This window comes from Cupressus sempervirens, chromosome 11 (assembly GCF_028749045.1).
Source record: "Cupressus sempervirens isolate cs-2001-9-10 chromosome 11, ASM2874904v1, whole genome shotgun sequence".
NCBI lineage: Eukaryota > Viridiplantae > Streptophyta > Pinopsida > Cupressales > Cupressaceae > Cupressus > Cupressus sempervirens.
The window spans coordinates 525786830-525858918 of record NC_143128.1 but is presented as its reverse complement, the minus strand read 5'-3'; the positions used below and the strand labels follow the sequence as shown (position 1 = coordinate 525858918).

General features: G+C 33.6%; 2 protein-coding genes across 2 annotated transcripts; both read left to right on the top strand.

Moving 5' to 3' along the window:
• The first annotated feature begins 19634 nt into the window (after positions 1-19634).
• On the top strand, positions 19635-23324 carry SDG35 (SET domain protein 35). The gene is made up of 2 exons (XM_089810423.1): positions 19635-20367; positions 21341-23324. Exons 1-2 carry the CDS (start codon positions 19969-19971, stop codon positions 22613-22615), a joined length of 1674 nt encoding a protein of 557 aa, XP_089666549.1. The 5' UTR covers positions 19635-19968; the 3' UTR covers positions 22616-23324.
• A 10437-nt stretch (positions 23325-33761) lies between these two features.
• Positions 33762-34847, top strand: LOC149530677 (uncharacterized). The gene has a single exon (XM_089808226.1). It carries the CDS (start codon positions 33762-33764, stop codon positions 34845-34847), a length of 1086 nt encoding a protein of 361 aa, XP_089664352.1.
• Positions 34848-72089: the final 37242 nt, after the last annotated feature.

The window sequence follows — 72089 nt, the reverse complement described above, 5'->3', positions numbered from 1 at the left end:
TACTCCTTGGGGAACACTTTATTGGGTAATGATGCCTTTTAGATTAATAAACATGGGAACTACTTGTGGATGAGCTATGACTTTTATTTTCCATGACTACATGCATAAGATTCTTGGAGACTGTGTGGATGATATTATAGCAAAGTTTTTGAAATGTGATGAACATGTTCCTACTCTTAGACAAATATTTTAGAGATTAAGGGAGTATAACATGTGATTGAATCCTCAAAAATGTTCTTTTCAAGTTGACAGTGGAAATCTCGTACAAAGGTATTGAGGTAGATAGAGAGAAAATTGATGTTATTGTTAATATGCCTCGTCCTCAGAATATCTCACAACCTTGGAGCTTACAAGGAAATATACAAGATATCCATAGATTTGTTTCTAACTTAGTGGATCATACTATCCATTTTACTTCTTTTTTAAAGAAAGATTCTACTTTCTCTTGGAATAAAGATTGTAAGATTTCATTTGAATAATTCAAGACTTATCTTGCTAATCCTCTTATCTTATAGTTGGCTCAATCTAATAAGACATTCTTTCTTTACACTTCTGCCTCTTCTATAGCATTATGTGTTGTCTTGGTTTAGCGTGACAGAGATGGTAAGGAACATCATGTTTATTACATAAGTCATACTTTGATTTATTATGAAACGTGGTACAAAACAATGTCTTGCTCTAGGTTTTTCTAGTAAAAAACTCAAACATTATCTCCTTAAAGCAGAAGTTAATATTTATGTAAAGTTTGATCCTTTAAAGAATCTCTTTTCAAAAAATTATTTTTCTAGACAACTTTTAAATGGGTCATGCTCTTAACAAATTTTGATTTGAAGTTCATTGCACATAAGTCTATTAAAGGGAAAGCCTTGACTAGCCATCTGTTAAGGCTCCTTCTCTGTTTCAACAATAGAACATATTAAGTTTCCTACTAAAAATTTATTTCCTATCTATAAAGATGACACATGGAAGTTATACTTTGATGGATCTAAATGCCAAACAAGATCGAGATTTGGTGTTACATTAATACCCCTATCTAGGAAATCTATTCCTTTATCTGACAAACTCACCTTTTCATGCACTAACAATGTTGCCAAGTATGACGCCTTCATCATTAATTTAAAAGCAATTATATCCTTACACATTAAACATATGAATATTTTTGGTAATTTGCAACTTGTCATACAACAGATTAATGAGACCTATCAAGCTAAGAATGATAAATTAACCAAGTATCATGATCTAGCTATAGATATACTTGGAAGATTTTCTTCTCTCTCTACTCATAACCTACCTCAGAAGGATAATTGACATGCTAATGCTATGGCTAGTGCAACATCCCTTATTGCTTTAGAGGAGGGTGTATTAGATTTTTAATTTATTCCCATGACTTCACATGATACCTCATTAAATGTAACATGCCTTAATTTACATTTAGATGAGTGATATTCTCACATTTATCAGTATCTTAAAGACATATCATTCTTTGAGTCTACAACTAGGAATTCTAGGAATAGGATCCACAAACTTGTGGCTCGTTGTATCATCCTTGCTAATATTCTCTACAAGAGGTCTTATGATAGTCCTCTTCTTATATGCCTTATTAAAGCCAAGATTCCTATAGCCTTACAAGAGGCTCATGTGAAATCATGCAGGGGACATTTTGATGGAAAGTCCTTAGTTAATGAACTCCTTCAAGTGGGATATTATTGGAAAACTATGGAATATGATTCATTTACATTTGTCAAGAAGTGTTCATAGTGTCAACACCATAAGAACCTTATTCATGCTCATATGTATGATTTTCATTCTCAAGTGCCAATATGGCCCTTTAGTGTATGGGGTTTTGATCATATTGGTAAGATCTCTCCTCCTTCTTAAGGACATATTTATATCCTCACTGCACATATTACTTCACTAAATGGGTAGAATTTGTACCTTTGCACTCTACCACTGTGGATGTAATTTGTGACTTCACCCTTCAAAATACCATCACTAGATTTGGTATCCCTATGGCTATCATTATAGATACTGGAGCTCAATTTTAAAATAAGGAAGTTAAGGCCTTCTTGGAGAAATATCATATTACCATCATTTTTATTCCACTTACTTCCCTCAATCTAAATGACAAGATGAAACTTCTAATAAGGTTATTGAATAGATCCTTTGGAAGACAATTATTAAAAATGTTAAGAAGTGGCACACTTAATTGGTTTATGCTTTAAGGGTTTATAGAATTGGTGTCTAAATAGAGACTAGAACATCTCCTTATAACATAGTCTATGGGGAAGATGTGGCAATGCCTTTAGAATTAGAGTTTCCTTATCTAGGAGTTTCTTTCAAAGGTATAATTGACAAATACACTTTTCGAGAACAATATTTACAAGAGCTTGAGATGTTGGATGAACAACGAATTAATGCTTTGGAACACATCATGGCTTATCATAAGATGGTGAATAAAAGGTATAATGTTAAAGTGATTGAACACCTTTTTTTGTATGGGTGATTTAGTTCTTTATGAGAATCAAATGAATTTGAATGCCTTACCAAGTGAAAAAGGGAAGTTTAATCCTAATAGCTAGGTCTATATATTATCATAGAGGTATATGGATCTAACACATACACAATTGCTGATGTGAATGACATGCTTTTTAAGGAACCTATTAATATTATGCATTTACATTATTATTGTATGTAATCATTCATCTTTTTATATTATGTGCTAACATTTCTCTCTTGTAGCTTGAAAAATGATTGTAAGAAGTATAAGTATATAATATTTCTCATTCCCATGTTTTCTTTCTATTCTTATACAATTAGTTATGCAAATTAATCACAAGATAGAATAAGTAAAACATAGTAGGCACTAAATACAAAATGTGCCCTAGATCAAAATAATGCAATCAACTTTCATCCATAGGACAGTGATATCCTAATCTCTCTAGCCTTAGACATGATGAGGGGGTTGTCCACTGGGTAGTAGACACATATGTGTGACTCTTGGATGTAATACTCTTTGATTGGCTATGTGATTTACGTTGGTGAACACATAGATCCTATAGTTTATAGTTTAGTTGATCTAGCTGCTCTCACATCAACTGTAGCTCCACTACTACATATGTGAAGATGTCTAAGCGGCACCAAGGGTCTTGCCTCCTCATATATCTGATATATGAAGTGGAAGGAATCATTTCCTTTATGGCCATGTCTGTCAGGATGTACCTCACAAAGGATCTTCACTCCTCTGTACTTGTTGCACACAATTGTATTTTATTAATAATCTATTTTACATCATTATGTATATAAGTAATCTATACTATTCTTCATACATAAATATCCTTCTTGTAAGTTGAGATCTATGTCTGAAATATGGGTAGCAAAAGGTGGTTGGCAAGACTCTTCATGCTTTGCCTATCTAGCCCTAGAAAGAGGGGTGCCAGTCTAACCTTAAGGTGTGCAAGATCATAGTGGTTTGGTTGCTACAGGAGATGTCATTCTCTCCTCCACTTTCTCACCTGCTACCAGTATATCCTCCTCACCGTCATCCTCCATTTCCTCTCTCTTTGGTGGAGGCTCATCATCATCATCATAACCTATTTCATCCTCATCATCTCCTTGTGATACTCTAGAATATGGACCTAGATTACCCATTGGGTTGTCATCTAGGAAGATGGGTCTCACACCCTCAACATTGAAGTATTGTACATAGTCTCTAGATACTCCTACATCTTATACTATAGAGGGAACCTCTATGCCATCTGGACTCTTAGTTTTTGTTAGTGTCACATCATCTATTATCAATTGATATATGGTATAATTTAATCCTCCAATACAATATATCTCCAAACTTCCAAGGATGACTTAGTGCTTAAGCATACACTCTTGGTGAATTTGTTGGTATCTCGGTTAGGAACCCGAATGTTCTCATACACGTGAAGTGATTAAAGGCCCATACCTATAAGAGTGTACACGTCATCAAAATAGACCAATACTATCTCATAAACTTCACTAGCTCATAGTACATATGTGATATCGTTCTTTGTCCCCATGCATATACTATCAACTCTCTCTCCACATGCCTGACTATATGTTCTATAGGAGACATGAATATTGTATCCTTCATATCTGGTATGAAAGAAGTGTTAGTAACACATAGCATAATCCTCCTTAGTAGAGATTTCCCTCCCTAGGATGATGCCCTTCAGGTGCACTTGTTCTCGTCTCTTTCTATCTCTATATGGCATGCCCATAGAATACTCATTATATGTGACTAACTCTAAATGTGATATGTGTCCTTGTAGTCTCATTATCACTCCATGAACTGATAGGTGCAAGATACTAGTGGATCCTATAGATACATAAAACAAGAGATTCATCAGTTTGGCATATCAATCATGTATCTAACCTAGTCTACACTTGGACTAGGTCGACCTACCTCTAGACTAGGCCGACATGACACTACAACATATATGACCTAAGGACTAGGTCAACCTGACCTAGGAATAGGTCTAAATCCTCCTAAAGACCCCAAAAATAACCTCTATAAATATTTTATACATCTACAAAAATAGAAAATCAAAGAAAGACATGAAATGATGTAGGGTATGGATCTGATACTTACCTTCTCAAGAGTAAAATCATCCAACACATCCTATCAAAGAACCTCCATCCATGTGGGTTGTTGTGGATTAGTCTTCAACATTCTCCTTCCTTCTTCTTCTCCCCTTCAAGAAAAAAGGTAACTAATGAGCTTTCAAAAGGTAACTTGGACTTATATAACATTATTTTAGCTTACTTTTTAAATATGTTTTACAAAACCCTAATTTGTAAGTAATACATCTATTCATTCTTTCTATCATATCTTGAGCTTGGTAACTCTGATTTCCTTCCTGTTATAGGTATTGAAATTGTGATTCAATTACCTAACCTTTCAATACCCTCTAAAAGAATTTAAAGTTTGTCTAGTAGTATATTGGGGGATTCTTCTAATCAGCTTTTATTTCATAGTTCGTTGCATTCAACATGATCCCTTGTTTCACCTTTTTTGAACGAGCAAGCCAAAACAAGTAGGGGCATGCCTATCCACAATCTTCACCATCCTCTATAGTAAGTCCTAGGTGATTTGGATTATCACGAACTTGTGGTTTTGTAGGATGTGATTACTAATGTTTTCTTTCAGGATTTGCACATATGGACTTTGTTATATCATTTTTAAAATATTTGTTAAATATGGCTTACAATGTCATAAACTACTATACTTGATCACCTAAACTTGGGTACCCCATTTATTCTTGATTCTAACATTCAAAGATTCTCCATGATAAGTGTACCAACCAATCATAGGGTGAATCAAGGCTTGAACAATGCAACTTTCCTCTTACGTACTCTTACACATGACCACATTGGAAACACACACACAATTTCAGCTGAACAATATATTTTTCTTTTGAATATGGATATATTTTTTAAATGGACATTGCTTTTTCTTTGGTTCTTATAATAGAGAATGTACTTTTTAGCATTTGGGTTTAATTCCAACACCTCTCCTTGGTATTGGTCCTCTCCTCATACAACCTACAATGTCATAAACTACTATATTTGATCACCTAAACTTGGATACCCCATTTTTTCTTGATCGTAACATTCAGAGATACTCCATGATAAGTGTACCAACCAATCATAGTTTTAATCATGATTTGTACAATGCAGATTTCCTCTTGTATGCTCTTACACATCATCACATTTGAAACATAGATACATCATTTACAATGAACAATATATTTTTCTTTTGAAAATGGATATTGGTTTTTCTTTGCTTCATATCCTGGAAAAATGTACTTTTTAGCATTTGGGTTCAATTCCAACACCTCTCCTTGGTATTGGTCCTCTTGACTATCTTTGAAATATTCCTTATGCAACTTACAATATCTTAAACTACTATACTTGATCACCTAAGCTTGGGTGCCCCATTTTTTCTTGATTCTTAAATTCAAAGAGTCTCCATGATAAGTGTACCGACCAATCATAGTGTTAATCAAGATTTGAACCATGAAACTTTCCTCTTGTATGCTCTTACACATAAATCCACCTTAAAATTAGATTCCTAGATTCTCATGTGAAGCAAAATTACCACTAATAAAAGCATTAAGGCACTTACCTCAATTACAATGCAATGCATTCACATATTTTTTGCCAATAAATTCTTTCTATTTTTATTATTATTTGGGTTGAAGCTTAGATTATTTACTATTATTTGTTGGCTCACAATTTACCATTGTATTGTAGGTTATTGTGTGCTAGCAAATTCCTTATACCTCTTCAATAAGAATAATCATTTAAAAATTGAACAAATATAATGTTTACCTGATTGTTGATAAAAAGAATAATATAAAAACCATAACTTAGTACATTTACTATAATTTTAAATGAAAAATAAATAAATTCAAAATAAATTTTTAAAAATATGTAAATTTAAAATATCTATATATTTTTTAAATGATTAGCATACCAATGCATTTACATTGTGAAGATTCATATTTGCTAGAAAAGTAGGGGGAACAAAGAAGAGGCTTTGATAGGGTTTTACATGTTGTACGATGTTTTTACTAATTTTGCTTTTGGTGTTGCATTTATCATACCACATTAATTGTAGGATCACTAGGGGTTTTTATTATGGCTCCAACTAGCTTTAGCCCACTAATTTTTATTGGTGTTGGAGCTGTTGCGACAGATGCTCATGGCGCCTCCTCTAAACAAACAGCTAAGAAAGTTTGTTCCAATTTTTTTCATGAGGTAAGCCATGCTCCCTTGACATTGATCTTAAAATTAAAGAGTTTGAGGATGCATGAAAATGGTTAGAGCACCATACCCTAATTGGGTATTTTGTGGGTCGCACTCCTCTTGAAACATGCTCAAAGAATGGGTTACCAAGAGCTAGACACTACATGGAGTCCAAATTGACGATATTTAGAGCCTTACAAAGGGATTTTTCTTGTTCTTCTTTGTGAAACCTTCCCAGGTTGACACATTTTTTAACCATAGGTCATGGTCAGTTAGGTCCTCACTACTAGTTTTTCAATGGTGGTCTGGCGACTTCTTGAAGTCAGATGACAAAAAGATGAAAGTCCCTATTTGGGTCAATTTTTTGGGCATTCCAGTTCCCTACTAGAAGTTTATTCATGTTATTGTGCAAACCCTTCGTCAAGTGGTATGTTTTGAGCCAACATAATTTCCCAATTTACATCCTCAAAGGAGGGTTTACATTGAGGTAGATATCTCCAATGACCTTAAGGAATCTATAGACATTCAAGTTGGAGCACATGCCTTCTCTCAGAAGGTTCATTATGTTAACCTGTTGAGCACCTATTACAAGTGTTAGTGGGTTGATCACAAGATTAAGGGATTCCCTTTGGCCACTCTTCGTATGCCAAATCCTACTAAGGAATCCCAGGTAAAGATTGTTGATAACACAAAAAAAGATGAATGGACAATTGTGACGCGCAAGGGTAAGGCTCCCTTTTTGCTTAAGAAATAAGGGTCTTCCACTACACAACCCTCGCTAAAGATTATTCTTGTTACTACCTTAGCTACACCTGCCTCTTCGGTGGTCCAACCACCCATTTCAAACCCTAGTTCCCAGGGGATGCACTTGATTATGAATGCTTCTTGACCCACTTTTGTTCGCACTCCACAAGTGGCTTCCATGGTTGTCCCTCTTGGGTCTCAATGTTTATGCCACTCACATAGCCTTAAAGGTCATGAAAAAGACTCAAATGGTGGTTTGGAGAACAAAGACTCATTTCTGTAGGAGTCACCTCCTTGATAGTCACCTCTAGCTCATTCTTGCACAACAATTTCTCCTCTCTTGGGGACAAGGACGATATGGAAGAATTGTTGCCATGAATGTTCTCTCATGGAATGTTTGAGGTCTCACTGACCTCTCTCAAAAGCATTATGTGTGAAATACTAGACATAGGATTGGTATCCTAGATTTCCTCTATCTCCAAGAAGTTAAGATTTCCAATTTCTTGTTAAGTGCTACATGTCATCTTATTTGGCTAGATAGCAAAAAATTTCTTCTCATCCTGATGTTGGTTGACATGGTGTTGTTTCTCTTCTATCACCTCATTTAATTTCTTCTATTGTTGCTCAAGGTTCTTACCCCACACATAGGGTTGTTTGGATTTTTTTGTCCTTCCAAAATCATTCTTTTGGGATTGTTAATGTTTATGCTCCCAACAGTGTTGTTGAACGATCCCAAATTTGGTGTTGGATGGTGGATTCTCTGCCACCTACCACTTGAGTTATTTGTGGGGATTTTAATATGGTTGAGATGGCTACTAACAAGGAATGCATTATGCCATTTTCATGGATAGTTGGAGAGTGAGAGGCTTATTACTACATGCATAATAAATTAGGCTATTTTTATCCTAATACACACCGGTGCCAGCCTGGTGGGATTTGGCACACTTGGTCTCATTTTAGAGCTCACTTTGATAGGATTTTTAAAAGGTTCAATCATGCGATGATCTCTACACAATCTTTTTTTCTTTTGATGAAGAAAGGGCTTTTCTTATCATTCCCTTACCAGATGTGACCTTGTTAGATCACTTCCCCATTCTATTTACTATCATCTAGAAAATACCTTAGAGGCATCCTTCTAAGACTCAATATTTTCTCAACACATCATTGTTGAGTCATGAGCCCAAAATGGCTCATATTCTGTGTGTATGGAATTTAGAGCCTCAACCCCACACCCAATTTGGGTGGATACAGTGGTGGATTGATGTCATCACTTGTCCAACCATATTTCTCTAGATCTATGGTAGGAAACTTGTTATGTACCACATGCATTCGTATGATGCCACCATCAAAGATTCACGTGCCACTTCATATGCTCTAACCTTGAATCCTTTCGACTCTAAACTACAACTATGGCTTGCCAGTCTTTGTCAGTAAAAGAAACTTGTTGATAATTATGATGCCAAAGGAGCCCAAATAAAAGCCCATCTTCATTAAATTCAGGTTGGAGACTAGGCTTCCAAAGAGTTCTTTCAAGTTCTTCAAGCCTATCACACATTTGTGGGGATCGAAAGAATCAAAGATGGGCAATAGGTTCTTTCGAACCTTACTAACATTCTTCAAGCCTTTGTATGACATTATGAAAAGGTTTTCACTACTCAAGATTTCACTTTGGAGCATGAGAAAGCCTTGTAGGAGTGCATTGTTGTTACTCCAAACTGGCTTGCAGTTGAGAAACATGCTTTTTGTGAGTATTTGCTTACCCTTGGTGACCTCAAAGAGGCTATCTTTTCCATGGTGGATGACAAGGCTCTTGGGTATGATGGGTTTCCCTATAAATTTTACAAAGTTTTTTGGGACTATATTGCACTTGATCTTCATATGGTGTCCCTGGAAGCATTCCATTCCAAATCATTGGGCTCAATCATTAACAAGGGAAGCATTAAATTCAAATCTAAGTCTGGTGATTTTGAGGACCTTTTTAATTGGTAGCCCATCACCTTGTTGAATGTTTCCTACAAAATCATAGCTAAAGCATTAGCACTCAAAATCCACCATCTTCTGCCTTGATCATTCAACCAAAGTAGACTGACTTCATCAAATCCCATTTTATCCTAGATAACATCATTTTTGTCTAGGAGAGTATGGAATGGGCCTAAAGATCTAAGAAACAAGATTTTTTTTCTTAAAAATGTCTTTGCTAAAGCTTATGATCACATAGAATGGTATTTCATTCTTGCCATGCTTCATGATCTTGACTTCAGACCAATTTTTCTTCAGTTTGTGGAGATTATTTTTGGTGAGGATTCTACTTGCATCAATATCAATGATAGGCAATCTGAGGCCTTTGGCTTCTTCAGATCTATTTGCCAAGGTTGTCTCTTGGCCCCTGCTCTTTGTGTTTTGTCTACCAAAGGTTTTGGATATTTGTTGGATCATTCTATTTCTACTAGTTGGGTCCATGGTGTTTCACTTTCAAAATCCACATGCTAGTTGGTTAATGGTCATTTTGTTGATGACTCCTTTCTCACCCTCATTGAGGATGAAGCTAATGTCAACAACACACTTGAATGCTTCAAAATTTTTTGCATGGCTTCTGGGTCTACCATTCAATGACATGATGCTCTGTTATAGAAAGTCCTTCCTCCTTGCTCTACTATGATTTGCTCAATTCCAATGGAGAGGGATTCAACATGGAGAAATCTTTCAATTTTTGGGTATCCCTTTTCCTTTTCAGGCTTTTACAGTTGATCTATGGAATTTTGTGTTGGAGAAAATTGTTAATAAGTTGGACTACTAGCTAATCTAGGGTGGTCACCCTTGTTTTCCATTGAGGGTGTTCTTCTAGCGAAGATTGAAGGTGTCAGTGCTCTACATTTTTTCAAATGTGGCATGAGGAAACCCAACAATTTATTTTCTAGAGTCACCATGAGTATGAGATCTTGAGAAGATTTGTAGCTCAAGTTTCATCTAACTCACCTAGATTGAAAGACTTTTGATTTATTGGTCTATGCTTTTCCCTTTCACTTGCTTCAAAAGATAGGTATTCAGTCTATCAAGCCTTGGTGAAAAGATTGGAAATGGTATCCATATACTCCTCTTATTAATTACAAGCCTAAAATGGGAAGCCTATGGTTCGTGCCTCACTTTCCCATGGTTGAGAGTCTCAACCAATGCTGGCACCTCCACTCCACTCAGTAGAATTGGAGATACAAGTTTAATATTATTTGGAAAGTCATCATTGAGCTAAAGATTACACACTTTTATTGGTGTGTCTTCTTCTAGGGTTTGCCTCTCGAACCTCGACTCAAGCATCTGGGTATTCCTAACCCTCGGTGTTTGTTTTGCTATCAACCAAAGTCTTTCCCACATACATTCTGGTTCTATTTTAGGGCTCAACAATATTGGCTCTAGATTCATTATTTTTTACACCCTTTAGGCCAAAGCCATTTTCTTGGCATATGGTCATGCTCATGGACTCCACTAAAATCCCTTTTAATTTTTCTTAGATCTAGCATGCTTTCAGGCTAGAGATTTTGTTTACATTATGGAAAGATCAAAATACAATGCTTTTCACTCGCACTTTCCTAGATACCAATGTATCTATGTATACTAAAGCTTGTATATGTAATAATGTTTTGCTTCAAATTCAAGTACAAGCTAACAAGGTGGCCTTAGAGGTGGCCCACTTTCATGGGCTGCTTAATTATTTGGGCAATGCTCCATGTACGGTTGCCTAGGTGTCATTGGATTTTGCTTTGACGAATTAGAGTCCACCCTGTGGGCATAGTTCATCAACTTGCCACTCATAGATGCCTCATTCCCAGGCCCCCCGCCACTCTCCTAGTGGCTGGGATGTTCAACGTTGCCGCTCTATCTCTCCACGACATGGTTGTGGGTGATTCCTGGTTGCTCCTTCTTCTTCTACTCTTGCCTCTGCCGGTTGGTCGACTCCTCCTACCATTGATTCTAAGTGGTCCTTTCCTTGCATGGACTTGTCCATTTACCCTCCTAGGGTAGAGGGAGAAGATAAAGAAGAAGTTGTTGTTGCTACTGACAGATGGGCTCCCCTTGAGCCTCCTTCCAACCCTGCAGATCATTGAGATTTTGATGATTGTTAGGATCCTCCTCCCTCAATTGGCACTACTCTAGCTACTAGAGAGAAATTTTTTTTTGATGAATAGTTAATTGTATCTAGCTTAATATCATGTGGAATCTCGTAGGGTGATCTTGTATCCCTCGACCCTTTTTTGTGAATATGTACCTTTAATATTTTATCTAATAGAGAAGAGACTATTCACCAAGAAAATACATTTACTGTTCTTTTATTTGAAGATTATAAAAATATATTATAGAAATAATTTTCAAAAAAAAACAAATATATTATAATCTAAGTATGCAATACTAGTTTAGGATTGTTGAAAATTAAGCACATTATTTTCTAGTCTAGGTATTCCCAAATACCTATATATCAACACTTGCTTAGGAACAAGACACCGTCAAGGTCCAAGAGACTAAGCCGCCACACCAGTCCCAAAATAACAATAAGGACAAGGAGATGGTTAATTTGAAGATTCTTGACATCACTCACACTAGGTAGTCTTATTGCCTTTAGTTTGACAACTAGCTTGTAAATGAAATTTAGTTGATTAAAATGGAAATGAAGGATGCTAGAGAGGATAATGGTGATGAGAAGAACACTAAATTGAGTAGATCGATTAAGGAAATGAAGAACAAAATTAATAATTTTTTTGAAAGGACAAAAAAGAATGAAAATATGTTGGTTACCATTTTTCTCCATAATCACAAGCAACCAAGATGAACCATAAAAAAGCTCTATAAAATGTTGCAAAAATAGAAAGTCATTAATCTAGACAAGGAGGAGGTAGACACCGATGAAATCACAGGTCCTAGTAAGAGAACGAGGGCCAACACTAAAAAGAAAATGAAGGATACCAAAGTGGATGAGACAAAAGAGGACTCTATCCTTCAAATTCTATAGAAGTTGGAAGATTTGGAAAATCAAATAGAGCGTCTTCTCTTGGACTTGGTCTATTTTCTTGGTTTTTTCTATACTAGTATTTTTTGTTTTTTGTGTCTTAGTTGGTCTATTTCTCTCTCACCATTTATGTTGTTGATGATGTGTAGGTTCTTGTTGTTAGTTATCATTTTTTTTTTGCTAGTAAATGTATTATGACTGTCATTATCATGTGTATCTACCTATAAGAGGCTTTTGTTGTAAAGGGTTTTGGGTCCGTTTGAAACCTATTTTTGCCTTTAATCCAAGACACTTTCTTAGGAAGAAGATTAAGGGGTGCACCAATAAGGTGTTTGATTTGAAAGATCAAAGATTTACACAATAAAAGTGTAGAGGTTTACAAACTATCATTGTAGAAAGAAATCTTGCACATACTAGTATCATTTTGAAATATTAAAGTTATAGTAGAATTCTTTTGTGTTTTTTTGTAGGTTCTTCTCAAAAAGTAAAATATTCAAATACATGAAAAGATAAAATAATATAGCATTTGTAACTATAAATCTTCTTTGTTTCCTCATTTTAATCAGCAAGTATGAACCTGTAAAAAATAAAATATTATAATTAATATACGCTAATAATTAAGCCGATAAACTTTTTTATTGTGGCACACAATGGTTTGAAATTTGCAATATGCCTGAAATATTTAGTTGGATGTTAGATGTCAGAAATTAGTAAGTTGAAAAATATTTTAGCAAACTACTTATTGATGAAAGGGAAAACAATACACTCACATGTTATGCCGAAAATCATTGATTTGCAAAAGTATTAATTTGTTTGCCCTGTAATTTTGGAAATAGTTGTTTACCAAAATATAGCCCCACCTCCTTTCCACGTCCCCTTGCAATGTGTAAGTGGTTTCCTTATTTCTCCCTACATGTAGAAACTAATTCTTCATAAGTCTCCAATTCAAGATTTTGCCTCATAATGTTTGATTGGTATCTAAATTGAGCAATCACTTAACCACTTCTATGCAATGATTTCAATATAAATATTCAAAATGTTTCCTCCTCCACCATGCCATGCAAAACATTGAACAAGGCATAGGTAGCTATTTTCATTTACAAACACTAATTTCATAAACAATTTTTTTTTTTGGAATTACTCTTCTTCTTATGTCTATGAACTATTGTCAGATGTTTTGCATTGTTTTTATTTACATTTTTGTTTCCAAAACAAGTAGCTGATTTGAAGAGGAAGTGATGGAGCTGAGAGAACAATCATAGAAAGGAATCAATCATGATGTTTATCCAAGTTCCATTTCTTGTTTTCCATCTTCCTTTCTAAACAAAGTAAAACATTTTAAATGTGAAATTTATGGTGTAAAAGAGCTAAAGAAATATTTGGTTTGAATTTGGAAGTAGTGGTTATAATTGTAGTATGAACAACATACCTATTCTCTTGTCTATTTACTGTCTTTGAAAAAAATTTAGACTGTGTCCTCGATCCTCTTCCATCTATGATTTTGAAATTGAGCTGGGGTATGGTGCAGTGGGCGAGTGGATGTTGTTGGTCAAGAAATATTTCTTGTAATGTATATAAGGATGATTGCTTGGTCAAGAATACTTTGTTGTACCATATTCTTAGCTATTTCTCATATTCCCTCCTTTTCCATATGAAATCAAAAATTATTTGGTTGTAGTGCCTCATTATTTGTTTTAAATGTATACCATAAATATCATAGAATGTTGTAATTGTGTTGTAATGAACGTGACATTTTTTTTTCTTTGTTCGCATTCCCTATCCAATATGCTGCCTAGAGTGAGTCGACTTTATAAGTCATGTAATCACCCAATTCATATGAAGTGGGTAGATAGTATTATCTTTCCATTAATATGGAGAAAATAAGTGCATACAATGATTCTCTAGTTTTTTTTGGAACTTTTAGAGAGTTCAGAGCTAGAACAAATAGGTGGACCTTTGCTGAAGAACTCAATTCTCCTCTAAGCCTTTCTTCAACTTAAATCTCTACTATTCATTCTCCTCTCTCAACCTCTGTAGTTCAAGATGACACCTTGGTGATTTCTCAGATTAATAATAGCATACAATGACCACCTTTGTGAAAGGCCAAATACCATAATAGATACCTTCTAAAATTTCTTCCAACCATTTAGAATATTTTGGACTGATATGACTATGACACCACCATGAGTGGGATTCTCTATCTCCACCCTTCTTCACATGCCTTTTAGTCAATTTTGCCTATTTATTTTACAACTCTAGAAAATATCAATATTGATGGTTAGGCAAACTTTCAGCAAGACAAGCTTCCCTCAACACAACCTGTCATTCACAATAGTTACAAGTAATATTGTGTTTCATATTTAACTCAAGCTAGAGCAACTTGTTGTAGTGATTTAAAAAAATTGTACGGATTAAATTCATCTGTTGTCAGGAATAAGGAATTTCTCTTGATAACTGTCTTGAACACAAATTCAACAACGGATATGCACTTCAAAGGGAATACTTTCTAAATGATAGTAAACAAATCCAGTAAACAACTTGACAATGAGAATAACTACTTGACAAACAAGGAAAAAGGTTAATAAAATTAGTCTAACAATAAGCTCAACAAATTTTTTTTTTAAAATAGTGTGAATGACTAGGTTCAAGCCACTGGAATATATGTCATTGTAATCATGTAATCAAAATTTTCCTATGAAAGACACAAAACTAATCCACAATTGAAAGTATTTTCTCTAATCAAGTGTCAATGACTACTGAGAAGTAAATTGAAACTAAATGAAAACCCTAACTAGTGTCGAATAGGGAGTGCATGTTAGAAAGAGGAAATTATAGCTTAAAACTATCCACTACAATGCAATATAAACATCCATATTAAAAACCGTGCATGCTCAACACCATACAAAATTAATAAATAGGGAGAAACTAATACCCTTGATAATATAAGGTCTTTAATGGAAGATAGAGCCTAAAATAAGAGGACTCCTATCCATCTTAAGAGACATTAGCAAGCTACCGAGTAAATAATATTAGGAGTAAGCTTCAAAAGTTGAGATCACAAGAAATAAAGTATACAATCCTTCACATTGTCAGGGTAGTCTCAAAGTCATAGAAAAAAGGAAGTCTCTCCAACTGAAGATAAAAATTGTAATCCTCTTAAAATTCATGAGTTCTATTAGAAATTGATTGCCATAAAACTTACCATTCCCACAAATCTTTTCTCTAAGCCTATAAGAACCTATGGTTAAAACTTTTAGGTTCCAAGACCTTGTAAAACCTAGGGTTGTTTGGTAAAAACTTGTGGTTTCAGGTCCTTGTAAAACCTGGTTGGTTCTTAATGTCATTCTTTTGCTTTTGTTAAAGGGTTTTGGGCCCCTTCAAAACCTATTTTTACCTTAATCTAAAACTCGTGGTTGTTAAAAATGTCTCACATAAACACAAATTATATAGCTATAAGGTAATCAATCTCAACTGGGTTCAAGCAGTATCATACTATGATGCTTACTAAAACCCCAAACCAAACAATTTTTTCAATTTTTAAGGAAGATTTTAAAATATGAATAACTTATCTATCATATGATGTTTGTGGAAACCCAAATCAATGGAATAAGTCATTCAACATTTTAGTAAAAGTAAGAACAAAACCATGTAGAAAAGATTGCATGGAGTGATATAGAGAGGCATTTAGATTCAAAGAGATAACTAAAAAATTTAGATAGGAATCAGGTTTTCAATCTAACCAAACGCTATCAAACTTCAAAGAAATCATCTATGGAATTTAAGAGAGGAAAGAAAAAGACATACAACCACAATAGCCATGCCTTGTAGGTTTGAATGATCATTCTCCTAATCAAATATTAATACATTCAAGTTCATTTAAATTGTAGATAGTATATTTAATAGGGTAAAACAAGAGACTAGGACAATAAGATGTAGTGTATTGTATTCCAACTAGATCCTAATGCGAAAGCTAATAAAGGTATTGAAGAACTCATACATTTCTTAATAGTTTGAAATATATGTACAAGTTTTCTCTAATTGATTTATGAGATGTTGTTCATACAATAGTAACATTTATGATTTCAAAATAATTGAAACAATAAGATACTATATGAATTAAGTTATTCAACTAACACTCTTTATATATATATATATATATATATATATATATATATATATATATATATATATATATATATATATATATATATACTATTGTACACACACACACACACACACACACACACATGTATGTATGTATGTATGACTTTAAACAGATAAAAATATTACATGTACTTCTATTCACAGGATGACAAGAAATCAACCAATGAACCCCTCTTCACCCACAATTATAGAAATTTCAACTGATGACTATGACGAAACTAGTCCACCGCCACTTGCAACCTCTCCGTCAGTGAATTCCAGAGGGCTAACCACAAGTAATATTGTGTCCAAAGGCATGCCAAAAGATTGCAACAAATTACAAACTGTATACAACAAACAAACAATGGTGAATAATAAAAAGGAACAAGAAATTGTTTTGAATACATAGGACCAACATTGTGGGTTTCAACAAACAATGTTACAAACACAAAGGAATAAATAGATGCGAAGAACAAAACATACAGACTATACAATGGCACAAAAAAAGTTTTGGCTACGAATTGATGTATTGAGAAAGTTACAAACATGCACTATATGCAAAGAATGCTACCTAGGAATAGACATTCAATTATTAAGCACAACTCCCACATGCAACTGATGCTACCATGAAAAAGACATACATCGGTTTTCATTTTTAAACAATATGGATCTAGGAGAGCAACCTCTTATACTCAAAAGATTAACCTAGGTTGAAAAAATGTTGATTGCTAGAGTTAACCTAGTATTGCAAGTTAAAATCTGGGAGGTTAGTATAAATATCGTGGCCACACAATAAGCTTTGCACAAGATATTAAAAAAATTGCAAAAATACTTCCATGAAGGATCCAAGATATAGACATACTCATTGTTCAAAGATTACATACAATAGGTCAGTCGAATGATTGTTATGTTTATAGGAGCCATATTATAGATGCATTACAATACAAGATCAAATATGATCCCTACTATAAGGATGTTGAGAACATTTCAACCTTGCAATCTTTTTCTGGAAAATTCTAGAATTTGTTTGTGGAAGTTTTCCACTTGTTTATATCTTGGAAAAGAGTGTATAAAATACCAAAAGGTGCCCTGTCCATAGTAGAATATAGGAGGGCCATTTTTAGAGCATAGTTAGCTTGTTTTATGACTTTTATGGGGGTGTAAACTAAGAGACAAAATTATGGACGAGATTACTATTTTAACCTGGTTGTTTTTCCATATTGAAAATGTAAATGTCAAAAATGGGTAACATGTGGCATGGTAGTTATTGCCCATGGTTTTGTAAAACCACAAGTGATTTTCAGGTTGTAAAATCACTACAAAAGGAGGGCTTGGGGAGGTGTTTGTGTAATTGAGTTCAATTTGCAAGACTGGTGCTAGAAGGAGTCTCTCTGAGTTCGAGTTGTGGTGATGCACTCCTATAAAAACTTGCATTGCAAGTGTATTGTAATCATCTTGGTTTGATAATACATTGTGTGGGTTTTGGAGGGTGGGGTTTTTCTCCCGGAAGGGTTTCCCCACGGTAATCACTATGTTATGTGTTCATTGTTATTTTGATTATGTTATTATGCATTTCTTGAGATCTCTGTAATAGTTAGTTGAATTTGCATAATCGTCCTCTCAAAGATTAGCGTAGGAAGCAATTCTGCACACCTTTGTTTCCTTACAAAGGATGCCACCATTCATGGAGAGCATCTGACTAAGATCCCTGAACTAAGAACAAAGAGCAACACATCATGTTGACAACAAGCATATGGACAGAAGTAGGCCTTGCAAATGGAGCGCTAGGTGAAATAACTAATATTATTTATAGATCAGATTCTAAACCACCAAAACTTCCATTGTATGTTACAACAAGGGTTGATAATTACAAAGTTTACCTTGGAACATAGATTATCCAAAAGTCACACCAATAGTTCCTTTAATGTTGGAATTGTGAAGGCAAATCCCAATAACAATGGCCTGGGCTTTAACTATCTACAAATCTTAGGGCCTTACACATATAAAGCAACAATTGACATTAGTAAAATAGAAAGGCAAGGTTTGACATTCACAGTAATTTTTAGACTCAAGGCATTAAAGGGCATGCACATTCAACTGCATTTCTCATTTGAAAGATATTAAAAAATGCAAAACAATCCATTCACAACCATAAGGACAAAAGAAGAAACACGCTTACAAGAACTTGCCCTTTTAACACTCAAGGTATGCAAGACTACTATTTATTTATTATTTTATTCATATATGTATGTCATCAACCTAATATACATGAAAAATGCTTCTTTTCAGGAGTTCAATGATGCCAACAAATAGTAGTAGAACAAGCTTCAAGTACAAACAATTTATTGGAAAACTTTAAGGAGGGACACACTAATATAAAAACTCATGGTGCCAAACAATAAAAAACTAAGTTGCACCTCACTCGCAAATTAAATTTATATCTCCTGTACATGATATGATATGATTTTCACTGGAAAAAAAATTCAACATTGTGTTATAGATTGATGATGTGCATTTGTTATAAATTGTTCAAATCAATTGCAGATAAAACAAGACATCATCCAAACAATTTACAAAGCAAACAATAACAACCAAAAAAGATTGTCCTTCTCTCACATTGAAGAAACTATACAACATATGCTATTATCAACATACACATTGCACCTTCTAGTACAAGTGCTAGTTAGCATAAATTGGAAAAAAATTAAAATCTAATAACATTATTTGAAATAGTTCAAATAATAACAAACAAATAATGCTTAGAATAGTGAAGTAAAACAACCTATGTGTTGGTAAAACAGTCAAATACCAATTTTTAAAAATATATTGTAATATGCAATAGAGAGCTAAAAGTATTGCAAAGAAAGCTAGAGCAAGAAGTAGAAGGAATAAATGTTTTGCCACCCATGCAACCGATTTAGTATTTTTTATATAAGCAAAACGTGGACCGTGACATGTTCGTATCTTTCAATGGAGGGAATAATACACATATTTGTTAAGCAGCAAAATGGCTAAAATAACAAAAGCTGAAATTTATCATTAAAGTCCGAGTCCATATGGAGCACACTACACCCAAATACATGGCTGACCTGTGAACATTTTCTCTGAAATCATGAAATGTGACCGTTGGTTTTACCAGTCCGTTGACACGACCGTTATCCCCAGCTCTCAGTCGTGCAGTTACTATTAATTTTCCTTTTTAAATACCGTTTTGTTCATTCTTAAGGCAGATCATCTTCCATTGCGTCTCTAATGGCGAATTTCTGAGTGGGTAATTAACTTTGGTAGGGAAGATTCGCTGTGATCAAATGGGCTTTTGTGAATTCCAAACTATGCAGATTCAGGAGGATGGCAAGGAGATTCGATCTAAAGCCAACGAGCTATTTCTGAGAGAAGAATGGGAAGAAGCCATAGCTCTGTATTCTCAATACATCGATCGCTGTGACGCCCAAATGAAAGTCTCCAACAATGCAGAGCTGAAGAAATCGGTGTGTCTGGCTCTTTCGAACAGGGCGGAGGCTCGAATCAGGCTTCGAGGCCTGGAAAATGCACTGCAAGATGTTAACAGAGCATTAGAGATAGATCCAAGTCATACCAAGAGCCTTTATTGCAAGGGAAAAATCCTCATGGAGATGGACCAATATTCCCAAGCCATCCACTGCTTTAGGACGGCTCTCCAACACCACCCGAATGCTACCGAATTTCAGGTTAGTGGTAATGATAATCTTTACACCGAACCCTAAACTCAAGCTTGAAACTTTCTAAAGTTTCTTCTCTGTATCGTTTTGGATTGTCTCCTCAACATGGCCGCACTAAAAAAAATTGCAAGATGCACATATATTGAGCATTCCTCTGTAGCTTTGGTTTTGGTCAAGAATTTAGGTTTTAGGCGAAGTAGAGCCCATTTTTCTGGTAATGCCCAGTTCTTATTGATAGGCCTTGAATCTGGAGATGTAAGGATATAGCGTAGTGAGGACCAAAGAAAAATGATTTTATTAGTGCATATTAAACTAGATAATGCAGACAAGAAATTTACCAATAAAAATTTAATGTCTGAAGAACCCAAATCTGTAAATCTAGGCTCTTCATCAATACGCATTGGGCTTCCTCTCTTCAATAAAATAAAAAATTCACCCAAACTGTTTTGTAATCGTCTATCTTGTACTTTATAAAAAAAATCGCGTAAATTGTTTGTTTTTGCCTATTTGAGACCCTCAAATGCTGACCATTCTTTTTTGGTCTGTTTTGGTCAAGAATTTAGTTTTTTAGGCGAATTAGAATCCATTTTTCTGGGAACGACCAGTGGTTATCTTTAGTAGGTAGGCCTTGAATCTGAAGATGTAAGGATTTAGACTCCGTTAGGGTAATTTTTTCAGCAGTGCATATTAAAATAGATATTGCGGACACGGAATTTAATAGGAAAATTTTGATTTCTGAAGTACCCAAATCTGTAATTCTAGGATAAGTGTTTCTCTTCATCAATACGCATTGGGTTTCTTCTCTTACTTTGAAAATGCACCTAAAATTTTGTAATCCTCTATCTTGTAAATTGATTAAAAAAATCGCCTAAATTGTTTGTATTCCCCTATTTGAAACCCTCGAATGCTGGCCATTCATTTCTAGTCTCTTTTCTTCAACATCTATGACGAAAGCTTGACATTGATTTTTTTAAAATTCCAGGAAAGCCTGGACAAGAGTCGAAGGTTCGAATCGCAGTGTAAAACCGGTGTCTACGACCTATCAGAGTGGGTTGCCAGCGGCTTCATGGGGAGGCCGCCAGAGTGTGCAGAGTACTTGGGACCTGTTGAGATTAGATCCTCCGACGTGGGTTTCGGCGAGCGTGGGCTCTTCGTTACCAAAGATGTCGAGGCAGGCACGCTCTTAGCCGTTACAAAGCCGGTCGCCATAGCCAGAGCTATTCTGCCTGAAGCTTATGCTGAGAATGCCCGGATGGTCATATGGAAGGACTTCGTAGCCCAAATCGAACGGGTCGCCAAGCGATCCACTAATTTGTTGAGCAGATTATATACGTTAGCGGAGAATGACGAGAGTGAGAGGAAAAAGGAGCTGGGGGTACCCCATATTGGTCTCTTTAGAGCCAATGTGGGGTACCAGTTGGAGAACCCATGTGACCCTGTGGATATGAGCAGGGTTCTGGGTATAGTGGACCTTAATACCCTTGCTGAGAAGGGTTGTACTGTTAAGAAACTTGGAGCTGATTTGTACTGCTCTAGTGAAAATGACTGTATTGGGCTCTGGGTTTTGCCTGCTTTTGTGAACCATTCTTGTTGTCCTAATACTGCAAGGTTACATGTAGGAGATGCCCTGTTTTTGCATGCTTCGAGAGACCTGAAGGCAGGGGATGAGCTTACTTTTTCTTATTTTGATGTGCTTGTTCCTTTAGGGATGAGGAGGGAGCTTTGCAAGACATGGTCATTTGTTTGTAGATGCCATAGGTGTGAATTGGAGCAGTCTCTTCAGGAGGATTTGAAGGACATTGAGACAGATTTTGCAAGAATGTATGATAAGGGTGGAGAGATGGAGATGGAGATGACTAGATTGGCAGTGAAGTTGGAGGAGAAGCTGAGCCATTTGCAAAGGAGATTGAAGGCCAAAGATAGGCAACTGATTCGAGCTTCATTTGCCTCAGCCTATTGGCCCATGTTTAGGTCCTCTCTGCTATTGAAGAGATGGGAAAGGCAATTGCCTTCAATTGAGACTATCATTGATGCTATTACCTCTGCTGTACCTGGTGATGAGACTGCCCTCTGCGCTGCTGCAGCTGTGGTAGACAAGTTGAAGGTTAACAGAGGATTAAGCCCCTTCCAGAAGGCCATGGACCGCGCCCTTAGGATATGTAAAGCGCTGTATGGGAAACAGATGAAGATGCACGTGATGAAGGCCCTGATTGATGCACATGTCAGAAACAGGGGTATTATTATGCCCAAGTCTTAAAGCCTTCTAACCCTCTTAGACAATCTAAGTGCACTGAACATGCTTTAACAGCTGGGTCAAGCTATAACCCTCTTAGACAATCTAAGTGCACTGAACATGCTTTAACAGCTGGGTCAAGCTATAACTTAGTTTCTAATATTTTTTTTCCATTCACAGGTTAGACATTTGTTTCCTCTAGATTAGGCAGACTCTTTATCCTTTCCATGACCATTTGTTTCCTCTAGATTAGGCAGACTCTTTATCCTATCCATGACCCAATTCAAATTGTCTGATTGTTTTATTATTTATTGAGGTTCATCGGAGGAGAAATCTATCAGCTGTTTTCTGAGCATGCTGACGGAACAACTTCCAGATCAAATCCCATTTCTTGGTTTATTTCCTTGGTCAGAATACTGACCTGCAGTAAAGTATTCCAAATTAATTATCCTGGAAACTTTTACAGAAAATTTATTACACGCAGTTGCTACCGCAACATGAGCTATCAACTGGTGTTGACATTGATGGGCAGCTGGCATAGTGAAATGAGCATGAAAGTAGTTTTGTATTGAATTGTCCATTGTCCATTGTTTTGATGGCTATATGTGACAGTGTTCCTGAGAAGCGGAATCATCTCTGCATAGTTGTATATTGCCCTTTCATTTTGTGTTTCTTCAATGTTTCCTCAAATTGTTACACATTAATTTTTATAAACAACTTTTATCTTAAGGAATTGCATAGTTTCTATCATCTTAGTCGGTTCCATTTTTTATGGATGTTTTCAATTTGCAATAGATCAAAGGGCATGAGTTCAAAGCTGTTACAAAATCTTTATATAAATCTTGATGCAGTTCTTTATTTGTATTCTGGAATTCTAAAAAGTGAGAGAAATGTGCAAACAAATTGTTACAAAATCTTTTATATAGATCTTGATGTGGTTCTGTATTTGTATTCTGAATTTCTAAAAAGTGATAGAAATCAAGAGAAAATTTGAGAAGGAACATTTATGCTTGGAGCAATCTGTCATCTCTCATTTAGTTTTGTAAAATTGGTAACACATCTAATTCCTAATGAATAGCCTCATTCCTAAGGAATTGCATCTTGCTCAGGTTGCATTTTACATGGATGTTCTCATTTTGATGGAAGATGAAAGGGCATGATTTCAAAACTGTTACAAAATCTTAATATAAAGCTTGATATATGGTTCTGTATTTGTATAGAAAGTGACACACAGAAGTCATGCAAACAAACAAATCAAGACAAAAATGAAGGAGCGAATTTGTGCTTGGAGCAATCTGCCATTTCTCATTTAGTTTTGTCAAACTTTGGTGGTTGTCTTAGTAAGAACGCATAAACAAGTTGCATACTGGTGTGCAAAGCAGATTAAGGCCAAAGATAGGCAACTAATTCGAGGTCATCTCCTGCTATCTAGTTGAGGCTCTCATTGAATGCTGTTAGAGGCCTTCGATTGAAGTTCTCATTGATGCTGTTACCTGTGCTTTGCCTGGGGATGAGCCTGCTGCTGTGGCAGACAAGTTGTTGGGATATGTGAAGTGTTGTATGGGGAACATAAATGAGTTTTATAAGAATGATAAACAAGAATTAATTATAAATCAAATCAAATCGCCGATTTTATGAAAATAATAAATAAGAATCGATTGCAATTACATATCAAACCACAAATTTTATTAGAACAATAAACAAGAATTAATTACAACTACAAACAAGAGTTTTTGAGTGAGCTAGAGTCCCTTCCTTATGAAGGGGTAGAAATGGTAGAAATAATTTAAAAAGGAAGAAATATGGTTGGAATAAAATACTTAATATAAAAGTATAATATATAATATTGAATAACAAAATTTGTGAGCTTAAAATTCTATTAGTGAAAATTTGATTGAAAAAATAGGACAAAGACTATCTCATTCTGGAGCATGCCTATAAATATATTGGTTGCTTGATGCCTCTGTAATAATACTAAATAGATAAAAGTAAATATTGCAACACATTATTGTATTGAATATTAAAAAAATTACAATCTTTTTTTTTTTGATGGAGGCTACCAACCAGCGAAGGCCACCACATAGACTTTTAGGAACCCAATACGGGCACACTTCGTGCCTGAAACCTGAAACCTCTTCGGCTTAAAGCAAAGGACTGAGGGGCATCGACGTTGTCAAATCACCCGGGGCACGATCCCAGCCTCATCCCTTATGATGTCGGAGCCTTGTACTTAGGAAGATTTGATCTCTGGTGGGCTTTTTATGAGCCATTCAACTTCACCAGTAGACCATAAGCCCCAATTACAATCTTTTAATTAACTTCGCCGTCAAAATTACAATCTTTAAATTTATTAATCACGCAAAAAAATTGAACTTAAAATCCTCTGTTTTAAACTCATTAATCTTACATTTTGATTTTTTATCCTCACATTTGAATTTGAAAGTATTTTTTAGTCATTTACAATTTTTTTTTTTTTTTTTTCTAAGTTTACTTAAATAATAGAATATAAATTTTTAAGAATAATGATATCTTTTTGTTATTCTATTATTTAATGATTTGTATAAATATCATGTATATGTGTATTTATCTTTTAAATTCTATCTTAAACTAATGAAAAATAAACTAACTTCCAACTATTTCAATTACTTCTTCAATATTTTATATTACCGAAAATATCGTCTTTAACTTAATAAATGGAAAAATAAAATTGTATAAACATGAATTGATTAACTCTTAAAATGGTTTGTGAATATATCATAATATGCATACAAAACAATTTGTGAAACAATTGATTAACTAACAGTTGTGAGGTAATTACACAAATCTCTATTTGCATGTGAGGGCTAAACTTTAATTTTTAGTGGGAACTGCGACTTGAATCAGCTTGCTTTGAATTTTGTTTAAATGTGCACCTTCATTTACTTTACCGGCTCTGTTAGCTAACTACTAAAACAAAAATTGCTTAATAAATTTAATTTATGACATGATGGTTTTCTATATTCACGGAGGGAGATTATGTCATTTAACGGATGTCACTTGACGAAGATCAAAAAAATTTGAGAAGCATTAAATGCAAACTTATCTGTTACTTTTTCTTTGTTTATTTTTTTAATTTGGAAGAAAAATGATTTATATCCTAGAAAAAAAGATTTAATGCCCAGCAAAATTGCTATTGCCCAATCAGAAAAAGGAAATTAGCTTTTTGTAATTGATTTTAAAAATAAATGCACATAAACCTTAGCTCATACTTTTTTTTGAGAAATTAAATTTTTTTTTTTTTGGGGGGGGGGGAAGGGGAGCAAATGAAAAATATAAGGCGGGGACTAATAAAAGTTGGACAATACACACCACAAATTGAGGGCATCCACTAAGGCAGATAACTCATCCTGATGATGGATCATTGAATATGATCAGAAATGTTGATGCAAAAACTCACACACAATCTTACCCAAAAGTAAGAATATAATTATCGTGGATTGTGGATATCTGTTATCTTTAATTTAGAAAAGGAAAATTATACAATTGTTCTTTTATCTGTAAAATGCCTAAGCCATGATGATTTCATTAATATAAAATTACTTGGTAACATACAAAATTAAAATGGCATTCTCCTCTTTACAAAGAAATATGTTTTGATGGTTATCCCTTATATAACAAATAGTTTTACATAAAACAAAAGCTCTATGAAGCTAGAGTCTTTGCCTGTTGTTCTATTTGTTAGGGAAACATGGTCAAATGCTTATAGTTAGAGAATTTTGATTGATAACATAATTTTTTAAAATTGTTTATTTGTATTAAAGAAATATTACATAAATCTAGCATTTAAGCATACTATCTCACTTTGTATTATAGATCAATTTTCCATATGTTTATCATTTGTAAATTCTTTAGTTGAATTGTACTATTCAATGTTTCCTTACCTAATAGAAGAGCTATGGTAATGTGTTCTCCTTTTTCTTCAATAGATTTTTTAAAACAAAATCTACAAAACAACATATTTATTTTTTAGTTAGTAGTAAGAGTTCATTCTATTTTAAAATGAAATTTATATTTTATATAATAATTAAAAATTTATAAGGTAAAATATTTATTAAATTTTAGATCAATTGACATTTAAGTTTTAAATATAGATTTGTTTTTGAAATATAAAGTGACCAAAACAAGGGGGTCGACCCTTACAAACAAAATGCTGGCAACCAGTACAGTACCAGCAAAAACAAGCAAGAGGCATCACTGCAATAGAGAACTACACTAACAACCAAGAAACTACCAGCTACCAAAGAATTCACCAAACTAAATTTATAGCTATAGTATTAACCATACTATGATTGTTCAAAGCATAAACTGTTGGCATAAGCAAACCAACCCATCCCAAACATAGCACAATATCATTTACATCTATCAGAGTAACATCTATAGTACTAATCATACTATTAAAGTTCAGAATATAAAATTGTTGGCATAAACAAGTCAACCCAAGTCTAAGTAACAGTTGTAAACCAGTAAACCAGATAGCCGCAGAAAACAAAAGAAACAACTAGTGTCATAAAACCCTTAAAGGCTACTATATTATTTTTCATCCTTTTCCTTTCCTTTCCCAGCCAGAAGCACCCTAGCCCAATCCTCAGCTAGAAACTTATAGAGGAGCCTATTATCCTCCATGTCTAGCCCTGTTTCATCCTTCTCCTGCACCAGCAATTAGAGGGTGGTAGCAACAACATGGGTAACCTTCAATGCAAATTTAGAGAAGTAGAACCCCTCCTCTAAGAATTTGACCCTTTTTTCCAGTTGTGCCTTCTTCTCATTTTGTTCCTCCTCTTTCTCCTTGTTTTCTTTTTCATCATTTTTATACACCTCTTTAGTCTTTGTTAATGGCTAGTTCTCATTCTACAAAACTTGAGGGTTAGTAAAAACATTGATTTTTTCCTTTACCGGAGAGGAGATGGTGATAGGGGAAGTGTCCACTTTGCTGTTGTCCTCACAAAAGGTAATAGGCTGTAGGGTAAAGCTCGCCGACACATGTGTGGTCTGAGTGGTATTAACATTACCAGCAGACACTTGGGTATTACCAATAGACATCTGGGTATTATCAACAGAGTTTTCACTTTTTTCTTTCTCCTCATTCCCTTCTCCTCTCTTGGAGTCAAAATGTTTCTCCTCCTCAAGCTCTCGTTCATTATTTTATGAACTCTCCTCCTCCACCTCGTCAACCGTAAATCTATTAGCCTTTTGTTTATACCTTGCCTGTGTTTTTGCAAGCCTTCCCGACCTTCTCCTACCCTTTCCACCTCCTTCCTCTTTCAAATCCTCAATTTCCACCTCCACTAGTTTTTCAATTTTGATTTTTTTACTACCGCTTTTTTCAATAACTAGCTCTAGGCTTTTCTTTTTCTTATTTTCTCTACTAGGAGAAGGGTGCGGAGTTTGGATTCTAGTACTAGTGCTAGTACTCCGGAGGAAATTCTGGTGGTGGCACTGTTTGTCAACCACAAAAACCCTAGGGGGGCAGAGGGCAGGATGAAACTGTTAGAGTCTAAAAATCAAGCCCTGGTGGATGATGGTAAAATTATTACCCTTACTTCTCTTCTCCCTAACATCACTAATCATATCCTCAAGGGAATGTAACAGAAAGAACGGAATAGAAATGAAGTCTTTATTTCTAAAATGGTTCAAGAGGGGGAAGTGATAATAATAATAAACTCCAAACCTGCCTTCGAGCGTGAGGTACTTCATTATCACCAAACATACATCTTCCCATGAAGCCGATAGCTTATCCCTCTAGAAGCCTCCTCTACAGCGAATAGGTTCTTCATCCTTTGTAAAAAAACTATTCATGTTGGCCTCGTTCGCCATTTTTGTAACCTTCTTCCATTTCTTCCGCTTCATGGACAACCCAGTAGCCATTGCAATACCATCCTCATTAACTTGGAATGTGATACTATTTATGGTAACCCTACGGTCATTCCACCCGTTCACAAACTGGAGAGAACAATTTTTGTCATACCCCGCCATTGCCTGCATATAAGGAAGAAATCCCCTTTCTTTTAACAAGAACCAGGTTGCCATCCTATCTTAAAAATTTTCTATCTTTGTTGGCTGCAGTCCATTCAAGCCTCCACCCATTTCGTCCCCGCTAATTTCTGATCCACCAACTTCAGTAACTTGCATCTGAACCTTCTTGTCGTCAATCTTATTGTCAACAATGATATTATTAAACATCAATAACACATCAATGATGCAAATAACCTCTATAGGGTCTTTAAACTTCCCGTAAGCAAGTTTTCAGGGCGCTTCGAAATCCCATTCATTTTCATTATGGGATTCCTACGTACTTAGCATCATTATTCTACCATCCCTGAAATCTCTAACAACATCTGTAATTATATCTTTCGTACTTTCAAAAAGGAAATGATTTAAATTTCGCATTATGTTACCATAATGGTGAAGTAACTCATATCTCAAATTGCATCTATTTATTATCCAGTCTGTACGACGGTGTCTCGTCATCTTTCCCTTATACTTTTTATTAAATTTAGCAAATTTTGCCTTCCTAGATATAATACTACCAAAATTGGCACTGATCTTTATTTGTCTAGCCATGCTTAATTTTTGTTCCCCCCCCTTTCCTTGCAGATCAGGGTCTTAATTTTCTCCTTTAGGATATCCATGCTTCTCCAACATGTCATTTCCTTTAATTCAAACCCCATGGCAGCCGCAGCATCTGCCACCATATTACCTTCCCTGTATGTGTTGCAACTGGACTTTTTCCATCCCGTTTATGATATGTCTAATATCCATGATGATATTTTGGATATTCCAGTCGGGCTGAGAAGCTCCCTTCACCATATCAAATATTAATTTAGAGTCACCATCGATAGTTATTTCCTTTATTTGCACTTCATCAATCAATTGTAGACCCCAAAGTAGAGTCATCGCTTCAGCCAAATTATTACTTCCTCCACCAACATTCTCAAAGTAGACTAGTAGCGCATCACCATTTTAGATTTGTTATTCTAATCAATAGATTAAATTATAGAAAGAAACTCTGTAACCATTTAAATCAAAATTAAAAAAGACATATTCCAGAAATATAAAGTCAAAATTAGAGATTGGTTTCTTTTTAAATCTAGAAAACAAAATACATTAACATGTAAATGTTAACAATGATATGGAATTTTTTATTCATCATTAATTTTTTAATATATTGTGAAAAAAAATTTAAAAATATTCTAATATTTACATTAAATATTAAAATATTTACGTTGACTATTAAAATATTAGATTACTATTTTTATTCAAGTATTGAATTGTCATTCAAATAAATTTTACTAATGTATTATTTTACACACACACACACACACACACACATAATTTAAAAAAATTTATCATATACAAATTTGATAGAAATAATATAATTTTTATTATATTTAAATTGTATTTAATATCGATAGAATATAATTTATTATAATAATAATATTAAATAGTTAATTAGAGTTAAAAGATAGAAATAATTATTATAATATACAAATTTAAAATATTATTAAAATGTATAATATCATATTATGCATCTATTAGTGTTTATTAGAGATATATCATTAATATTTTTTAAAATTGTAACATTTTCTTTAAAGAGGAAAAAATATTAAAAAGTTCAAAAAAAAAAAAAAAAAAAAAAAAAAAAGTCAATTTAATTATAGACACGTGCAAAACTATTTTCCAACAACTAAGTAATTGATTTCCTAGAAGTCCCAAACAATAATCCATGCTTTATAAAAGGGAGATTAATAATATTTTTAAAAAATCATCCAAAACTATTATAAACTTTAAATGTTTCCTTTATTAGTGGGTTTCCTATTTTTTAAAAATCATCCAAAACTATTATAAACTTTGAATGTTTCCTTTACTAGTGGGTTTCCTCTTACTCACGCGACAAAAGGTGAATGCTATTAAATGATAATTTTGCAAAAATAGTAGTAGTCAATTAGAAAATAGAAATTAAACATAAGAAATAAATTTAAAAATAAAATAGTGTGTCATGTCTCTAAACTTTAGATTTGAAAATTTTGTATTCTAAATATTAATTAGAAAGAGTAAAGATTGCAATGAAAACATTAGTTCCAAGACTAATAAAATCACAAGTAAATTCTTGAGGCATTGATAATAAGGTTTTACATCACACTATTATTTCTACAAATTTATAATTATTTAAACTAAGTGTGAATGGATTTATGGAGGATCAAAAGGAGGTCAAAAGTTACTCTACAATTAAAGACTCTATCCCACTAATGTTTGGCTTGCTTCAAGTTCTTTATAGAAGACTCATTCATGTTTAAAAAATCATAATAAATGAAAATATTGAGATTTTCTTGTGATGGAGAATTTGTGCTTTTGGAAGAGGGTAAAAAACTCAAATTCATTCGGAATAAGATGTATACATTGTGCATAACGTAATTAGACATTTTTTGCAAGAAATGTAGAGTACTCCCATATTACTATAACTGTAATAAATGAAATTATTGAGATGTTCTTGTGATGGAGAATTTGTGCTTTTGGAAGAGAGGTTAAAAAACTCAAATCTCATATGGGATAAGATATATACATTGTGTGAAGCACAATTAGACATTTTTTGCAACAAATTTTAGAGCACTCGCATATTACTATGGACACGATTTGTGAAAAAAATTAAAATATTTTTACTTTATAGTACTTATGTTGAAAGCTTAATCTACACCCATTACTATAAGCTATTTATAGACCTATATACAATCTACCCTAATATAATGAACCTTTTTATTTTTTAAATTATTTATTTCTCAATATATCCCACCATAAATGTCCATCCCAAGTCCATAGTTGATTTCAAATTCTCGGGCCTATTTGGTTGATGGAATATGATTTAGGAATCGGATTTTAAAATTCTCAATTTTAGATTCTTGAACTTGAAATCTAGATTACGGTTTTCGAAATTTATTTTGGGACTGTTTGGTTCACACCCAAAAATATTTGATATTCAAAATTTGTTATTCCAAGCCTGTTTGGTTCAAAATATGAATATATGAATGTTTCTTCAAGGTACTTTGCGCTGATGAAGCAACTTTTTGGTGAGGTGGAGGTCTCTTGGTGGAAGAAAGTTTAGAATAGTTTTTCATGCCTAAATGTAACTTTTTCCTCTGGAGTCTGGTTTACAATCTTTGTCTTACTTGGGAGAATCTCTACAAGCGAGGCTTCCAGGGGCTTTCTATCTGTGTTTTGTGCCGCAAAAGTGAAGAGACTATTTCTCACCTTTTTTTCCAATGCCCCTTTGCCAAACAAATTTGGCACTTCTGGTTTAGTGTGTGGGGATGCACGTGCTGGCATGTTTCCTCTTTGTCTAAATTCTAGGATCGTTTGGGCCATCTCCCTTCCAAGACTTCTTTTCCTCAGGTTGCTTGGACTATTGGTCCATCCCTTATATTATGGCATGTTTGGCTTGAGAGGAATAAGAGGATCTTTCATAATGTGCAGTTTGAGATCAGGCACTTGTGGGGGAAAATTGTTAATTCTCTCCATAAAACTCCTAGCTAAATCTCCTAGCTAAATGTGACATTGATGGAGGTTTGGATCCTAAAGATGCTAGTATTTACTCATGCCTTTCCTTTCCTCTTCAGGGCAACACTCCCTTAGTACCCCACAACCGCTTTGGGAATAGAGCTAGGCAACACTCTCAGCGTGTTAATCGTGAGGGGCATTGATCTCCTCCTGAGGCGGGCATTCTTAAAATCAACACTAATGGTTCTTCTCAAGGAAATCCTGGTCCGACTGGTGTTGGGGGAGTTGGGTGTGACAGTTCTGGTGATATTTAGTTTTTGTTTTCTATATACAAGGGTTACCATACTAATAACCTCATGGAAGCCCTGGCTATCTTGGTTGCAGTGGAACAGTGCTGTCAACATGGCTAGAAAAGAATTATATGTAAGACTGACTCACAAGTGGTTGTGAATTTATTGAATAGAAGGAACCTTGTGCATGTGGATTGGCATTTGGCTCTGATTATTCAGCAAATCATTCAATTATGCAATTCTCTAGATTCTATGTCTTTTTATGCATATCTCTCATGAGTGGATCGGTGTGGCTAATTGTCTGGCTAAATGGGCCTCTAAGCATGGGTCGGATTGGAGCATTATTGATCATAGGATGCTTCCCCTTGATTTATCTTAAATGTTAGTTCAACTTGTGGACTAAGATAAAGCTTTGTAGTTCTCTTTGTTCCTTGTGTTGTTCTGCTCTCTTTGGTATTCAATAAAATTTTTACCCCTCTTTTAGTGAAAAAAGAAGAAGATAAAAGTTACAATCCAACTCCACACATGCCGAAAATGTAATGTTCATTGCAAAATAAAAATTCAAAAAAAAGTTAAACGAAAGAGGAAAGAAATTAGATATGTACCGTACTAGTTGTTTTATTTAATCCAAGCATATGAGCAGGTGCAACAATAGCATAAATTTTTGCTTCAATTTAAAAAAAATGTATTTGTACAAATTTCTATAGTAAATCTTTCTAATTTTTTTCAAGCGGCACCTGCTATTTTTTACAAAATGACATTTGAAGGGTACCTGAAGTAGATGCAAAGAGTACCATTTCTTGAAAAGCCTCACTCTGAATTACAACTCTATCAAATTTCAAAAATATGTACACAATTAGGTGCCTAAATGGGCATCCGGATGTCAAACCCAATTAAATTTGACTTTAGTCAGAATCCTCATTTTCAAAAAATGAGATTTAAAATAGGAATTATAATGGAAACTCTAAATAACAAATATTTTGAAGGAAATAGAATTTTTGTTTTGGGAGTCAAATGTGGATACCAAATCTACATTTCCTTGAATTCAAAATCCCATTTTGCAGACCCAAACAGCAGATTAAGAATTTTTTACAATATAGAATTCCAATTCCTACTCAAATACGCTATCCAAACAAATGAGAAGTGGGTGGGCTTGATCTCGAATCATGATGAGAAACCGGAAGCCAAAAACAAAAACTATTGTCATAACCCCACAACTGTAAAATTTGTTTCAATTGCCTGAAAATACAATGCATTGTATTTTTGTTCTTCAACCATATTATATAGCCAGCTCCTATTTATAGACAGAAAGAAAGAAGTACTCCAAAGTGGAAGGATCTTTGTGCGGAGGAATGGAGAGGGGCAGAGGAGAGGAGGGCTCTGCAAATTATGTTAATGGAGGATATCACCCTGTGGACATAGGTGATGTCTTCAATGGAGGCCGCTACGTGGTGCAATCCAAGCTTGGTTGGGGGGCTTTCTCCACTGTTTGGCAACTCAACAAGTATGTGGCCCTCAAGATAACAAGGAGCAAAGATTGTCTTAGAGATGCAGCCCAATGTGAGGTTAGAATCCTCAAGCATATAGCAAGGAATGATCCAGAGGACAAGCATTGCGTGGTTAAATTGCTTGATGATTTCATACACACTGGCCCAAATGGGAATCATGTCTGCCTGGTTCTTGAGCATTTGGGAGACGATTTGAGGACTCTTCTCAAGCATCATCCTAATGGCATTCCATTGCACATGGTCAAGAAAATCTGTTTGCACATCTTGAATGGACTACGTTTCTTGCATGGCAAACTTGCATTCATTCATACGGATCTTAAGCCAGAAAACATTCTTCTGCTATGCACCATTGTTCCGGAAAAAGATCCCAAGATGATTGGTGCCCCAATTTTAATGCCTTGTTGTAGCAATGGTGAATCCACCATTGTTACAAGCTCTTCCTCTGCATCAATGGCAGAAAATCAGAATAGCAAATCAGTGGTTCAAGATGACGAAGAAGAGGAATTGGGTGGGGAAAAAGAGGAATTGTGTGATACAGTGAAGCTAAATCCATGGCAGAGATTCAAAGAACTCAAAATCAACAGCCCTTCTGATGAGATAAAATCCCTTGATCATCTTAAGTGCAAGATAGCTGATTTGGGCAATGCAGTGAGCTTCCCAAATGATTTCATGGCTCGTATTCAAACACTTCGTTACAGGTGCCCGGAGACCACTTTGAGATCTCCATACGATTCTCCGGCAGATATGTGGTCCGTTGCATGCATTGCTTATGAACTTGCAACAGGGGAGTTCTTGTTTGATCCTCAGGGGAAGAACGGGCAACAGAAGGCTGTGAATCACTTGGGCTTGATCTTTTTGGTCCAATGCCCACAAGAAATGCTATGGGTGGCAATCTTTCTAGAAAGTATTTCCACAATAATGGACGCCTGAGAGGGTATAGGGAGTTAAAATTTAGGTCATTGATCAGTGAGCTTCAGGATAAATATGGGTTTGCTAGAAAGGATGCATATGATTTCAGGGATTTAGTTATATTTTGTTGAGTTTGTCATAAATAGTTATTAGCATATTAAAAATTTCGATATTTCAAAATATATGTTTGTGACAAATATGATGATATGCTCATGTTTGGTCATATTGATTAGGACGGATTGCATCTACATTTTAGATCAACCAAGTATGATGTATATATATATATTGTCAACATGTATACTAGTAGCACAAATCTGGTGAGATTCTAGACTATGTATATAATGAAGAATGTAAAATAAAATAAAAGAGATAAGATAAATGTAAAAATGCCAATGAAAACAAAAGACAACTCTTTTTTCTATATTTAAAAATACTGTAATAGAAAAATCATAAATGATTATTAATATTCCATATCACCTTTAAGAGCATTGATTTGAATCTAACTTTACTTTGTCCAATTTACCATTACCCTCTCATAAAATGGACACATTAATATCATAGGGACCCCAATATCTCTATTTATGACAACCTCCCTAAGAAATAACCATTTCACTAAAGTCTTTTTATGATGGCATGTTGGAGAACAATTGACTATAAACTTTGCTTAGTAAAATTTTAAAATTTATATTCATTTTTAATTAATTGATGTATAAGATCTATGCATATTTAAGTTTTAAACTTTAATTAATATTTATGCTAAAATATGTGCTTAATCATTGAACATACCATAGTTATATAATATGTTCATTATATTTACAAATGGAAGAGAGTAAAAATTTTGCTAAATTATTTTAGGAAGATAAATGAGAATATATACAAGACATTTAGTTTAGGGAACAACAATTAAGAATAGTGTTGATACAACAAAGTATTTAGTAATGTAAAAGTTAATAAGTTAATACAACTAGTCATTTTCAATTATACATATATTTGGAGAGCTTGAGTCCCTGCCTTCTCTAAAGATTAGAAGGTTATATTGTTATGTAGCATTAGGTTAAAAATAAAAGCATACATATAAGATTATTACGTTTTTAAAGTACTAATATTAAAGTATATAAAGATTATATTTTTTTAGAGTATATAAAGATTAAGTATTATGAAATTTGAAAAATAAAAATATTTTTAAAATTTTGATTGTATTAATATATTTTTAAGTAGCATGCTTTTAATGTAAATAATTAAAAATTTAATTTTTTTTTTTGTCCAAATTAACACATTTCTAAGCATATCCCCTACACAAAAAAATAATTGGTACAAAGAAAAATTGGTATTTCCAACACCATAAGTAATGCAAACTAAAAAAATAGAACTCAAAGGCACAACGATCAACAAAACAACTACATTAGAAACCATCAAGTTCAAATAATAGAGCTCATCTATTTAGATTTCTTAATAAGTAAATAGCAAACAAACTTATGCTTGTAATGACAAAAAGGACTTATATATGGTTACCAAAATTGTGAATGCTAACCTTCAAAGGACTAATGCATCCAAACCTATCCTAATGTTTATGTCTACATCGATGGCATATTAGGGTCTCAAATATTTTTATTTTGCTTCTGAAAAATGATTTAACTAGTACTTGCACTAGAAGATGCAATGTTTAAGCTGATAACAACATATGTTGTAATGTATTATCAAGAATGTGAATATTTTTCAATTATCACTAATTAAGATCATTTACATTTTTTTTCCTATCATATTCGCTGATAAAATGTGCAGGTGGAAAACAACCATTAACAAGATCAACCTCACCTATAATACTGACTTTAAAACAATAATATTTATTCAAAAATATGAATATAGTTTTATGAAAGCTTAGGAATTTATAGGAATATTTAGGTTAGTTATTTAGCCCAAAAATAACAATTGATCAAATCACGAATTCTCTAGAAATACTTTGCAAAACTGTTGAATTTCAAGGATTATGTTGTGTACTCATGAACAATGATAATACCAAGGACCCATCCCTAGCTTATCATGGGCATGCAATACCATCCTTTTAATCCTATCCAACTCCATGGGCCTAGAACTTCTCTCATCTACAAATTCTACCTACAATTGTTACTTGATATATCTGCCAGACTATTACTGAATTATAGTTTTGGATTGGGTCTATTTGTGAATTGGTGTGTTAAATGCTAATATGAAGTGATGTAATGCAACTGAATTATACTTTTGATTTGTTGTTCTATTTTGTTGGTCTAAATTGAAAGGCTAATTATATCTCTAAATGATTTGTTTTTGTTTTCTCCCTTTTATATGCATAAATAGAGGGAGTCATGCCTATTCATTGAGACCATTATTTTACTAAAGGGGTACAATCCTTCATATACTAAGCACTGGGCCTTTCATTGTTTATTTATTTAAGTACAATGTGATAATCCTTATTAAATGTCAATCAACCCCTAATCAATAAATTGTTGCCATGTAAAATTAGACTCTAGAAGAAAAAAGATCACTAGGAGAAGCAAAAGAAACATAATCATTGGAAAAACCTAGTTCCTTCGCAATATATCTTTCAAAAGCCTCATCATTTCCTTGTGACGAAGCAGTGTATCTTTTAGTCATCTTAGAGTTATCAAGGTAGTTTGTTTTATCACTTGAATTGATAAGTTCTTTCTCACCTCTTGGTCAGGGCACTTTTCTCCATTTTATACCTCTAGATAATCAATAAGCCTCTTAGCTTTAGTAGGAACCACTGGCAAAATTCTTTCAAAAAATGCAACAATAAAGTAAATATTTCAAGATATTCCACTTAAGCCAAGCTGCTAGTAAGAAATCAAATGAGTGGGATAAGTATGATCTGTCATAAAAAGGGGTTATATTACTGGAAAAATAAATTTAAAAATAATAATAATTCAAGTCTAAAAGAATATGAAGTCTGAACAAATATATGATTGTCAGGATGAGACTACATGAGTGGAGAATTTGCTGCCTGACTTTGGAGTCATTGGAAATTAAAGAGGCTCCAGTGATTTAAACAACTATATAAGCATCGAGCAGGCCACACATTACTCAAGGAACTAATCGTTCCTCACACTACATAAAACAATTACGGAGCCCCCAAATATGAAGGCATATCCGCTATTGGCAAGAAAAATCAGAGCGCCAATGAGACATCTCAGGTTACTTGTTTAAGGAGAAGTAATTTGGTATATTCATGAAAGAAAGACTGAAGCAAATGATTGCTTATCATCTCACATCTTTTATTATAAACATCATAATGAGTCCTAACAGTCACACTACAAGTAAAAAAATAATATTAAAACAACTAAAACTATAAACAATGCCAAATTATCCAACATTCTTAGTTTATTGTCTTCAGACTATGTTTGATAAAGAGAGGCTCACAAGTTGAACCAGTGTCAGTTTGTTTAAGAAAGACTCAAACTAAATGACTCAAGAACTCCCAAACTCCTACAGAGTATTCCACAATGAATTATGTTCTACACACAATGAAGGGATGAATAAAGAAATAAGAGTAAGGAAGCATGTTTGAAATCAAACGATATTTCCGACATCAAATCTAATCAATGGCAAAGAACATGCAAGGATTTATGTTAGCTAAATTGTAATATATTAGAATGTTATTGGGAAAGAATTTGCGGAGGCCCATTTCAATCAATGAAATATATCCATCAATAAAAGGCCTAACTGAATCAGAAAAATCAAGACATATATTGTGATCTGATGCACTACACCAGAAAAATCCTCTACTGCAATATCTCTTCCTGCTCTAATCTCCCTCTCTCCCATCCTGAGCGTCTTTGTTTTGCCATTCTTAATACCCAAACTTTTATAGTTCGTTGGGGTGTGTGTGCCACCATAAAACCATGCTTGTGCTCCCAGGGTGAAGAATGCAAAGGTGGAGTAAGAAGTGTTTATGTCTGATCCACTCAGTGATATCGTCCAAAACCTTCCCTGAACTGACAACCCCATACAATGGTAGTTATTTATCCATTTTTCTAATGGTTCCCTACACTCATAAAATGACAAGTAGCTTTCCTTTATCCCCATACCCCAAATCTCTGATTTACTGACTCCCCTATTTAAGTGCCACTTTTCTTTGAAATAGTTTTTTTAAGTTTATTTATGGATAATTATTAGAAATCTAATATCCCACATTTTTATAATATATGATAATTTTCAGGCTATTGTGTGCCACAATAAATAAGCCTATCGACTTAATTAATCTTGAACACATTACAACCTTTTATAATATTAAATATAGAAGAAATGCTTTCTAGAAAAATTTTCAAGAAATATGAAGAATGTTTTTCTTTTGAAAAAAAAAAAAAAGATTTATAAAGTTTTTACAACTTAATCTATAGGAAGAAGAAAATATATGACAAAATTATGAAATTTCTATCATAAGATAGTGGTTTAACTATTTAATACAAATGCCAAAAAAAAAAAACTATTTGATACAAACATAACTTTAAAATAAAACTCAACTATTGTCTTCAAGAAAGTCAAATTATTTTTTACATCATTATATAAAAGTCATCACTTGCATTTTTTAATTGTATTTATTTAGTATTTAATTAAAATATAAATTAAAAGAAAAAATATGCATAATTCAAAATACCTATTCAAATGTTATATCTATAAATAACAATAGGGATAAAACAATAAATGAAACTTATATTGAATAAATAAATAATCATAGAATGATGGAAAACACAATTTTCAAAGTCAAGTTGGAAGAACACAATGTGTGAATTGTCTCTAGATAAGCTCTAATAATTCTATGGTGGAAATGCAGAAGAGATATTGAGCAATGAGGTGTTTTATCTTCTTGAATTTGAAGAATTGAGGAGAACCCACATAGTCGTTACAATGTGAGGGCACCAACACATGTTGTGATAGGCGAGGCAAAACAGAATATATGCGAAGTTACTCATAAATTAGGGGCACATTTTCCTTTCATGGGTAGCCATGGCCATGGTCCTTTCAATTAGGTAATATAACCTCTACATGTTTCTCTAGGGAAAAAATGGTCACCTCAATACTTATTTAAGATATCTTGTAGATAAATTTGTCATTGATTATTTGATGGAATTTTCCAGAGCAATCAAGGGAAGCATGAATGATCACTTCTCTCAAAATGTTGTGTCCAGTTGTCATTGATAAAAAGGTTTTCTGAGAATAGAAATGCATAATTCTATTAGGCTACAATTCATACATATTCATTTGCATAGGAGGTTTGAGAAGTAGAACATGGATCAAGATTGGGGTTTTTAGTTGAATGCCACATTGTTGCAACTTTCCATTCCTGAAAGCATTATGTGATGAAGAAGAGACAGTTGCCTTGTTCTTTTTGCATCCAATATGAACATTACCCTACCCAAGTGCTTGACAAGGCTAGATGTAAGATTTTTGTGCAACTGATAGTTAGTATTGGGATTTTGAAGACCTATGAGGATGCCTTCACCAATGGGTTCATTCTTCGCTTTGTTTCTCCCACAAATAAGACATTCAGTAGGCATTGACATGTGATTTAATGTAATATCCTCCCCTGATTTGAACTTTGACTTGTAGAAATTTAACTTAAGGAATATTGTCAAACACTTTGTATGCAAACTCATAAAGCTGATTTCCTCAATAAATTGCTTTCCAATGAGTAGATTTACGAACAACTATGAAGTGACATTAAAATGCATAATACACATCATAACATTTTCACAAACACTTGGCACACATTCAACAATATATGAAAAATCTGGAAACTCTTTCAATCTGCTGATAAAGGGTGATTTTTAAATGTAGATGTGCACTTACAGCTGCCTTAAAGGCTGCAACAACTATTCAGACTTGTATTCAACAATTATTATGCAAAGTATCAAAATTTGACAGAAGAAACCTGGAATTAGTTGCCGTAGTATTTTGCAGATGTAGTCGGCAGCCTTCCAAACTTTTAATCAGCCGAAAAAACAAGTAAACTTGATACCAACACTGTTCACGCCGTACTGTAGCAAAATACTGTTCATGCCGACTGTAGCAAAATACTGTTCATGCGGCACTATAGCAATAACTAACTTCAGATCTGCACCTCAAACCCTTGTAAATTTCTTTATGCGAACGCCCCAAATGAAACCCAGTGTGTTTCCTGAAGTGAAAACACCATTGATCCTCCTGACTGTGTCCTCCAACAGCGAAGAGAATGCTAGCAAAGAGGGATTCCGTCCTCCAAGCCTGATAATCAGATATCCAGCAACATAACATTAATCTTCATCCATGCATACAAAAAAAAGCTCTTCCATTTCTTTTATAGTGTTCTCACAAGAGCTCAATCCTTCATTTTCTCAATGTGGGATAAAACATAACTCCCTTTATGTACCTTATGTCTCCAATGTGTTATAAAAATAAAGGGAACTCTTTTAATTTAAATATTTCCCACAAATTATAGTCTATGCATTAATAAAGTTAAATATTTAAATTTAACTTTATAAAATGGCTTTATCAATGCATAACAATTCTTATCAATGATAAATAAGTTTTCCTGTCGATTTTAAACAATTACCATCGACATACCACTGTGACTGAATGCCCGGCCATGTCCAAGATGACTTACTATAAATAGTAAGTATGCCCAAAGTTGCCCCAGAACCCCTCAGAAAGACCTGCAACTGAAACTGTCTAGGCCAAATGGCCTCTAAGCCCCTTTAATGTCCTAGTTAGCCTACGGGACTGTGGGGAAATAGGCTAATGACAACATCATGCTATGAATGCTAGAAAGGGGACATTACAGTCCGCCCTTCTCAAAATTGCTTGTCCTCAAGCAATTTCAACTCTGGATGCTGCAATATCTACTCATTTTCCCAAGTAGCATCCTCGATAGGTAGGTTCCTCCACTTCACTAGATACTCCCTGATAGTCCTCCTGCGAAGCACCCTCTCCCTGGAGTCAAGTATGGCCTCGGGAACCAAGATAAGCTTTCCCTCATCATCAAGAGGTGGCAATACTACTAAAGGCACCACATTGTGACCCAATTCCTTCTTAAGGCGTGACACATGGAACATATTATGCACTTTACTGTCTGCAGGAAACTCCAACTCATAAGCTATTTCACCCACTCTCCTGATTACTTTGAATGGTCCATAGTAGTGTGGTTTCAATTTCTCTGCTCCACTCTTCTTGAGAGAGGACTGTCTATACGACTGTAACATGAGGTACACCATATCTCCCACCTCAAAAGACCTCTCAACCTTGTGCTGATCAGCATATTGCTTCTGCTGATTTTGTGCTTTTTGCAAATTTTCCTTCAAGAATCGCATAATGTCCTGGCACTCCTGCAAAGTATCCTTGGCCTTAGGCACCTTGTTGTCCCCAAATAACAAATCCAAAAAATTAGGAGCATCATACCTGTACAGTGCCATAAAAGGGGACATTTGAATAGACATATGGAAAGAGGTATTATAGCAGTACTCCCCTAGATGTAGCCACTTCACCCAAGCCTTCTGCTCTCCTACTATGTAGTTTCGAAGGTACCCCTCAACCCATTTGTTCACTATCTCTGTCTACCCATCAGTTTGGGGGTGGTAGCTGGTACTCGGAGTGAGCTCTATTCCACATAACCTGAACAACTCCTGCCAAAAGTGGCTCATAAATCTGTTGTCTCTGTCACTGACTATGCTCCGTGGTATCCCATGTAGTCTAAATACCTCTCGAAAAAATAGTTCTGCTGTTTGTGCTGCTGAATATGTAGATGAAATTGCAAAGCAATGTGCAAATTTTGTCAATCTGTCTACCACAACAAAGATACAATCCCGACCCTGTGCCTTGGGGAGGCCCCTGATAAAATCTATGGAAATGCTATCCCACTTCTTCTTTGGTATGGGTAGGGGCTGTAGTAAACCACCCGGAAAAGAATGTTCCTGTTTGTTCTGCTGACACACAGGGCATTCCCTCACAAACTGAAGCACCTCTAATTTGAGTCCTTTCCAAGTGAAGCGCTCTCTCACCTGCCGATATGTCTTAAAGAATCCGAGATGTCCTGCCATTGGTGAATAAAAAAATGCAGTCAAAATCTTCTGCTTCATAGCAGACCCGGGTACTAAATAAATCCTTTCCTTGTAGATGATCAAATCATTTACGACAGTGTATCGACTATCTTGAATAGCTCCCTCAATAATGCTAGATGCCCAACTATCCTTAGCATATTCTGCCAAGATCATCTCTCTCCAATCATCCATGACTATCCCAACAGCAAGCAAATGAGGCCTTCTAGATAAAGCATCTGCAACAATATTTTTCTTCCCTTTGACATAGGCTATGTCAAAATCATAGGCCTGTAATTTACTCACCCATTTCTGTTGCCTGTCATTAAGGTCCTTCTGTCCAAGGAAATGTTTCAAGCTATTATGATCTATTTTTACTGTGAATCGACTTCCCACTAAGTACTGCCTGAACTTAGCTAGCGCGTACATGATTGCTAGCATCTCTTTGTCATAGATGCTGTAGGTTCTCTCCACACCTCGTAATTTTTTACTCTCATATGCGATGGAATGTTTGTCTTGCATGAGAACAGCTCCTATGCCCTCTCCCGAGGCATCACACTGCAACTCAAAGGGCCTGGTGAAATCTGGAATGGCTAAAATAGGACATGTACTCATCAGCTCCTTAAACCTGTCAAAACAATCTTGAGCCCTCTCTGACCACTTGAAACTATCTTTTTGTGTCAAATCTGTAAGTGGTGCTGCTATCTGTGAAAATCCCTTCACAAATCTGTGGTAGAACCCACAAAGTCTGAGAAATCCCTTGAGTTGTGAAGTTTTCCTCAGTGGTGGCCAATCCAAAATGGCCCTGATCTTGTCTGGGTCAACCCGAACACTTCCTGCACTAATAATATGCCCTAGATAGAGCAACTCTGTCATCCCAAACTCACATTTACTCATCTTGGCATATAATGACTCCCTTTCTAGAATACTGAGCACTGTATCAATATGCTTCAAATGTTCCTCCCAAGTACGGCTGTATATCAGTATATCATCAAAAAATATCAACACAAACTTCCTCAACTGATCTCTGAACACTCTATTCATACAGGACTGGAATGTGGCAGGGGCATTTGTCAACCCAAAGGGCATGACTAAGAACTCAAAATGTCCATAGTGGCATCTAAAAGCTGTCTTCTCAACATCCACCTCTCTAACCCGTATTTGATTGTAGCCGGATCTCAAATCAATCTTGGAGAAGTAGCATGCACCATGCAGTTCATCAATAAGCTCATCAATGCGCGGGATAGGGTATCGGTTCTTGATTGTCTTCTTGTTTAGCTCCCTATAATCAATGCACATCCTCATTGTACCATCCTTCTTCTTCACCAATACTACTGAAGAAGCGAAGGGACTTTTGCTTGGCCGTATGTGCCCCATGTCAATCAATTCCTTAATTGCCTTTTCTATTTCATCCTTACATCTCTTCGGATGGCGGTAAGGTGTGATGATAACTGGCTTAGCCCCTTCCTCTAATTCAATAACATGCTCAATTCCCCTATCTGGGGGTCTCCCTGGAGGTATCTCACCAAATACCTTAGTATGTTTGGTTATTATTTTTTGTACATCAGGTGGATAATCTTGTTTATGTTGCTCTGTCATCTCAGGCATTACTCTAAACTCTGCTGCCCACTGCACCTGATCATGTCTAAAGAAACTCTGCATCCACTTGAGTGACACCACTCGAAGTCTCCCATCTGAAAAACCTCTGAGCACTATCTTCTTACCATTTGCCTCAAACCTCATTTCCATTTTCTCAAGGTTAAATGTAAACTCTACCAGAGACTTCATCCAGTTCATCCCAAGCACCATATCCTGATCACCAATGTTGACCACAAAGAAATCTCCTGTCATGTCATAATCTCCCAAACGAAGTTGCAAGTTGGAGATTTTCTTGGTACATTCAATTTTGAAGCCATCGGCAACCATCACCTTAAATCCCCTATGCTCCTCTGTATGTAGCCCTCTGCGTGTCACAAACTTCTCATCAATGAAGTTATGTGTCGCCCCTGTATCAATGAGTGACACAACTCTCTGTCCATCCAAGGTTCCCCTAACTTTGAAAGTGACGGCCTCCTGTATACTTGACAACTGAGCTATCGTGCTATCACCGCGTGCTTCCTCCTGTGAAGAACTATCATCATCTCCATCTGATTCAGATGACTGCTCTGAATCTCCATCTACTGACTCTTCGGCTGAAAAGTACTCCATCTTCTTAGCTTTTGCTTTCAATGGAGACTTATGTGACAAATCCCAAGGCTCCCTGCAATGAAAACAAAGCTTCTTCTTCCTGAGATCATTAAGTGTCTCATTGTCCAACCTCTTACTTTCCTCCTTAGCTGGCTGAACCTCTTTATGAAAAGGTTTCCTGTCCTTATCTTTCCTTGAAGGGAAACTCTTTGCCTGGAATTTATTTTTTGAAGATGAAGAGGAATCCATGTCACGAGCTTTCTTAATGGCTTCCTGCAAAGTGGGAGGGTTGAGAGCTTTAATCCACCCTCTCAGCAGATCAGCTAACCCATCCATAAATAGAACTAGTATCCTCCGTTCAGATACATCTGTTACTAACACTGCAAGTTTCTGAAACTCTGAAATGTATGTTTCCAATGATCCCCACTATTTAAGCTGAGCTAACTCCTTGAAATGGAGTTCTGGATCCTTCCTATCAAAATGTTCAATCAGCCTCTCTGTAAACTCCACATATGAGGTAATGTGTGCATGTCCCATAGTGACCATACCATGATGCCACCACTCGTGTGCTAACCCATCCAGATGAATTGCTGCATACTTAATAGCTTCTTCCTCGGGCATAGGGTTCAATTGAAAGTATGTGTCAAGCTTTTGAACCCAAGCTCTTGCTGTAGACTTTCTTGAGCCATCATAATATGGTAACTCAAGTCTCCCTACTTTCTTCCGTAGCTCATAGCTCTGGTTCCTGTCATGTCCACATGGCATATGTTTCATCCGCACATCCATATACTCCCTAAAGGTAATTGCAGCAGTAAAATCTAGCCCTCTGGCTTCCCAGTCTCTCCTCAACTGGTCTTGTATATCAGTAATCTGGGGCTCTGGTACGAGCTGCTCTGGAGCTTTAGGAGGAAATGTAGGAATCATGGGCCTTGAACTCACTGTCCTAGCTCACTGGGGTGCATGACCAAAATTGTTCCCAACTTGTTCATCTCCATTATGTGTCCCATCCTGATCATTTCCATTCTGATTGTTACCATTCTGATTATTTCCTCCACCCATGTTAGCATTCAACCCCATTTGACGAGCCATCATCTGCATCATAAGATCCAATCTCTGATTCTGTTCCTGTGCTTTTTGTTCTGCTACTCGCTAACCCTGTACCAAGGTCTCTAATAACTGTAAGAATCTTTCCTCTCCAGGCTCTGGACCGACATTCCCGCCTCCACCTAATCTTGTATTCCTGTCATCTCGGTCACCCATATTGCTGTCTTGATCAAAGAATACCTCCGATGTGTCTGTATGACTGGATTCTATACCCCCTTGTACGGATGAACTAGACTATTTGCTTTGCAGGTCTGAACTCTTATTTTGTCTTGCTCTGGTATTGCGGAAATTATAAGGCCCCTGTCGCATGCTCAAACATAAATGCTCTGATTTTAGTGTTTTGACATTTCATCAAACACTTTCCCCTCTATCTGCCAGTTCCAAATTTCCTATAAGACCTCCATAGGATGGCATGACTTATAGCTCTGATACCACTGTAATATCCTCCCCTGATTTGAACTTTGACTTGTAGAAATTTAACTTAAGGAATATTGTCAAACACTTTGTATGCAAACTCATAAAGCTGATTTCCTCAATAAATTGCTTTCCAATGAGTAGATTTACGAACAACTATGAAGTGACATTAAAATGCATAATACACATCATAACATTTTCACAAACACTTGGCACACATTCAACAATATATGAAAAATCTGGAAACTCTTTCAATTTGCTGATAAAGGGTGATTTTTAAATGTAGATGTGCACTTACAGCTGCCTTAAAGGCTGCAACAACTATTCAGACTTGTATTCAACAATTATTATGCAAAGTATCAAAATTTGACAAAAGAAACCTGGAATTAGTTGCCGTAGTATTTTGCAGATGTAGTCGGCAGCCTTCCAAACTTCTAATCAGTCGGAAAAACAAGTAAACTTGATACCAACACTGTTCACGCCGTACTGTAGAAAAATACTGTTCATGCCGACTGTAGCAAAATACTGTTCATGCTACACTATAGCAATAACTAACTTCAGATCTGCACCTCAAACCCTTGTAAATTTCTTTATGCGAACGCTCCAAATGAAACCCAGTGTGTTTCCTGAAGTGAAAACACCATTGATCCTCCTGACTGTGTCTTCCAACAGCGAAGAGAATGCTAGCAAAGAGGGATTCCGTCCTCCAAGCCCGATAATCAGATATCTAGCAACATAACATTAATCTTCATCCAAGCATACAAAAAAAAGCTCTTCCATTTCTTTTATAGTGTTCTCACAAGAGCTTAATCCTTCGTTTTCTCAATGTGGGATAAAACATAACTCCCTTTATGTACCTTATGTCTCCAATGTGTTATAAAAATAAAGGAAACTCTTTTAATTTAAATATTTCCCACAAACTATAGTCTATGCATTAATAAAGTTAAATATTTTAATTTAACTTTATAAAATGGCTTTATCAATGCATAAAAAATCTTATCAATGATAAATAAGTTTTCCTATTGATTTTAAACAATTACCATCGACATACCACTGTGATTGAATGTCCGACCATGTCCAAGATGACTTACTATAAATAGTAAGTATGCCCAAAGTTGCCCCAGAACCCCTTAGAAAGACCTGCAACTAAAACTGCCTAGGCCAAATGGCCTCTAAGCCCCTTTAATGTCCTAGTTAGCCTACGGGACTGTGGGGAAATAGGCTAACGACAACATCATGCTATGAATGCTAGAAAGGGGACATTACATTTAATGTTAATGTTTGAAGAACCATTGAGATCATTGAAGATTCTAGAATTTAATTTTTTATTAAAAAAATTGTCACAATAAATCAATTGTACCCCTAGAAAAATAGGGGTTGACCAATAAAAAATAAGAAATTAATTTTTTTAAAATAATTTAAGAATAAATGATTTTGAAACTTTAGTGTTATGGTGACTTTGGTTAAGAAAAATTAGCGATGAGCCATAAGTGGGAACATTAGTTCCTGCCATATAGATAAGATACGAACTAATAAATGGTTAACCAACTTTGATTAACCTCCTCCTTGCTTATTTGTATAGATGGATGATCACTTTCTTGAGTCAAGCCCATGCAACACTTTTTTAATAAGATTGATATTAGCTTAATCTTACTAAATAAATGAGAACCAAATATCACTAGTTACCATATACATGAATCATTCTTAATAGATAAATCAAGATTCTTGTATTACTATAGTTTCTTTATGTAAGAAACGATTCCGTACTTGCCAAAATTTAAAGAGATTACATAGAACTTCTCTAACTAATGTTCCTATTAAACCTAAGAAATTATTAATGCTTGCTGGAGTCAATATCTAATAGTCATAACATTATGAGGTTGAACTATTCTCAATTAAGATTTCTCTCGATCGATTAGTACAAGGGTAGATTATAAAGTCTACTAATTGTGAAGATTCCTATTAGCATAAAAGATTATTTGATGCATGAATTGTCATATAGGACCTCATGCCTAACGTGTTTATGAATATTATAAATAAAATTACTTATCCAGTAATAAATATAATTGGGTTAAGATCAGTTGTTGATAAAATTATCATTAAAAAGACTTTCTTAAATACAGTGGTGTCCCCTACAACACAATTATATAGATCCAATTACGAATCTACTATTGCACTCTAAAATGGAAACAATACTAAGAAATTAGCCCTAATTATATTCAATAAACTGCAATTTTTACTTATATTAAGAGTATAAGAACTATTACATAAGATTATTAGCATGTCAAAAAAACCATGATCATATTTAGACTAGGACTATAGAACCACCTATCACTCTCTGCCTTTTCATATATCCAATGATCTCATTTATTACAAAAGGAGATCAAAAACTATATAGTGCCCCTCACCCATATACCTAAGAGAGCTAGAAGGACTATAAGTATGAAAAAAATGGAATGAACTACTATAAAGTTTGACATAGACCTTGCATCTAATACTCTCAGCAAAAAATTCTTGTCATACACACGTACCGAAAATTTACCTCATTGACCCTTAAAAATCTACCACACCTTTGCCTTTTGGATCGGCTTTGATTGAACTCAACCTAGCTTCCTTGTCAACCTTATTTTCATTTTTAGTATGATGTTCTCTTCTTCTAAAGATGCTTCCTCCTCCATCCATAAACTGGTTAGATTAGTACATTCCATGATTTTTACATATCTTACAATTCCTTCATTCTTTAAGTACGTGGCAAACCAATTAGGCTCAAAAGGACACTTCACATGAAGAAGAACACATCAGAAAGTTAAGGTTCCACATTCTCACATCCAAATTTTGTCTGAAGGCTTCCCAATTCTCCACCCAAAAGATTGAGTATTTCATAACTAGTTTGCCCTCAATATTAACCTTGTCATAGTTATCAAATTGTTATCAATGTTTCTCAAGGAAACATCTAAATTTACTAAATACTTCCTCAAAAGCATATTCCTGGATAGCTCGCTCACCCTCACTTTATATCTCTCATAGAAAAGCGTGAGGGCCTAATTGGAGGCAAAAATGTTGGTTCTTATCCCTTGCCTATAAAATAAGCCAAGAGTGGTAGGATCCGAATAGTGAAGGATTGGAATCCTAAGAGGATTATGATCATGTGACAAGGATTGAAGGTACGATGAAAGATTAAAACTGACTTACGTATCATGCTGGGGTGAAGATATTTGAAACATATCAATGCATACTCATGTTAAAGAAATGAAAGGTAAAAGGAGGCAACAAATCTAAGGCCCCTAAAAAATTGGGATAAGTTATTAAACCCTAATTAAAAATTCCTTGATGCTAGGATAATCACCAGTAAAGACCCTTCTAAATGCCTAGTTCGCTAATTCATTCACCCTTCAATTATCTTCATGATAAAAATGATTGATAGTGATTTATTAAAGGATTTACACAATGAAATAGTGCTTCATAGAATAGAATTTAATTGTCAATTAGGGAGGGATCCTTTTCTTAAGGCACTAATGATGATTGGAGAGTCTCGCTCAAATTTTAAGTTCTTACATTTGAAACTTTTACACAATGCAATACCTTCTACTAAAGCCTTTAATTCTCCCCCATCATTGGTTTCTATACCTATATATTTTTTCTATCTTAGCTATCTCCTCACCATCTAAGTTGTGAAGGGTAAAACCTATGCCTATTTTTCTTGGGTTTTCACAAGAGGCTCCATCAAAATTGAGTTTGAACCATCCCTTTATGGGGGAGTCCATCTGCAATTCTCATGTTTCTTGGAAGTGATGTCCCCTCCTTGCCCCACAAAGTGTGGGAGTTTAAGACCTATCCATACCTCTTATTTTTCCATCCTAGTGAGACATTTATATATATCATCTATCTTCTTACTTCTAACTAGGTTATTAGTTAGTTCTATGATCAATGACTCTATCTTATTAAGGATTTTCCTTACCTCCATCTTCTTGTCTTGGAATATTGTCATGTTACATTCCTTCCATAATTCTCATAGGACAATAGAGGGGGTTGAAATCCACAATGAGCCATATATACTTTCCTTCTTTAGGAGATGCCATGCAAAAATCATTTTTGAAATTGTTGAAGGGAAGGTTGTTGACCAACCTAATTTTGAACAAATCTGTGTCCAACATTGTCTAGAAAAGGGACATCCTAAGAATAAGTGATCAATGTCCTCTACCTCATTCTCACATAAAGCGCATCTACTAGGTCCATAATAACTCATTTTCCTAAATCTTTCAACTATTAAGAATTTTCTATTCCAGGTTAACCAAGTAAAAAATCTTTCAACTATTAAGACTTTTCTATTCCAAGTCAATTTTGCCAAATAATAGGCCTGCAATCCAATATAAAGTTCCAAATCCTTGATCCTCTAGGAGGTGACTTTTCCCTAAAAATATTAATAAAGTTAACAATACTTAAATATTTATTTGCTAGAATCCTTTCCTATTTGAGGTGGGGAAACCTATACATTCTCTAACAAGTTTGGCTCCTAGGGCTTTCCCTTGAAGTTTTATATACTTAATCCCCACTCCTTCTTCATCTTTTGGTCTACAGACCTTATCCCAAGTAAATAGGGAGATTTTTTCTTGTCCCTTGTTCCTTGCCAAAAGAAAGTTCGATTTAATCCCTCTTATTCCTTGGGAGATCACGCCATAGTAATTGATATATTTGTTGAGCTAAGAGAACCAATTGAATCATAGTAGCCCTTCTAGATGTTGATAGCCATTTTCCTTTATTTAGCTTTATCTTATTGTTGAATTTGATCCAAGTCTAAAGGAAGCCCCAACTATTTTCAAAAGAGACTACCTTTGTTAAAATTCAGGGTTTGGCATATTTTCTACTCCAAAATAGGACAAGAATTAAAGAAAAAAGTCTTTGACTCCTTCAAGGTGATCTCTTGCCCTAATTCCTTAGTAGATTGATCTAGAATTTTTTTGAATGCCTTAGCCTCCTCAATAGTACTCTGATCATATAACATATTTAAAAATAAGAAATAAGAAATATTGAGGTGGGGGTGAATCAATATTTTCACAAACTTACGCCCAACTGTGGGTATCTTTAGCAATATTAAAACATGTACATATGACTAAACTAAAAAGTAAACATAACAGTAACACAATGCAACTCATAACATCATTATTTTTTAACTGGGAAAACCTTGGCCAAGGGAAAATCCTACTGGGGATGGTACCCACAAAATGATCCACTAATCAAAGGTATCTTATAAAATATATTGACCCTATTAGGAATCTCTTACATCTATATAGTGTTTATGTCCTTGTTAGAAGCCTCAACCCTGTTAGGAGTTGGTATTACAATTATATAAGTATGCAAGATGAGACCACTTCCCAAACTTGCAATTAGAATGATATAATATGTACATAAAAGGAATCGATAAAAAAACCTCTTGACAAAATTGATATCTTCAATATATGATTTTTCCTTTGTAGCTTTCTATACACAACTTCACATATACCATCCTTTCTCTTCTCTAACATAAAGTTCACAATATATAGAAAGTACATTTCAATTTTCAAAGACATCACATAACTTTGCATAAAAAAATATTTCCTTTATACCCTCATATTCTGTCATGTCTTCACATGTGTCCCAAAATTAAAAAATAACTTTTTCTGAGTTCGGGTTAACATCTAGGATGTTGTACCTAATTAGTTGAGTAATTATTTTAGTAAACCAAAATAGTTCCTTAACACAATTGATCATTTACTTCACTCTGTCTTATTTTGCATGTACCTGATTGCCCCTGGTAAATCTTTAATATCTCTATTCGTACAACTCATAATGACATGTGTTTTGACATATAGGATCATATTACTCTATGCTATCTTCCCTCAAGTGAACACATTCCAATTCACTCTTTATGAACTTTAAAAACCAAAAAGGTGCCTCTACTGATAATTAGTCTTTACAACACTTAGACAATTTTCTAAGTCTTCAAACCAAAACTTTGTCCTCACTACTTGCTGACTTAATATAGATTATGTTTTTTCCATAAATTAAACCCTTAATATATTTTCATGTTTCCCTCTTAGCCAAATTTCCAACAATCTCCCCCTTCAACATTGATGGCAACATATGGGAAAATTGGCAAAGTCCCAAGATTACAATTTTTTTGAATTTCGTCATATGGTCATACAAAATTTTCAAAGTGTGGATCATTTCTATTAGATATCATCTTTTACATCATACATACTACGCCTTAGTCTATACTCTACCTTATACCTCCTTATACTTACATACAATTTTCCATACAATACACTCCCTCTTTGACATCAATGACAAAGGTGAGTGAAAAACTATTTACAAATTAAAATTTGATTTTACCTCCATTCTTTTATGTTGATGAATTTGGAAATAATGTAATGCAATTAGGAAAATTTCCCTTCAAACTAATTAAACCTTTATTCCACACATCTTTGACTGAATATGATATTGTGATAACAACACATAGTCCATAAGACACTAATTTTGTGGCTTGAAAGTCTAGATAAGTAAAGTGCTCATAAGATATCTTGGCCTTCAAGCAATCATCAAACTGCTTTTTTAGTGGGTCTATTTTCAAGGATAAATGTTCTCTTAATAGAGAGAATCTTTGTAATGTATTCTCCTTGTTGACCTCCAACATTCTTCACTCATCATGAATCTTGCTTATTCTTTGCTCCAAGTCAATAACTTGAGCATCTGCATTTTTCAACTCACTGATTACACTTTTCAATTTATCTTCCTTGTTCTTGATATGTGAGGTAAAGGTGTGTGTGCATTCATATGCCAAAGTGCATTTCTCAATATAATTCCTTTCCATCATGAACACATTTCCTTAACTCTAATTCTAGTATCTAAATTTTTCAAATCATCCTTGACATTGTTACATACCTTACTAAAAATGTTTGCATCATGTTCAACTTTCACTTTAACATTGGCCACCTCTACCAATGCCTTGAAATGATTACCAAATTCTTCTAATACTGAGTTTGCTTTCTTTTCAGGATCACTTTCATTGATCTAAATTGGAATTAGATTTTGCATCTTATTTGTCATCTTCTCAAGAGTTTCTTGTGTACTCTTGGTGGTCTTGCTTTTCTCAATTATTATGTTGATAGAATATGTGGATTAATCCCAATTTTTCAATATTAGTTATCTATGTACTTGTAGAGCTTCCCATCATACTTGTTAGGAGTGATTCCAATTGGATCTTTGGTGTGCTAGGAGTTTATGTGCTTGGTACCTTTGTAGGTGTGACTAGTTAAATCTATAAGTTATGATTATCTTCCAGGTATTTTGTCCCCTCTTTTCCCTCTAACACTGATTTTTCTTCCTCTTTTTCTTTTCCTCTATCCTCTTTTAATGCCTCAATTTTATATATTGTTGCTTCTCTTTCTCTACCTTTATGTGCCTAAGCTATGGTGCAAACGATGATGTCTCTTGCACAATTATCCAATTAATTTGTATCTTAAGATCTACATATTTATGAATTTCAACCAATGTTGCTAAGTCCTCTAATTTCTCTTATTAATCCTTCTTTTCTTCTTCTTCCTTCTTCTCCCCCCTTTCTTTCATTTCATCACCAGAACTAGGATAATCAACCAAGTTCTTAGTGGCCAAATTGTTGACAACATTGGCTTGATCTTTAAAAGGGTTCTTTATCTCATCAACAATGATGTGTGTACTATCAATGTTCATAGTGTCATCATCAATTGTTATTAGCGGTGTCTCAAAAACTGTCACTTTTGTAGCCTTGCTAACTTCCACTTCTGTCATTACAATATCTGCCTTTTCTTCTACTTTAGTAGGAGCTTGGTCTCTACTACTCCCCCATCATCTAGTTTCCTTCCTCTTGAATAGGCTTAGGTGTATCAATTGTTTTTTTCTTTTGAAGTCTTTGCTGCTATCATTGAGTCCTTACCCCCTATCATCACTTTTATCATGACTTATTTTTCTTATTCAATTGTTCATAATTTCCTCCCATGATCAAAATTACCCTTGTCTTATTTCTTAGTAATGGTTCAAGGCTCTTCATGATTCTCCCGAAAATTTCTTCATTTTCAATTTCACAAAGTATTTTAACCATCCTTTCTCTTATTGCTTTGTCTTCTTTCTTAGCTTTTTTTTTTCTATTCTTTAATCTCTCATATAAATCATTTGGTATTTGTCCATGAATATATATAAATTGTTTGAACAATATCATATATCTGATTATAGAATTCTCTAATTAAAATTTTCAAAATATCATAGAGATTATAGAATATGTTCAACTTGGTGAGATTTCCTTCATTAATAATCAAGTTGTTCATATTCTCTATTTTAGGCTTCTATTTCTTTCTTCTCTCACTAGTATCCTTTGGTTTATGTAGTGCCTACCCTCATTCACATCTTTTTTGGACATCGATGCTATTATTATCAGACTGTGATAGACTAATTTTATGTTGATGCATTAGTGGTATTGTTTTGACACTATCAGATATTATGATATGGATTCAGTGGTTATATGATGAGATCATTTAGATTTTACATTTCATGCATACATGATGATCATTATATTGTTTTCAGTTATTATTGATGATTAGATGGATGGTTTATTATCTTATGTGTTTTATTATGGATACTTACCCCATACTTGCATGTGTATGGTGTGCATGTTTTCTTATTGTATGGCATTTCTGATGTGGTTAAGGAAGGGAGTCGTAGTCACCTGCTTAGTCGGGATCTACACGATGCACCACTTCCTGCCATTGTCTATTTAGCTTAGCATTATATATTGTATGTACATGCATGGCTTTTCTGTAGGTTGCAGGTACTGGGTATCGACTTTCCTGAATTGCCAGGATGAGCGTACCCTATTATACTATCTCAATGATAAGAGAAGGGAGATAAATTCTCAAGTCCAAATCCCAAACCCTTAAACCATTTGTCCTAGTGAGTTAGGACAAGTATCAGAGTTGAGTACCCACCGAATGTGTCAGATGACATATTTCGTGATTTTTAACCCTTTAGACTGATTTTGTATGATTTGTTCTATGATGGGTTTTCATATTTTATCTTGGAGGTCTATGGTGAATTTTCTATTAATTAAGTCTTAATAAATAGATTTAATTAATAAATTAATTATTTGAGAAAATTAATATAAAATATCATGTTATTTGATATTTTGATTGTAATTAATTAAATGAGAATTATTGAGGAAAATGAATTAAATAAAAGAAAATTAGAAATTAAAATTAATAATAATAATAAAATAATAATAAAGTAATAAATAAATAATAATAATAAAAGTTATAAAAATTAAAATGAAAGTTATAAAAATTTAAATAGAAATTATATAAAAAGTAAATTGGAGTTATAAGCTTGCATGGGAGTTAACACACTTTTCTATTTCTCATGTGTCAACAACACGGGGGTTAGTGCATCAATTAAGCACATGGTGTCTACAACCCTATGGCTCATCTTGAAGGTTGGAAAAGACCCATGCTTAGTTGGTGACACCTTCCAGCTGTTTCTAGAAACATTCTAGAGGTTTCTTGAGAGCTCTTTATATTCAGGCATCCCTAGAAGCTTAGACATAGCGTTTGGAGTGCAATTGGAGCATTGGAGGACTCGAGAATTTTGAAGAAGGGAGCTTGCTCTGCGGGTTTTATGAGGAAGAGCGAATTAGCATCAGAATTCGGGTAGATTCTTGTGATTTTACTTATGCTATTTCTGCATCTTGCATTCCCTATCTTCTTCATGTCTTCCATATGTCTTCTAAGGAATTTCATATTTTTATTGTATGCATTCTCAATATGGGCAATTGAATTTATGTGGAAATCTTTATATGCATAGATTTGAAAGAAAACGGGTCTAGGGTTTAAATTCATAGCCAAACCTATTAGATTATTTATTGGATAAATTTAAAGATCAAAGATTTAAAGGAAAATTCTGAAAATTAGAATTTCTAAGTAAACTGTGTATATTCTTGAATCTGCATACACATATACGTATATATCATTATATACATATATATATGTATGTGCTATGATGGTGATAAAATCTGCGTGTATATATATATATATATATATATATATATATATATATATATATATATATATACACACACACATATATATATACATATATATACCCATATATATATATATATATATACACATACATATGTATATATATATACATATATAGTAATCGAATGTGAAATCACGATAGAGTTTCATGTTAATAGTATTTCATATCGCATGGGAATGTTTTTATAAAAAAATGTTATTGAAAATCGTGTTAAAAAATATATATATATGATGTTGGGCAGGTATTATATACCCCACCCACCGCAGGCTTGCGAGACCGCAGTGTACCTACGGTGCGGATGTATTGGGCCGCGCGATTTTAAAATTGCATTGCGATTTGAGTTTGGTTTTAAATTATATAAAATTTTATTTGCAACATTATTTCATATGAGATTTGGATATGAATCTCGATTTTGTTGCAATATCATTAATTATTAAATGTTATTATATATATATATATATATATATATATATATTTATGTATGTATATATATATATATATATGTATATAAGTATATATGTATATATATATATGTATATATAAGTATATATGTATATATAATTAATTATAAATGAATATTATAAAGTTCTAAATTAATGGATCACTCTTTTAATGATTTAAAATATTGATATTGAGCTTGTCAATCATGAAGAGATATTAATAATTAATTTAATTAAACTCAGTTTAATTAAGATTATTTATTAGAATATATAATCGAAGTTTTGATTCATTGAGAGTGTCAATTTTCAAACAATGTTATATAAACAAAATATTATTAGATCAATTAGAAAATTGAGTCTAATAGTTTTGGGGAGAAACTTGTATCTATCAAACAAATACATGGGTTAGGAAAAACGTGAAATTTCTCCACTTAATATAATTTGGAAAAACGTAAACTAAGACTTTTAAATTCAAATTTGAAAACTTAGCAAAACCAAAACATGTGTTTACATTATGTATTCTTTATGCTATTGTTTTGGGTTTTGGGTTGACTAGTGTTGACCAGTATAGGATGTCTACCAGAGGCTTGGGGGTTATGTGATTGTGATGTCATGATGATGTTTTAATCTCGATCTTTATAAACCCAACCATGGTTATGTGATGGGATGCTCTATGTATTGGATGTGATTACTGATTGTGTAATGGACACCCTTGGATGTCCCAAAAAACTAAACCAAATTGCTGAAAGGAATTATGTCAAACAGTTTGCATTCAACTTCTTATTTCTCTGTTTAATGTTTTAAACCCCTTATAATTCCGAAAATCAAACATTTATTGTTTGTTGTGTTTCGTGCATGGAATTGGTATCATACAACATAAACAAGAAAGCAACTACAATGATATGCAAAGTGGAAATGAACTGCTGCTAATAAAATGTTATTTTCAGAATTCATAAAATCAAATACATAGCAGATTTATCAACTCACTAATTACTTCAGCAATATTGTCATAATACTCTAGCCCATGCTTACGAACTTGCTGCTACAATACTTTGTCCTCCAATCAGTCCACTACCTTCATAATACCATTCCCTCCAAGCGGCATAAGTGTCGGACAAGCAGTGAAGAAGATATGAGCAAAATATCAAATCTGCCTGTAGCCGGAAATGCAACTAAACTGCCTGATAATGAAGCCAATAAGAAAGAATTCCAAACGACAAACCCCAAGGGAATGATGTCTAGAATGTTACAAGAGAGGATAGACGTCCTCAAATGCCAAAAACAAAGCTGCAACTCACACACCAATTTCTTCTCATATTCAACCTGTCTAATGAAGCCACAAATGCTTCCTTTTATTCTATTCCCACGGGTCCCCTCAACTCATATGGGCAATGTGGGATAAAAGATGTGTAATATAAAACATATATTAAAATACCCCTTATGTCTCCCTTGGGTACACATCACCATAAAATAAATATTAAAGTAACACTTTAATATTTGACAATTAAATTAGACGTTACTTTAATAAAACTTCAGGCATTAAAATGTATTAGCAATCGGACTTCGAATAATGCGAGTGATAGCTCATCGAAAAGCTCTCACCGAGGAGTATCGAATCCAATCACCAAAATTGACTTGCACTGTGTCCTGCCGACTTACTAAAAATAGTAAGTATGCCTGAAACTGAGTAAATCAACTTCGTTTTGGCCCAAACTGGAAATGACTAGGCCAAAACACTCCAAGATCCCATTAAACCCTTCGTTAGCCCTCGAGACCATGTAGAACAAGGCTAACGCGCACACACTTGGTCAACTGCTAAAATGGGGACATTACAAATTGTTATAGTTGAGATTCTTGTGTATGAGACTCTTGACCTAACCATTATTTTGGTCATCGATTAGTATCCTTGATTATTTTCTAGTCGCCATGATAGGACTAAGATGTGGATTTATTCTTGATGATGTCATGTTGTGACATGTTTGACTCAACCATTTTTGGAGTCTTCGATCAGTATGATTGAGATATATATTTTGGTTATTGAGAACCACTGGATATTTGATTATCAGTGATACTTCAGTTGCCAATAGAGAGCTGTTGTGTTCATGATTTTCTATGGATGTTAGCTCATGGAGATTTGATGCTTCTATGCATATTTGATGATTTTATGGATTATCTTTTGTGATTTTGAGATTTATGAGTCCATGAGCATTAGGGCAGGATATTTGCATGTAGTGACGGGAAGTGGCTTGCAATGGGGGCCGGGGCCCTAAGAGGTTGCCAGGGTAACTCATTGTAAGTTGGATTAATAAGTGATAACATTCACACCTAATACTAATTGAATGAACCTAAAAAGATAAGTGTTTTGTTCTCGCCCATGCCTTGAGCGCTTGTATAGGCTAGGATGGGAGTAGTGAGATGCATGGTTGCGACCTTGCATTCCGTAGTATGCCTCGTCAGTATGAGAGGATACTAGTGGCCGCATGAAATCAGTATGGACCCGTGGAGTTTAGCTAACTGCCAAGGTAACTTGTACATGATAATTGCGATGACACTTTCTCGCTTGCATAGTAGGTTCCTACATGTCATTGTGTGCCTCTGGAGATTAGATGTCAGATTTTGTGTTAGGAGCCTTTGAGTTAGTATACTTTTAGGATTCTTAGACTTATAGAGATATGTGCTATGTGATCTTGATAGCCTATTTGGGACTTGAGATTATCTCCTTAGCACGGTGGGAGTGGACCACTTAGGTACCACGCGGTTGGGTGGTAGTATATTTTCCACTCTTATCATTTTGAGATTCATTGAGACATCGTGGTTGATGCATCCTTCATGATGGTGGATGTGTATCCTTTTTCAGTGATGATTAGCATATGTTAGATGATGTTATCTTATGCTTTTATTTGCATGTTAGATTACTTCTACATATGATGTTGTATTTATTAGGAGTGACATTCCTACTATGTTAGTATCGATGATCTCTTAGGTGATTTGGAATGTTACACACGGAGGGATGGCTAGGATCCACGATGGTCTAATGATGCTATTAACGGTTGGGAGGAACCATGCACTTAGTTTATTATGTTTGATCTTTATGATGGATGTATATGTTCTCTATGATGCTATATCATGTGATTATCTCTACTTTTATGTATCATGGATTAGATTAGGATGATGTACCTTATTCTATGTATGTATATTCTTTTGAGCTTGTCATACACTGTGACATGTACAGTGGATGATTGAGTATTTGAAATGTAATGTATAAACATCGAACTTATTATTTCATGAGGATATTGTGCTATATGGATTCAAGTATGTAATTCAACGTTAAGGGATCTTGAAGAATATAATTTGTTATTTATGTTATGTTTATTTTCAAATGGATAATGCTATTGCTTCTGTTATTGTGCATAAGTTATATGTGGTGTTTACTTGCATTAAAAAAAAAATGCTACTAAACTTAGTAAAATTCTAGGTTAATTATTTGGATCCCTTGGTGGGGCATTACAGTTTACATTTTTCTACTTTCTCTTCTTATACATGTGGCTTATTTTCTGTTCCAACATAGCTGACTATTATCTTCTACCTTTTCCTAGGTCTTGTAGACAATTCTTTCATTCTTTTTAGCTTTGGTGGTTCTTCTTGTTCTTTCTTAACTTCAACCAATCTAGTTGATCTTCTTGTGCTTGTAGGCATAGATGATTGAACCTTTACTATACTAATAGCTTCCTCCATGAGTTGATCCAATATAATTGTTGGTGTTAATAGTGGTGGAACAAACTGTGTTGTTGGTGCTACTACTGCATAAGGTGCAATAGGTGATTGCGCTAATGGAACTACAAAGTCTGCTTTCTAGTATAGGTGGTTTGGAAATTAAAATCGATCACTATCCTCTAACTCTCATCACATTAGCTATGCCCAATACTTCTTTGAACTCTTCTCTAATGATAGATAAATGATTCTTTGAGCATTTCATCAAATTTCTTGTCTACTTTCTTCTTTATCTCCTTACTGTATAATTGACCTTGAACTTCTCTTATCTTTTCTTCACAAGTTCCCCATCTAGGAAACTCTTTGTCCCTTTATAACTCAAGGATTATCTTTTCACATCCTTCAATTATTTCTTCACTCATCTCATAACCCACAAGATTAATAAATTTCACTCTAGGCTCAAATGCTTCCATGCATGTTTAACCATGAAGCATAGTTCACCTTTATATTTGTCCACAATACCATGTGGTATTCTATACCTTTATTTTATTTCTTCTTGAAAATCCTTCATCATCCTAGAAATATCATGTGTGATTCTATCTGTAAGATGCTTCTTAAAGTAACAAGTAATTAATTCCATTGTGCTTTTGTTGGTATCCAATTCATAGCTAGGCATTTGAGGGAAGTTCCTGATCACTTGAAAAAATAAATGAGTTAATAGTGATTCAAATCTGAAAGTTTCATTCTTATTCTTTTTATTCTATCCAAGTTATCAACTAATTATTGCCCAAGGATTTAACACATATTAAATTTCTCATTTCCTATAGTCATCATATAGGCTACATGAATGAATCCAATAGGTACAAATTTTACCCTAGAACTTTAGTACATCTTGTATCCAATTATCTTGTTGATTAATCTTACACTAGTTTTCTTAATCTTGTCTAATTTCATATTTCTTCCATATGATACAGACTTAGTGTATGTCTCACTTCTTGACTCAACTTCAAATCCCTAGAAAGAAAATCAAATTGACATCAAAACCTTCATGAATGTGTGTGCTTAAAAGCCACCTTATATATTCATGTAGTTGAATGTAGATCTTAAGAGGATGGATGTAGAAGATACAACAAAGGATCTTGAGTGTATGAAGGGAGATCTTAAATGTTAGAACGATCTATCTTTGATAAACTCCTTTAATAGCTTGAATGCACGAATCCTTGATCTTCAATGGAGAGATAACTTGAATTCCTTGAATTCTTGAAGAATTATTTAAAACTTGAGAACTTAAATGCTTGCACATGCGAGAGATGAGATTAATGGATGAGAAATGGAGAAAATGGAAGGGTTTATATAGAGCTCAAAATTGACTAAATCCTAGAGGCCATCCTACGTATCAATTTACACCCCAAAAGCATCAGGACACGAGACTCGAAGAGGGGACCCAAGATAGGTCTTAGTTAGGAGTGCATTAGACCCTTGATAACTAGGTCATGGAACCTCCAAGGTCCCTTTGGGATCTTGAAACAAGTCTTGGATCCCTGAAAACAAGTATAGAGTCCAAGATATAGTCATTGCGATGTGGAGAGAAGATTTCAAGTGGTCAAAAGATGAAGGGAAGGGAGCACCTAGGGGGATAGATCATACCTCAATCTTATTTCCATGAAAATAGGAGCTCTAAAGATGATCTATTAGGTTTTACCCCAATTCCACCTAGGATAAAGGACATAGAATGAAAGAAATAAGAAAGGATGCAAATGAACGATGATCTTACCTTAATCATTAAATTGGAGTGCATCCAATTTAAGATGGTACAAAGATGATGGTAATAGGGTAAAAAAATGTGTCACTCCAGTAGGGAAAATTACATCCCTAGAAGTGTGACCCACAAAGCCAATCAAATTATCAGCAAGCAAACTATGATTGACGTAAGTGGTTGGCTTCACAGTTAGATGATGGAGAACCTAGGTATGATCAAGAAATATCATGCAAGTCAAATTTTGAAAATTGGTTCCATTTTAGTTTTAATATTCTTCTATCTTAGAAGAGAATTCCCATGGTATCCAGCTTTTAAGTGGAAGGAAGACCAAGCTATAACCACAAAAATAAGCAAGCTATATAGGAAACTTGAAAGAAGACCAAGCTATCACTGCACAAATAGGAAAGCTATATAGGAAACTTGAAGGAATAGATAATGTTATTATATGGGAATACTTCAATAATTTTTAGAGGGAAATACATGAATGAGAAAGAATCCCTACTAGTCTAGTTGAAGAATACAAGAATGAAATATGCTTTATTGATAACACTAACAAATATATTTTTTAGGCAATTCAACCAAGGAATCACTAGTTAACAACCTTTAAATACAAGATAAGTGAATAAGCAGAAAGGCCACACATAGAGAGGCAACTAGAAACACCAGAAAGATCAATTCTACAAAGATTTAACACCTTTATAGAAATAATAAATATACTTCTAACATAGAAGAAGAAAGAGGAGATTATGTTATAAAGGGTAACTTGAAGCCAAGAAACTAAGTCATTCAAGGATACACAGGTTAAAGAAATGGGTGAAAAAAATATGGAGGCACAACTTACTAGAGGATCCCCACCTAAGTCTCAAGCATGGATAGAGGAGAAGGAATTTTGACCAACCCCACGAGAGAAAGGATCATTAGAGACTGAGATAGACATTAAGGTAGCAAGTGTAGTAAAGAAAGGTAAGGGGAAATCACCTTACTCTCAATAGATGATATTGTAGATACAATAATCAAGAAAAATGATTATGCTATATTAAAAAATAGATTCTCTGAATTTACTAAAGAGAACAAAACAAATCCATTAAGGTAGTTCTAACAAGCATAAAACAAGTTGGCAAAAAACCATAAAATATTAGAATATTGATAACCAAGGAAATAAGAAAAATACTATATGAGAAATGGAGTACAGATATACATAACTTTTGGAAAATTTATATATTATTCTCTATCCAAAATAAAGCCAAAGATGGAAGAAATACATTAGAGTACGTGTATAGAAGTATACATGAACAAGTTTAGTATGCATAAAAGTAAGATCGATATACTAGCTAGTCACATCCAAGAGGCTAAAGAAAGTGTAGCTAAGCATTGAAATGAGGTAGACCATAAAAAGATGAGTACATCTTGAAGAACCAACAAGGAGAAATCAAGGTGCCATCAAAATCAAGAGACAAGGAAGTAGATAAAGATGTAAAGGAAAAAGAAAGCAATATGAAACAACAAGAAACATGCAATGGAGGGCAGGCATATGGAAGAAACTCCTAGCCTTGAGAGAGAACACGATCCATGGTAGGACGACACCATAAAAAGAAAAATAGAAGCATACAAAGAGAAGTCTCTAGAATAAAAAAAGGCAACAAATCACATGTACAATTCAACCTGTGGACTCTGAACAAAAGGATAATGCCCCATTGATTACATGAGAAAACAAATAAACTAATGACTCACCAAGAAGAAAATAAAGCCAAGATAAATATAACTCACCATAAAGAGGTAGAACAACCTACAAGAAAAGGAAAAAAGGTTGACAATTTCTATCATCATCATCATCGTCATCAAGTTCTGAAGACGAATGATAACTCTTTATGCAAGATGCAGAAATAGAAGAAGAAAATAAAACTCTGGATATAATAATTGTAGGAAAGAGACCAAAAATAAAACATATGGATCTAGAAGAACTTAAGGAGTACACAAAGATTTTGAAGAGGTGCAAGAAGCTCAATATAGTGAGAAAGAGATAACAAAGGGAAAGAAAAATGGTCATAACTAGAGATGTCATTTTTGAACTTGTCTCAAATGCCACATATGATCCTAAAACAAATCTAATCAATCAACTTCAATTCTAGTTGACAATGTTAAATAAAATCTAGGATACATTAGGGACCTAGTGGAGAAGAAGGTGGAAGCAAGGTGAACTAAGAAGCTCATGAACCTAGTTGATCTTAAAAAGGTGCCACTACAAGAAGTAAAAATGAATGTCTCTGATCCAAACTCATTCACACATGAATTAGAGAAGACAATACAACAATATCAACAAGAGATTCACTTGATGCAAAGAATGTTCAATGTAGTAAATAATTCCACATTGAAATATTTATCTAAGACCCAAGGAACATTTCATCAGATTAAAAACTTTAAGGTTGAACATTGTATGCCTAGTGGACATGTAGAGCATACTATCACCCTAGACAAGTATCATTCAAGGCTACATTAAGGATACATAAGCACTAATAGCCAGAGCACCAGTCATTACACTAGAAGGAATTGAAAGCACTCGACATATATCAAAAGTGAGATAATTCCCCTCACTAATCTAAAGGCATCATGGATAGCACATCTTGCCAATGCCCAAACTCAATATAAGGATTTATTTGAGAACCTCTAACCCTTTGCCATTGATGAAACAAAAGGGAAGAAGAAGAAAAGGGGGGAGAAGAGTAGAGAAAGGGGAAGAAGAAAAGATATGTAAGAAAAAGGAGACAAGCAAAAGAGATGTAATGGTGCTAGTCAGAATTATAGATTATAAAATGTTCTAGTAATGCAATATTAGACAACCTTATTACTTCTTTGGGCTAGCTTATTATCATTCCCCTTTAAAGAGACTTATTTCTCTATATACTTTGGAAACACTTCTTTTATTCTTGTATGATTAGGATTATTAAGTGTGACAATGTAAATAATATTAATATCTTTATTCGTATGAATTAGACATGAGGAGTAATAATAGATTTATGTATGTATGTTGTGATTATTTGACAAGAAAAATCGACTCCAAAATTAACTTATGTATATTTCACTACCTGTGATTTGATATATATGGTTGAGGTACCACCGATATGTAATAGATATTCTTCCAAATGTTTGTTTGATTCATCTCAATGACTTATGTCCCTTGATTTATAATCCATGCTTTATTATTCTTTATCACATGTAATTAATGTTACTTGATACTTATGTAGATTCTTCATTTTTCCTCTAATGATTTGTATTTTTTCCACCCCTTGATTTAATATAATTTTTAGACTACAGTTTTTCTCTATTCCTTGCACTACGTTTATAATTTCATTCATCTCTCCTACATATCCTCTTGAATATGAAGTACATGCATTTTCCTTTACTTATTCTTCATGCTAGACAAATTTCCCAATATGGAAGATGTCTAATTTTTGGATGAATCTGATTCTATAATTTGTATCACAAGTTTGACTATTTTCCTTTTATTGTCGTAGGGATATAACTATTTTGATTTAGACCTTATTGTTGCTTACATGACATGCCTGGTCTCGTATCAGTGACTGTGTACAATGCTCCATTGCTATTGATGGTTTGTATCATTTATTATCTTATCATTGCAAAGGTTTCGACCAAGTCCCTTCTTAATTGACAATATTGGTTCTTCTCATCCTTGAATATCCTTATTTTGACATATATCCCAATATGCTTCATCTATCAACTATGTCTATTATATTTCATGTTATATCCATATAACAATACTTTTCTCTACTAATTTGTATTTCTCTTCCAAGTTTATGCAATGTTAAGTGGATATTGAGTAGGCTTGGAATATTTCTCCAATACACATTAAACCATAAATTATTACAATCTAAAGCACATGTATATATTACTAGGTGACAACTTGTTTCTAATAAAATATCTTGAGTCTATTCAAATGACCTTGAAACACAAACTCACAAATCGTGAATATCAATGCTTATAACAGTTGTTCCATTTAGCTGTAATCAATATATTGAATGGATAATTGATATTTAACACTATACAAAATAGACAACTACCAAAATATTGCCAATTAAAATTTTAATTTGAACTTCATTCATACGAAAATGTTAAATGACTTTCAATATGTGTGTCTTCTCAAATTTGTGGTTATTTGAAATATTTTGACCCTAATATATATTTATAGGTAGGAGTTCAACACATGACAAGATTTATGCACAATTTTAAGGAAAAATTAATATAATTTTTATTTTTTAAAGATTTTTTCAAAAATTTAATTTATTATTTTAAAGATTTATGAGTCTTATATTATTTATTCTAATTTTTCTTTTTAAAATAAAATAGACAATTTATATTGATTATTTTAATTATTTAAAAATGATATTATTTTTAATTTTATTATCAAAATTAAAATTATATATATATATATATATATATATATATATATATATATATATATATATATATATATATATATATATATATATAAAATTTCATACAAATCTATTTTATTTAGTATTCTAGAGATTAAGATATCTTATTATTGTTTATTTTAATTTTGATATTTAACAAATAGAGAAAAAAATTATATATTGATAAAATATTTATTTAATTTTTAATATAAAAAGTCTTAAATTTAATTTTTTTAAAAATTAATTAAATAGATTATAACTTTTTTTATGAAAGTAAAATATTGAGAAACTATTTATTTAATTGTTCATATAAAAAGTAATCTTAAATTTAGTATATAAAGTTTTTTTAATATTATCATAATTTATTTTTTAAATGTGAAGATATTATCATTGCATTTAGACTTTTTCTATTTTATTCATTCAATGATATTAGTTTAATTAGAATGTGGGCAATTATTAATGTCGATAGGTAAAGGTTGAAGTGGGGTGGTGTGAGTGTGTTAACATAAACTATTATCTTTCTAGGTTAAATTTGACAACCATATACAAGTTAAATTTGTTAATTTGATTACAAATAGAAAATACTATTAAAAATAATTTAATAAACACCACACAAAATATTTGTTAAAATTATAATATTTATAAATCATCAAAAAAGTTATAAATCAAAATAAAAAGATTATGTTAGTGAAAAAATAAAATAAATAGAGAAAAATGAAATATAAATAGTATTTGGTGCAGTAAATTAAATTTTCATAATTTTGTAGTGGATATATATTGACATTTCTTTAAATAGATTTATCTAAGATGTATATACTAGTAATATTTACAATTTTAGTACTTTATTTTATTAATACATTTTATTTTTACCCAAAAGATATAAGTTATAAGTTTTATACAATTAATTTCATCTATTATGCTATTATTTTATACAACATTATTGCTTATTTTTAATTTTTAAAATCATTAATAAAATAGATTAAGTTAAAAGAAACATATATTTTCTATTAAGAAATTTTTTTCGAGGTTTTTTTTAATTAATTAAATATACGATATTTATTTTACGATAATAAAAATATTGAATTAATCTTTTATTAAAAAAAGGTAATCTTAATTTTAGCATACTAAGTTTGTTTAAATTAATGAAATAGTTGATAGTTATTTTTTATAAGAACAAATTTTTTTTTTTAAAATTATCTAATTTTAATATAAAAGTAATTTTAAATTTACTATTAAAATTTTTGAAGATATTATTAAAAAAATTCTTTAATTGATATCATAGCATTTATTATTTTTTCATTCAAGAATATTATTAATTTTAATTAATAAAAAAATCATAATAATTTATTTTTAATTAAGTAATTATTTTTCTTTTATTGCTAAAGAATAAATAAATGTGTTATACTATAATTTATCAAAAAAATATACATATCTTTTTAATCTAAAAATAATAATTTTTAGGTTTTATACAATTGATTTTATCTATTCTATTATTATTTTATACAATTTATTGTTTATTTTAATTTTTAAATGAATAATAAAGAAATAATTTGTAATAATTATTTTACTCATTAAAATATATATAAGTTTTTTTTCAAATAAAATTAAAAATACATAATATTGAACATCATTTTCTTAATGTAAACGGATTTTATGACCACCGCAAAATGATTTTAGGGGTTTCTAAAGGTTGTTTTGTGGCTTTTAAAGTAGTTTGACATCATGAAACAAATTTTTCGTACAAAAAGTGCAAGGGCAATCCCAAATTAAAAGCCTATCGGCTAATTAGTCCCTACTTATTTATTAAGTTCTGTTCAATAATCTCCTTTTTTCAATTGGTTGATCTTATTTTACTTGAAGGTATTATTATTTTTAAAATTAAAAATATCACAAAATCAAATATGTGACGAATTCGAATGTTTAGGAAACTCTTGAGAGTTCCAAAAACACACACTTTCTTCTAACGCTTATATCCCTACCCCTAAGACCATGAGACATTTGTTATTTGTCTGGTAGTACACACCCATGTCTACATGCAGAGATCAAATCAACACTCTCTAGAGTAGTGGTGTCTGGTGTTACCATAGAAGAGGTAATGGAAACTGCCCTAATACATGTGTTTGATCTATTCTCAATTTTAGCTCTTAATTATGTCTCTGTTACGAACTTGGGCCTTGGCTTTGGATGCCAATTTGTTAATATCATTTGAACTAATCTTGTTTACTTCCATGTGATTATAGAAAAAATGTAATGATAGACACATGAAAAACATAGCCAATGTGGCTATGGACTAAAAATTTAAATATATAGAGTGCACAGTGATCCACTTGAATGATCAAGACCAACCTTGACTAGTCAAAAATCATGGTTGTGGCAGAGGTTGCTAGACATGTTTTATGTTTTTTCTCAAACCCTTAATGTTTTGCACAAATAGAAGTTCAAATAAAATGTAACATCCCACCATGTGACCCAAAATAAGTTAACCTAAAGTTTTACTAAGTTTATCAAAAAAAAAAATTAAAGATAAAGATACAACAATAGTTATAAAATAACAGAAGAAATTAACATACACTCATACATCAACAACACATAAATAGGTTACAACTCTTAAGGGTCCCATGACGATGAGTCACATTTAAATTTAATTAATACTAAATCCAATACATAATAAATCCACATCAAATAATATTATACAAGTATGAATCCATTTTAAATAATATACAATCATCTCGAATGCCACTTGACAATAATCATAATGCACCATCATCCACTGTACAGGTCACAGGGTATGAAGGGCTGAAATAATATACATCATGAAATAGATTACATCATCTCATAAGATCCATGAAATAAAATACAATAAAATAGGTACAACCATCCATCGTAGAAATATAGGAATGGATAGAAAGGAATATCTGCATAAACACATCTAGCAGCAGCATCTGACGATAAGATCTCAGTGGTATAAGAAAAAGCACTACCACCCGACCTCATGGAACCCAAAAAGGTCCAATCCCACCACGTTGAGGAGATAAACTCAAGTCCCAAATAGGATAACAAACTCAAAAGTCAAAAACCAACATCTAGGTTCAAGGAATCACCTAAAAGAAAACTATCTCAAAGGGTACCAAGACACAAGTATCAACTAATCCCAGAGACAACATAGACATGTAGGAAATCTATTATGCATGTGGACAAGTGTCATCGTACAAACCAATTCTACGGTTACCTAACTAGTCTTTTAATGCTTCGGCCCCTAGTGACTCTATGCGACACTAGTATCCTTTCATACTAACAAGGCATACTAAAAAAGCATGGTCGTAACCAAGCATCCTCTTTACTCCCATCCTAGCCTATACTAGCACTCAAGGCATGGTGAGAAAAAAAATGACTCTTATCAATTCATTTTAAACCAATTTAATGAAATGTTATCACTTATTAAATAACCTACAATGGGTTACACATCAGCCTCTTTAGGGCCTTGGACTCCATTGCAAGCCACTTCCCAACATGACATACAGATAACCTACCCTAAGCTTAGTAAAATAAAAAAGATCTCAAAAGACCACATACCATACATCATTTCTTAAACAAGAAACTGACAAGCATTGAAATACCACTGATTATTGTACATTCCACCACTACAATCATCCTAATAGGACCGATCAAAAATCAAGTACACATAAACCAATCCATGTCATAACATGACATCACCAAGAAAAAATCATTCAAATACCTCAGTCATATAGAAGCGACTAAAAAGCAATCCAAGTACAATTGATCAAAGACTCAAAGGTTGTATCAGATAGGTCACACCATTCACCTCAGTTTCACACAAGAACACTAAAAACCAATAACGATCAATACATCAAAACATCTCATAGAGCATACCAGACACATTACCATGGTTGAGTATAAAATATCGTGATCAAAACATCATCATGACATCACAAAATAAAACTCCCGAGCCTCTAGCAAACATCTTGATTGTCAAAGCTAAGTCAACCCAACACCCAACAAAAAAATCACACGTCATAAAAAGAGTGCATACAAAAGTAACTTTCACAATATATTAAGTTTTGAAAATACACTAGTTCCATTTTCACTTATAGGTTTTCAAGTTTTTAGTTTCATTATCAGATATATTAGTTCATAAAGTTTGTGATCTCAAACAGGGTTTCAGTTTTTCCATTTCTCTAGTTGCCAGATTCACTATGGTTTTCGAGTTCACTAGAATCCCAAACCATTCAATAATTCATATAAATTTGTTTAAACATTATTTCATATTTCAATTTGATATCAAAATATAAGAGTTCAATGAACATACACATCATAGTTTTCATCTTTTTAAAGTATATTAATTACTAAGGTTTTCGAATAAGAAACTTTCCCTAGCAATATAAATCATTTTCATATAAAATTGAATCATCAAGCACAACCCATGTTTACTAAAGATAACCATTAATTCTCCCAATTAATTTCTTTGATTTTCAATTTACTTTAGAATTATATGTAAATAATAAAGTAATAAGTCAAATTTTCAAATAATTAAATTAAAAATTTTAACAATACTTATTAAATTATTATTAATAATAATTATCAATTATTACCATAATAATTTTAAATTTATCAAACTTTGGAAAAACTTTCCCAAAAAGAAAACCTACTAAAAATAGAAACTTCCAAAAATAGAAACATGCTAAAAATAGAAACATTCCAAAAATGGAAACCTACTAAAAACATAAACTTTCTAAAAGTAGAAACCTACTAAAAATATAAACTTTCTAAAAATATAAACATGCTAAAAATAGAAACTTTCCAAAATGGAAACCTACTAAAAAATAAACTTTCCAAAAATAGAAACCTAGTAAAAATAGAAACTTTCCAAAAATGGAAACCTACTAAAAATAGAAAATTTCCAAAAATAAAAACTTTTATAAAATAGAAACTACTAAAAATAGAGACTTTCCTAAAATGGAAAATTGGAAAAAATAGAAACTATCCTAAAATAGAAACCTACTAAAATAGAAACTTTCCAAAAAATGGAAACCTACCAA

What these genes read in the sequence shown, in the direction of transcription:
- SDG35 (XM_089810423.1), top strand. Translation starts at nt 19,969, where the DNA reads ATGGGCTTTTGTGAATTCCAAACTATGCAGATTCAGGAGGATGGCAAG. An exon ending in CGAATGCTACCGAATTTCAG is followed by an intron (nt 20,368 to 21,340) that starts GTTAGTGGTAAT and finishes TTAAAATTCCAG; the next exon opens with GAAAGCCTGGACAAGAGTCG.
- LOC149530677 (XM_089808226.1), top strand. Translation starts at nt 33,762, where the DNA reads ATGGAGAGGGGCAGAGGAGAGGAGGGCTCTGCAAATTATGTTAATGGA.